The sequence below is a fragment of the Mya arenaria genome, chromosome 3 (assembly GCF_026914265.1).
Source record: "Mya arenaria isolate MELC-2E11 chromosome 3, ASM2691426v1".
Classification (NCBI taxonomy): Eukaryota; Metazoa; Mollusca; class Bivalvia; order Myida; family Myidae; genus Mya; species Mya arenaria.
This window is the reverse complement of record NC_069124.1, coordinates 18,732,795-18,797,856: the sequence shown is the minus strand read 5'-3', so window position 1 is coordinate 18,797,856 and position 65,062 is coordinate 18,732,795. Positions and strand designations below refer to the sequence as shown.

The 65,062-nt window shown below is 34.7% G+C and overlaps 3 protein-coding genes and 1 long non-coding RNA gene across 4 annotated transcripts in view; 3 read left to right on the top strand and 1 right to left on the bottom strand.

Annotated features, from left to right (window-relative positions):
* Nucleotides 1-13,631: 13,631 nt before the first annotated feature.
* On the top strand, nt 13,632-40,288 carry LOC128225758 (deleted in malignant brain tumors 1 protein-like). The gene is made up of 13 exons (XM_052935659.1): nt 13,632-13,675; nt 16,107-16,204; nt 17,360-17,441; nt 19,583-19,713; nt 20,153-20,365; nt 22,195-22,276; nt 25,367-25,497; nt 26,002-26,196; nt 27,165-27,246; nt 30,353-30,483; nt 30,992-31,186; nt 32,130-32,211; nt 40,120-40,288. The coding sequence occupies exons 2-13, from the start codon at nt 16,120-16,122 to the stop codon at nt 40,286-40,288; spliced, it is 1,578 nt and encodes a 525-aa protein (XP_052791619.1). The 5' UTR covers nt 13,632-13,675; nt 16,107-16,119.
* Nucleotides 40,289-40,693: 405 nt separating this feature from the next.
* Nucleotides 40,694-42,574, top strand: LOC128226470 (uncharacterized). The gene is made up of 2 exons (XR_008259683.1): nt 40,694-40,886; nt 42,345-42,574. It is a non-coding gene; the product is annotated as an uncharacterized LOC128226470 (long non-coding RNA).
* Nucleotides 42,575-52,194: 9,620 nt separating this feature from the next.
* Nucleotides 52,195-53,897, top strand: LOC128228747 (NF-kappa-B inhibitor alpha-like). The gene has a single exon (XM_052940240.1). It carries the CDS (start codon nt 52,341-52,343, stop codon nt 53,406-53,408), a length of 1,068 nt encoding a protein of 355 aa, XP_052796200.1. The 5' UTR covers nt 52,195-52,340; the 3' UTR covers nt 53,409-53,897.
* A 2,045-nt stretch (nt 53,898-55,942) lies between these two features.
* Nucleotides 55,943-65,062, bottom strand: part of LOC128227846 (uncharacterized) — a 26,155-nt gene continuing 17,035 nt past the window's right edge. Inside the window, exons 13-19 of the mRNA XM_052938743.1 lie at nt 64,719-64,818; nt 63,897-63,936; nt 62,531-62,582; nt 62,022-62,217; nt 58,917-59,034; nt 58,119-58,209; nt 55,943-56,637 (exon numbers count right to left, since the gene is read on the bottom strand). Of these exons, the coding sequence (XP_052794703.1) occupies nt 56,557-56,637; nt 58,119-58,209; nt 58,917-59,034; nt 62,022-62,217; nt 62,531-62,582; nt 63,897-63,936; nt 64,719-64,818 (678 nt within the window). The 3' untranslated portion in view covers nt 55,943-56,556. The remainder of the gene's footprint in view (nt 56,638-58,118; nt 58,210-58,916; nt 59,035-62,021; nt 62,218-62,530; nt 62,583-63,896; nt 63,937-64,718; nt 64,819-65,062) is intronic.

Below are 65,062 nucleotides of genomic sequence, written 5' to 3'. Positions count from 1 at the left end.
GCGGAGTTGGGGCAAATACATCTAGTACGGTATGTGTTGCCCAAGCCTAACTTGAAAATAAATGCAGAAACATACTCTGAATACACGGCTATGGAAATCGCCTTTTATAGAGGATATGCAGATGTAGCCGCATTGCTTAAAGTTTCTGGAGCGGACAGACCAAGACCTATATGTATCATTTAAAATCTTGATTTGGAAGAAGACCGGACAGACTAGATGTTGTTGTTGTTTTTTTCTCAATAATCGGCATCTAACATGTTATCATTTACAGTTTACGTAAGGTCTGAACTGTTGGCGGTAAAATTTCAAAATCATTCATGTGTGCAAGGTGTGATTGGTTGCGCCAACTCTCCTATTAACTCCTTTCCAAGGGTAGTTGTGGTTGTTTCCACTGATTTTATTAAATAATATACATGCAAATTAAGGAGGAAAAAGCTTTACAGAGCATGAACAATCAAGTTACTATGTAGATATCGAGCCATGAGATATCGAGTCAACGAGTATCGACTCTATATTAATGTATAACCAAATATGGACAGGTTTTTTTTACTTCCTCGTTGAGCGGAAACTGATTATAAATTATTAGAAATAAGATAGTAAAGACTTAAGTACACTATATTTAGGAATTCCAAATGAACACTAGTAATGATTATGTGAAAATTGTGTGACAGGGCTGTTACTAAGGTTTTAAGCGGGTTCTCGCTGCACTAAATAAAACTCTTATGCTGTAACACCGCGTTAAACTGTAATACATCATCCGCGATTTAGATTTAGGCTGTAACGCACCGCCGCGGACGTTTCATTACTAAATAACCGTTGTTGCACGTAACTAGCTCAGGCGATAAAAGTGATGTCAGTAATGACCACACAGGGAACTATTCACCTTCGGACGAGGAATTGGAAACAAGCGACATAAGCTTACCGTCCATTCTACTGGAACTCCGCAACGATGTGAAGAAAATGAATAGTAAATACGACAAACTTGAACAATCTTAAATGACTTAAATCGCGAAAATAAGGGAATTAAACAACATAATAAAACTCTTTCTGAAACTGTGCAAACGCTTAAATGACAAAATGAAAAGTTACGAGGAAAAACTCTAAGAAAATACTAAACTTCAGGAAAACATGAGACATCGCAGCGGAAAAATAACTTAAGTTTTACGGTACAAATTTCACAGAACCGGAAACTAACTCACAGTCCGAGCAAAAAGTACGCCAGTTCATATCTGAACAACTTGGTATCGATTCAAGCGACATGCAATTTGAACATACATACACGCTTCTTCCATAAAAAAGACCGCCCTACATAAGCAAGGTTTTCCTCACTCAAGCAAAGCCAAACGATTATGGACGCGTTTCGGGAGAAAAGAAAGAACGGTACAGAAAGCGGTAGGGTAGTGGAGGACCTTCCAGAACGCATTGTTAAATCCCGTACCGCACTGTACCCTTTCCCTGAACAATTTATAAGAGAAGAGAAATCAGCTCGATTTAAATTCGATAAACTCGTAGTGAACGGCGATATATATGAGTATGACTATGTATCGAAGATCCCGGTTGTAATAAGTAAATAGGGAACTGGCCCAAAATGCAGCAACTTTGTAAATAGTTTGAAGTCGATTGTTGTTTGTACCATGAATATAAAATGTCTAAATAAATACTGTAATGATTCAAACTTTAGGAATTTCTGTCACGATTTTGATGTGGTAGCGTTATACGAAACATGGCAGACTTAAGCACAAGAATGCCAGACACTTTTAAACGGATTTTCTTGTTATGAACAGATGCGGAAATCTATTAACAAACGAGGGTCCGTAGGCATAGCTGTTTTTATCAGAGACAGCATCAGCACCTGTTTTAATAACATTAAAGTATAAGACGCAGCGGGCACTGAGAATGTTTCGTCGTGATAGAACAAATGTCAACTTATCAGCCTATTTAATAGCGAAAAACGAGTATAGGGAATATTTTAAAACTGAAAAGGACAATTTTAATAGTAATGTACTGATAAATCTTGAAAATAGCTGCTCTGATGGTCAGACATTTTGGCAAAAATTTAAACGTCTTGTTAATAAACAATCATGCAGAGAAAATATATCTATCGATCAATGGAAAGATCATTTTGAAGGTCTCTTTCAGAGTTTGACTCTCGAAGATAGTGAATTACCATATCCAGATGATGTATATACAGGTGAATTAACGGATGCACTTTTTAATGACTCTATCACGGACGATGAAATTATAGCCGTTATTAAAGATATGAAAAGGGTAAAAGTGGAGGTAGCGATGAATTAGTACCAGAATGTTTTATATATAGCCTGAATTACTTACTGCCTGTTTTGCGAAAATTATTCAATCGAATATTTTCTACTGGAACATACCCAAGTCAATGGCGTGAGACAATTATTATTCCATTATACAAAAAAGGTGATCCTGATGTAACTGACAATTATCGAGGCATCTCATTGTTGAATGTTATGGGCAAAATATACACTGGCATTATAAATAGGCGCCTTACATTTTTCATTAATATATTTAATAGGCTAAGTGAAAATCAATCAGGTTTCAGAGAAGGATACCGGACTGTCGACAATGCATTTATATTGCATTCTCTTGTTAATAAACAATTATCTACACTTGGTAAAAAGTTATACGTGGCCTATGTGGACTTCCAAAACGCATTTGATGTTGTAAACAGAGTCAAGTTATTTAATGTCATGTCGACCAACGGTATACATGGAAAACTTTATTCCTCATTTCGAGCTATGTATTTGTCAGTGAAGGGGAGGGTTCGCGCAAATCATGGAACATTGTCTGAAAGTTTTAACTGCCCTCTTGGTTTGAGGCAAGGATGTATAGCGTCACCTGTTTTATTCATTCTCTTCATAAATGAATCTATCAAGCTTATTGAACCTCCGGCATTTAATGGTATACAGCTATTTCCAGACACTACCAGATAAACTGTGTTCTTTGCAGATGACTTGGCTTTGCTTGCTGACACTCCGTGTGGTCTACAACGCCTTTTAAATGCACTAAGTGAATTTTGTTATCAGTTTGGTTTAAATGTCAATATTAAGAAAACTAAAATTATAGTTTTTAAGAATGGAGGTACCTTGTCTAAATTTGAGAAGTGGAACTATAGAGGGACGTTATTAGATGTTGTAAATGATTTTACATATGTCGGGGTACTACTTACAAGACAAATTATCTTTAAATAGGATGGCGTCAGATCAAGCTTTAAAATCAAAACGAGTGTTGCTAACTGTTTTATCTAGACTATATGACTATGGACAAATGAATAAATCTACATTTTTCAAAATATTTGATACTAAAGTTGTCCCAATCTTGTTATATGGTGCAGAAATTTGGGGTGCAGAAAGGATGGTACCAACAGAACAAGTACAACTATATGCCTGCAAACGTTATATGTGCATACCAAAACATACGATGAACTTTCCGGTGCTTGGTGATTGTGGACGTTTTCCCATGTTTATTATCGCTATAAAGCGTGTTTTGAAATATTGGATGAGAATAATTAAACTTCCTAACTATAGATTTGTTAGGAAAGCATATGATTTATTATATTTGCAAGACCAAATTGGCAACAGAAATTGGGTAACCAATGTAAGGAACATTTTATGTCAAAATGGTTATAACTATGTGTGGTTAGAGCAAAATGTGAACAATGAAAAACTGTTTATATCACGTATTATACAAACATTGAAAGACCAGTACTTGCAGGAATGGCGTTCTGCAGTTATTGACAGTCCTAAGTTAACTTATTACTCTTTGTTCAAAGATAATTTGTGTCATGAAAATTATTTAGACATTGTAAAAATAAGAAAATTTAGAAATGCGATGGCATGTTTCCGTTGTTCTTCTCATGACTTAGAAATCGAAAGGGGAAGATATATAAGCACCCCAAGGGACAGACGCATATGCAAACTCTGCAATATAGAACCAGAAACTGAGTACCATTTTATGTTTAAGTGCCAACACTACAATGATTTAAGGTTGAAATACCTGCCTAGTAAATATTATACTGATCCCACTGTTAACAAATTTACTGTACTGATGTCTTCAAGAAATAGTAAATATTATACTGATTCCACTGTTAACAAATTTACTGTACTGATGTCTTCAAGAAATGTATGTATATATATATATATATATATATATATATATATATATATATATATATATATATATATATATATATATATACATATGTCTTAAATATATATTGTTTCCTATTGACAATCTATTTTTTCGTTTCGAATAGGCTGTCGGGTAAAGGATATAATTCCATGCAGTAATGGTGTCTTACCGTTAGGTTATGTTGTCATAGTTGTTCTGTTAATCAGTTCAAATATCAAATAAGTCTAGTGTGTCTTATCAGGTTATATACTTTTTATGACATGTGTTCTAGTAAAATAACAATAAGACAAGATAAGTCTTGTTTTCAACAATACCATTTACAAATTTTCATATTTATAATCATGGAAATTCAATATGTGTATATGTCTGTAAATTTACTTAAACAACATTAAACAACCTAATTACAATTGTTATTATATTTGCGTTACAATGTCATGCATTAGTGTCCGTTCTTTAATGTAAAAATCTTTTGTTTTTGTTTTAACAATTTCTCTTCACCATATCTATATAATTGCATTAAATTGAATGTTGTTTTATATTGTTGAATGTATATTGTATTTATATCCAGACAAACAATTTGAGCATATTATACTAGTATTAAAATACAAACACCTTAGTTGTACAATTAAAATCTCTTAAGTATTGGTAAATGTATTATAATTATATTCCTGGCATCTAAATACGTAATTAACAGATATATAATAATTAATTATTGATAAGACTTGGTTGATTCACATAGTCAATTCTAATAACTTTTATTTGACAATTCTAACATTATTTACTTATTTTTGAACCATGTTTATTATCAACTATTATTTGCTTGCATGTAATATTTGTGTAAAGCTGTATCTTAGAAGTTTGAATATTAACATTGTCATAACCCTTTTCCACTCATTGTGTACATATATGTATCTGTATAATATGTTGTCTTGGGCCGGAGGCCTTTATCAATTAAATAAATTGAATTGAAATAGAATATACGAACAATTCAATGATTGCGTTATTTTTCATACCGAGCAAGAATTTACAGGATACAAAACTGATATTATTTTAATATTTACATAGTTATCGCCGGAACGGTCAGTTATCTACGAAAATGAAAATAGTGACGGCGTTGATATTTTACATCGAAAACTACCATTGATTACGTCAGATTTTCATTCAGCGACGATATTTTTAGCAGGGGACCTAAATGCTCGGACAGGGGATCTCAAAGACTTCATTCCTAATGATGATCTGGACTATATTTGTGGGAAAACCTCATATCCCAGATACATTTTTGATACGTCAAGAACAACCAAAGACTACACTTAAATAATTTTGGTTCATCATTAATAGAACAATGTTGTAACTTGGACGTTCATATTTTGAATGGCAGAGTAAATGGTGACACAAACGGTAAGATTACATGCACGGAAAATGGTATAAAAAGTTTGGTTGATGACATTAATGCATCAACGTCACTTTTTGAGTATATCGAACATTTTGAGGTTGGCATGGAATCGTTTTCAGATAATTTCCCATTTAAATGTATATTAAACCTCGAAAAGTACGTGATGCTTCGAATAGTGTTAAAAGTTTGTATCATTACAAATGGAAAGAAACATTAAAAGACACGTTTTAAGAACATTTTGTCGAAACTATAATGCTTTTGAACAAACTGTTTCAAATGAAAATGCAAAAAGCAAATTAGCAGAATTCATCGCTGTATTTCAATCGGCAGGGATTTGTATGAAGAAAAAACGAGGGGCAGTTAGAGAAAACACTATGACACAATCTGAATGGTGGGATTCGGAGTGCAAAGATTTGAAATTTCGGGTCACAAACTCTTCCTCTGACTTGAATGACTATTTTAATGATCGATCAAATGCGTGCAAATTAAAGCGATTACAATTAAAACGTGGGCGACGCAAGAAATTACTGGACTGTAGAGATAATCCCAAGCTATTCTGGGAGAATTTCAAACGTGCCAAGGGGATTACTCTAAATTCAAATGACTTAGGTTCTAGCGGTGAATGGTATGCATATTTTTTTCTCGATCAACATAGACAATAAAATGTTAACACGTTGAACGAAATGTTTGCCCCTTTACAAAGGGAGGTAAATTCAAATGTGTTAAATCTACCAATTTCTGAAAAGGAAAGCTTTAACAGTATTCGAACATTAAAACGAAATTGCTCGACAGGGACTGATGGCATAGGCATAGAAATGTTCAAATGTACCATTCATAAAACAATGTCTTACCTGCACAAACTTTTTAATGGGATTTTTGAATGTGGCGAATTCCCAGAAAGTTGGAGTGAAAGCATTATCACCCCGATTCACAAAAAAAGGATCTAAATTAGATCCAAACAATTACCTTGCTATGTCGTTAAGTAATACAATAAGCAAAATATTTATAAACATCTTGTCTAAAAGACTTATAAACTGGTGTAATGAAAATGATATTATAGACGAGTCACAAGCTGGATTTAGGCGTGGTTATTCCACCAGCGATTATATATTCAACCTACAGTCAATTATACAGAAATATACCACTCGAAGGAGGGAGTTTCTACGTATTTTACGTCGATAACTATAAGGCCTTCGACAGTTGTGATCACCATAGACTCTGGGAGTGTCTCTCGCGTTACACCATAAATGGGAAATTTCTTAAACATCTTCAATCCATGTATAGCAGGATGAAAGTGTGTGTTAAAGTCGCAAATGGTCTGACAGGCTTCTTCGCGTGTAATATAGGCACAAAGCAGGTGTGTTTGAGCTCGCCGATAATGTTTGCATTGTTTATGAACGATTTAGTTCGTTATTTACGAACAAATACTCACAATGGTGTCTTTATCTGTGAGGAAGTTGATAAACTGTATGCTTTTATGTACGCTGACGACGTCTCAAGCTTTGCAGAAACGGCTGTGAACTAGCAACGCATTATCTATGATATAGCGGACTTCAGTGATAAGGTTGGCATGAAGGTTAATACAGAAATATCAAAAGTTGGTTTTTCGAAATCGCGGACCACTGCGATATTACGAACAGTGGAAATAGAAAGGTGCGCAAAAAAATGGTACCTTTTTACAAATATCTTGGCGTTTTTTTCACACCAGAACTGTCTTGGACAATGACGAGAGAAACATTGGCTAAGCAGGCTCAAGAGGCAGTTTATAGTATATTCAACTACTGCAAACACGACGGTTTCTTTGGACCAGATGAAGCATTTAAACTATTTGACGCGATGGTTGTACCTATTTTATGCTATTCGTAAGAAGTATGGGGTTATGAACTGTCAGACTGTACGGAAAGAATACATATAAACTTTTGCAAATATGTGTGTGGATTAACCAAATGTAGCAAACTTCTTTGCTTTAAGACAATGTGGACGATTGCCAATTTCAGTGACATATAAGACACGTTGTGTTAAGTATTGTCTTCGACTTACGGATATGCCAAATAATCGGTATCCCAAACAGTTTTATAACTTGTTCAGAAACCATGACAATGCTGGTAGATCCAACTGGGCTGCAAATGTAAAACGAATGTTACATAAGTATGGATTTGGATTTGCTTGGCTAGCAAATGGTGTTAAAGACTCAATGATATTTCTAGCACAGTTTAAGAACAGGCAAAAGGATTGTGCATTTCAAGACATACATTCGAAAATAAATAGTTCACCCAAAGCATTGCATTACAAGGAATTAGAGACTATGATAGACACTGAAAGATATTTAACATTGGAGTTGCCTTTCTTACTGAAAAGATCACTGTCAAATTTAAGATGTTCAGGGCATAACCTGATGATTGAAAGAGGCAGACATTTAAATGTTGACAGAAAATTTCAATTTTGTGCATTTTGTTTAACACATAACGTTTATATCATTGAAGATGAGTTTCACGTTCTTGTTATATATCCACTGTATGAATCGTTAAGGCTAGAATGCTTTGAAACTGCATGGTTTGATATAATTCGAACTCTTGCATTATTTTACTGTATGATGTTTAATGTTCGAGAGAGACAAAAAAAATCATTTACAAAGTTTCTATATAAAGCAAACATGTTGAGACAAACCTTTATTGCGGGTAATAGACGTGGCTAGTTTTGTCTGTACATTTTGTATTTTGAACATTATTTAATATATGTAACAACGAAATGGAAATTAAATATGTTAAGACAATATGTATTTAAAAGCAATGGCATTTCTATATATGCATGTTGTATATTGACGTTTGTAAAGATAAGTATACATGTCACTGACAACATGTTGTTGTTTAATATCTTCTGATCTACATTTAAATTGCATATATATATATGGAACCTGTGTATTTTGGGCCGGTGGCCTTTAATTGCAAATAAACCTGTATTGTATTGTATTGTTGTGGTAATACTTCGTGGGAGGTGTACGTTCGTTGTAATTTCGTTATAAATGCAACTGTTGCCGCGACAATTTCAACGTTTTTGTGTCGTTGTGGAACAAAATGCATCGCGACAGTTTTGTTAGACTTGGTCTAAAGGCCACGTCTATATGGAAACATGTTTGCAATTTTCAATGAAAATGTGCCTTTCCTGGCAATTTTAGTTGAAATTAAAAATGAGTTTTTAATTATAAAGACTCTCATTTAACTTTCCTTAAACATTTTCGTCAATGACCGTGTCGATGTGTATAAAAATCCAAAACGGCACCTACCAGGACTTAGCCTAACGCTTAAAACGAGAAATTCGAAGACGTATTCACTGCTTTTTATTTAGACTGGTGCCGTCAATACGTATTCGTTGTTAGAAATGTTAACGTTCAATGGAAATGATTTATATAACACGTTGTGCTAGTGAATAAGCATAATAGAATATGCGGCAATTTTGTGAACAATAGTTGATGTATTTGATAAACAATGTAAGTGCCAAAACACAAACTTAATAGACTAATTTAAATTTAAGTGATATAGAATGAAAAGTCAAAGCCTAATCCACCCGATTTAAAACAAACAATATCAGTGCCAATCTCTAAAATAATTCATTTTAAATAATTAATTTATCTGATATAAAATGAAAGTTCAAAGCTGTTGCTAAATCATGTGTACAAGTTGATAGCTCAATAACTAATTTCTTTATCAGCCAGGTCGGAGTTCACCAAGGGGAAAAGTTATCCCCAGTGCTGTTTTCTTTGATTCTTAATGATTTCACCCAGTTTATGCCAACTAATGTTGAAGGCTGACCCACATGGCCAACGGTTAATTTTGATTATTTAAGCACGTCTGATGCTTACGTTAATTTGAGACTATTTATAATCTTGCATGCAGATACTACTGTGCTATAAGCTTAAAGTCAGCATGCTCTACAGAATGCTCTCTTTTATACTGGAGTATAATGATTGTGGTTGGATTTGCAAGTTAATGCATACAAAGTAGTCAAACTTAGTAAACCTAAAGCTGGACGTGATAATTTTGAAATTATAATGAAATTAAAGTTTGATATTGTTGACGGCGTTATTTTATCTTGGTGTTAAACTTAATATAAATGGGAATTATTTGAAGACAAAAATCACCTTATAGATAAGACATTGTGTACGGGTACGGTACGGTGCGCTTATCCTGCATCTGCTAAATTATCAGTAACAATGAGTATTCCCCTTATTCTGCCTTCGAAGTGGCAATTTTTGAGACCATCTTGTTCGTCGAATGTCCTTTTGAGATCACGTGATACTCCCCAGTGAGGTAATTACACAGACAATGGAAATATGTTGAGTAAAATACCCTGCCTATCATTACTTGTAACAAAAAGTAAAAACGTCCTCAGCCATTATCGAGTTCATTTAGGTAACTAAACACTAGCAATAAACTTGTTTATATATCCTAGTTACTATTATGAAACTAGCTATTTGTATTAAAATTCACCCATTTACATTAGGTAGTCTAAAATAATGGTATGCACGTATCGGTTTCAGTTTGGGGCCACTCAAAATATTTTCTTTAGATTCGATTTTTATTGCCTGTAAATAAGATTGAAAAAAATAAGGCTTGTCGCGCCCACCAACTTTCAACGCTTTCATATAGAATATAGTTGTCCTGGCAATACATTCAAACAAATAGTTTTATCCTGTCTATTGCATCCTTAACATGACACGCAAATGTCTTTACACGAAACCTATCCCACTAGGACCGTCCAAACATATTCTTCCCATTTTCTTCTAATACAACTTCTATTATGTTACTCAAAGGACTTTAAATCAGTCAGCCCGTATAGAGAACGGAGAACAATGCACATAAGTTTGTAAATCATCGCACCTTCTAGTCCTTCGAAATAGGACCATTTCAACGTGTTGATTTTGAGGAACATCAACTTCTAATCTTACATCTTGTTGATACCAGAGAAATAAAACCCTTTGCAATAGTCAGAGCTTTGGGAACACTCTAGATGTCATTCATCGCAGGTCTCGCGGCGTCATATCGTCCTACGGATTGGTCAGAATGCCCCCCTTCTTAAAATCTCGACTGCTTGTAAATGTTGGTCACATGGGGTAAAAAAAATAGGTCACACGAAACTTTTTGGAACACACTAGAAATTATATAGTTGATCCAATATTCATGAAACTTTATCAGAATGTTTGCCTTAATGAACTCTTCGATTAAATTGAACATTGGTCGTATGGTGTCTAGAAATTGGTCACTAGGTTAAGTCTTAGTTGTCTGTCATGCAATTTTTTTTTACTTTCTTCTTCAAGAGTGGTCTTAACAACATCAGCATTGTTATCACACACAGGAGAGTAATGTCATATGCATAATTTTACAAGGCTGCCTTATTGATGAAGTAGAGTTTTCTCATTGAGAAAGATGTTGAAGACTAGAGGTATTGATATTGATCCTTTCGACACGCCTTTCAGGATGGAGTCCCACTCACTGCTAGTTTGACCAAGTTTGACCCGTTGTTTTCGGTTTGTGGGATAGTTCGCAATAGGTAACATACCACATGCACTAAGCTTGTCTAAGATGAGATCATGGGGAAGGCGAATGCTTTTGAGAGGTTCATTAGAAATACACCAACACATTTGTTCTCATCAAGGTTCCACCTTAACAGGGTAGTTTAACGTCCATACGTTGTTCTGAAAGCTGCTAGGAAAGAATTATTTTTTATCAAAAGGACTGATAAGTTGCTCATTGGTTACCCGTTCATATAATTCGGACATTGATGGGCTATTAAAAATATTTATAAATCCAAGCTGGGCATATAATTTTTTTCATTAAAGGGATCTATCGTGAAAATAGCTTTTGATCAGAAACCAAATTTCCTATGTTTTTTAGTTTATTGGGTTATCAGACATATCTGTAGGTTCCTGTAATAAAAAAAACAAGTTTAATGGTCGCCCAGAAGTCTTTAGATTTGAATCTCCACTACACCGTTCCACTTCCTGGGACTCCCATCGCTTTGATCTCTTCTGTTTGACATCGTGCTTAGTAATGGGGCCTTCGGTGGAGTCGCGGACATTGGCTCCTGTGCATACTCAATATTTTGCGCAATTTGTACGGCTTTATCCATAGTTAATTTTGCATCACATAAATAACCTAATCGCTGAATGATATATGCAGGAAGTCCCAATTTCAAAGCATATGTACCCATATCCCTTCTAAATGAATGAGATGAAAAATATATGGAGCTAGACCTATTCATTTTATTTTCTTTTTTATCACTTTCAAAACTTGAGGTTTCCAAGGTCACAATGTAAACAAGGGCTTATCAGGTTTAGTCATCATATTTCGGAAGGCTATCATTGGACACAAACAATATTCAGACATAGCGACCAAGGGAATAGGCAAAATTCTTTCTCCTGTTAAATAATCTGAGACTGTCTCAAGTGAACTAATAAGCCATAATCCATAACATGATTTTGATTTTAAGAAGCAGACTTGTAATACTACAGACAGTGTACAATAATGTACAGTCTTTATAACTATAACACTATAAATAATAAATAAATAATGATGACAATAATATTCTTTAACATTCTAATTTGAATCACAAAATCCTACATATACAAATTTAAAGTAATTCTTTTATTTCCGTTTCACGTCTATTTAACTTATCTCATTTCGGCCAAAGTTACAAGGTCAAATGTTACTGAACAGAGAAAACAAAGAAAACAGAAAGTATACTGAAATCATTCAGAAAAGGTTCAGAAGTATTTGAACAAGGTGTGAAATAGAAATAATCGCCAAAAAACAATTGTCATAAACCGGATATAGAAAAGCGTTTATGTTGGTTCCCATTTGCTGGTGGATCACTCAAGCGTTCAGTAGACGGCCTGTTGATAAGCTTGAATCGATTATTTTTTGTTAATATTGATACACGCTTCTGCATGGACTTCATTTACATGTGACTGCTGGGATAACACATAAACTGGTACGATTTTGTTTATTATTAAAGTGTTATTTTCTTCTAGAAAAACTGATTACCATGGCACAGTAAACGTGACCACGTAAAATATCGGAAAATTAAAACACAAATATAAATAAATACTTCCCCATCTTTAAAGTTTTTTAAAAATCATATGATACGGTATCCAAGGATTTTGCAAAAACTTTTGTGATAGGTAAATATTGTCCAGCCTGAAATTATTTCATCCGATTAGACAATCATAAATGATTGCCTACTCATTTTAATGCTGGATGGGTGAAACACTACTGAAAAAGTATCAACTGACAACGTGCATACGCGCCTTTTTGAAAGTAAATTATCATTGATTTTAATGCGGAACTACAACCAGGTGGGCCAACGGATTTTTTAAAACATAGGTTAAAAAACGAGAGGAGCTGACACGTCTGGCCTACGTGTATGCGTATATGTTTTAAAATAACAGTGATATAAACCGACTTTTCGTCCAAATGTTGTAATCTGGTTCTATTTCAATTTGGTTCCGTTTTCAAATTAAAACTACAACAAAACAAACTAAAATCCTGATGATTTTCATGGACACTGCACCTAAAAATATTACAAACATTCATGTATATTTGTTTTAAAAGCAGGAAGATTCTCAATCATTTCATATATCTACAAATTAATCATTATATTTTTTTCCTACCGGAAACTTTATGAGATTACGGCAACTCATAAGCTATGTTTGTGACTTCTTTTCTTTGTAATACCAAACATGGTATTATATTATTTTTCCGCATTTGGTTAAATAAATAAAAAATAGCTTTCAATCTGTCACGAATATTAGTAATTATTTTCCGGAAGGAATTGAAAGACGGTTTTACAATTACTGCCAAGTGTACTTGATCTAATTACATGTATTATGACGATAGCAATGAAGGTGAAGGTGGTCTAGTGGTATGTGTGTCCAACTTGTTCCAACAAGGTCTTGGGTTCGAGACTCAAGAGAGAATGTTCTGTTGTTTTTTCATAATGGACACCGGTACTTGGTTTTGACTAAGCAAATGGACTCGAGCGAAATTTATTTACCTGAGAAGAGGTAGATGGAAGAAGAAAAGGAAGAAGGTGAAAACGGAGTTAAGCAGAGAGGGCATTTAATGGAAGGTAGGAAAGTAAAAACTGGTGAGAAAGAGGGAATCGAAAGGGGAAGAACAGGAGGTGAGTAGAAGGAATAAGGAGGAGGAGAAGGAATGAGGCCCGAGTAAGAAGTATGAAGAGGAGTATGACAAAAGGGAAGAAAGAGGAGGGGAACACTGGAATAATTAAGAGGTGAATGAGGACTTAGAAGAAGGGGGGTGAGAAAGACTAAAGAAGGAAAATTTTGGCTCAATGATGAGGCTTAACGATGCGATTGGGGAGGGAAGAAGGAAAGTTGGAGAAAGGAGGAGAAGTGGGATAAACTAGGAGGGTGAAGGGACAAGGGGATCGGGTAGGGAACTGATGTGAAAGAGTTATAAGGAAGAACAGAATTAAAGAAAATGACTAAGCGGAAAAAGTCTGTAATAAAGGCTAAGCAAAGAAGAGATGGGATAGAAAAGTGGTGGTGAAGGAAGTAGAAGCATATGGTGATGGCAATGATGATGACTGTATATCAGCATCGATGATTATGATGGTGACAATAAAAAAAGGATTGAAAATAATATCTTCAATTAAATATTAATATGCACCTTCACACCTGTGAGCAAGCAAGTTTAAATGAGAGAAAGACTCCCCAGACCTTTCTGTTCTTGTTGTGTCTGGCTACCATAATGACGTTATCATGAAATACATTGTAAACAAAATTGGCATTATGCTGAAAGTCATTAAGGTAAGAAAAGATAAGATAAGATTTATTTAAAGTCGGCAAGACAGATATAGTATACAAACAAACAGAAGCTCTGATGAGCTTTTATAACCGACTATTTAACAAATGTATATGGATAACATATATAAAGCAGCTACAAGAGAGTAAAACTTACATAGTTACAGCATAAAATCAATGGGAGACATGCTAATCTTACCAAAAGAGGTTTAAAAGTGTTTTAAAAAATATTAGTACAAAACAAAAAAAAATGTAAACGACACAAGTGTGTTTGTTTAAAAAATGGCCTAAGTAATCAAAATATCAGCTCAAATCAGATTTGAAGTGACCTGATAAGCATGTAACTCATAGTATATAAAGTTAAATCATTTGGTATAAATGATTAAATATTATATTATAACTGACATGGCACGCACAAAATCACAATAATGCTAGATTACAGGTAAACAGGTTATACAAAATAAACAGACATGCATACAATTTTCTAAAGCAGCTAACCACAAGACAAAATCATGCAAGCAACACAATGCAAAATTAGGCTGGAATACAAAAGCATAACTATGCAAAATAATGTAAGAATACAAAACAATGCAAAGTAAAGCAAGACTACAGAACACTACAAACAACACAGTAAAAAGATGCAACTAAACATATGTATTTGTAACATTGTAAACATTAATGGCCTTGTGCTGAAATACATCGTCAACATTAATGGCCTTATATTGAAATACACTGTAAACATCTAAGGCCTTATGTTAAAATACATTGTAAACTTAAATGGCCTTATGCTGAAACACGTAGTTATCATTAATGGCCTTATGCTGAAATACGTAGTTATCATTAATGGCCTTATCATGAAATACAAAGTAAACATAAATGACCTTATGCTGAAATACACTGTAAACATTAATGGCCTCATCCTGAAATACATAGTGAACATTAATGGCCTTATGCTGAAATACATAGTGAACATTAATGGCCTCATCATGAAATACATAGTGAACATTAATGACCTTATGCTGAAATACATATTGATATTAACGGCCTTATTCTGCAATGCATTGCAAACGTTAATGTCCTTATGCTGAAATACACTGTGAACATAAATGACCTTATGCTGAAATACATAGTAAACATTAACGGCCTTATTCTGAAATGCATTGCAAACATTAACATCATGAAATACATATTGAACATTAATATACATTAATGAACTTATGCTGAAATACATATTGACATTAACGGTCTTATTCTGACATGCATTGCAAACATTACTGTCCTTATGCTGAAATACACTGTGAACATTAATGGCCTCATCATGAAATACATAGTGAACATTAATGACCTTATGCTGAAATACATAGTGACACTAACGGCCTCATTCTGAAATGCATTGCAAACATTAACGACGTTATGCTGAATTACATTGCGACATTAATGATACTTTCTGTCATTCCAACATCTGCAAATGACTTGTTTGATACACTTTCATACTCGGATAAAATAAAAAATCATATAAAGATTACTATGCGACTCAATTGTATGAAGTATCACAAAAAGACAAAAAATAAATTCATTGGAAGAAGATCTTTTAAATGTAAAAAAATAAAATATATAAGTATATAAGTATGTCAAAGATTTGACAATGATTTACTTTCACTTAATTTCTTACAGTGTCGTCCAAAACACATTTAAACATCATTTCCATGCAATATAATATTTATTTATTTTCAGTTCGAAACAAAACATGTCAGGAAGGATGAACCGATGGGACTGGTGTTTTCAGATTTCATTGGCCATATTATTTGGATCCTTGGCCAATACAACACATGGTGAGCTTTGTTATTATTTTGTGGAGGTTATATGGCAAATGTTTAGTTTAAAATATTTAATTGATGGAGGGAATTTAAAAGTAACTCTAGTCCTAAATAATTCTAACCCTAACCCTTAACGTGATTCCAAACTCGAATCCCCTAAATACTCGATAATTATGGTTGGGTTTACAACACACAATAGGAATGGAGTGGTTTTAGTTTCATTGTCAATTAACAAAGACTCAGTTAGAATAAGCCCAATGACAAGCTTAGCAACTCAATACCTTTAAAAATAACATGATTTCATGTGTTAAAGTCTGGTTTTCGCAAATTGTGTCACATATATATTTACACAGTAGGATAACCCCCATGCCTAATCCTTTAAAAGATGCCGAAGTTTGATTAAAAAATGAAATTCAGAAAATATACACTTCGTGTGCGCAATATCCTTAATAACCTAGTGAAAACAAATTTATGACTAAATACAAATTTATGACTAAATACAAATTTGGCGATTGTTTTCATTAGAGGCTTTCTAAATGATTAAACGTGAATCCTACCGATGGTGGATGCATGAGCGTAGACACATAAAACACCTTTTGGCATAAAACCACACGAAAGTTTTATAGATGTAATGACGTTGCACCTAGTCCTGCACAATATGTAATTTATAGGTCATCTTAATTGAAATGGGCACTTGAAATCATGCGCCTTCACATTTGTTCTTGTAAAATGGACCACCAGGAGAGAATTGAGTTTTGCAATGATATCATAATTCTGATATTAAGACTGGAAGGCGACTTTACGAACCTTTGATCAGAGAGATTTGTCTTATCAGTTCTATCAATGCAGTTTCAAATCAGTTGAACAATTACATGAAGATTTACCATTTACTACAAAACCGCTTATTAAATGTGTTAACTCGCATAATCAATAACGATATAGTATAATGTTTACATAAGAGCTATTACGAATGTATGCGCTTTGCTCTTACTGTAGACTATGTAGTGCATACTAAAGTCCATACGTAATCGTAAAAGAAATACTTCTGATGGCAGCGAGAGTATTTATGCCAGAGACATTTTCTGGTTTTAAAAACGATTTATTTATTATGATCATTTTCTCAAAGAACTCATATTATGTTTTTCAAAGCAACTTGATTTTCATCTGCAGGTTATAACGAGACGATTATAGCACCATGGGGAGGGATAGACGTCAACTCACCAGGATTCATATACGGCCTCTTATACGCACCGTATGTACACAGTATACGTCAATTTTCTGTGTGAAGTCTTAAATGAGTTGGTTTCGTCACGTAAATTCCATTTGGTTGTTGATTGTGTTAGCAGTTATTTTCTATTGATTTGGCAAAAGGCCAAAATTCGGGATGACCTACTGTCCCTTCCGGAACTCTTTATTGTGCAGTTGTGTCATATTTCAGCACGAAACTACAATCGACCATCGATACCAAAATCTACACGAGCGTAAACGTTCATTGTTATTATCTATTAAACGGTTTGTTACGTTATATCTATAGGACCTTTCATTTTATATTCTGAACAATAACACCTTTTTGATATTTCTATGCGAAAGTTCAGACAAAACGTTAAAGGAATTCATAGCTATGATTATAAAATTTCTTCAATATCGCTTGCTGCAATGCTCTTAAAATACTTTTTTACGGTTTATCAATGATATTTCACATTTCAATATGTTTGAGTAGGACAGTTGATAGCACTGTTATCGTACGCATTCATCAATACATAAACTTTACAAAAAGGAAATCATTATGTCCATAAAAAATCACGTTTTTATAACCATCCGACCCAAATACACTTGTCACGCATTCAATTAATCGTCCATATTCTCTTACGTTTTGAGTGTGAGATTTGACTCTAAAAGTTCTTTAATGATATGAATTATCTTTAATATAGATATTTTGCATTTTGGGCGTCTCGAGTGTCAAACTCGGACTCAGGGCACATAGTTCGTATATTTCGAACACAAAGTTAAGAGTTCTCTATTTCTAGCCGTCACCCACAATTTGTTTGGTTAAACACAAGCATCAACATTTTAATTGTAATTTTAATAAAATTGAAATACTCGTACATATCTGATGAACAATTATGAACTTGTTTCAACGTTTGTGGAAGATCGCGTACCATATACTTTTCCATTTAATCTCAATTTATATTGCGGAACAAATGCTTTCGGACATTGCCGACTGCAGTCAATGGACTAGAAAACACAAATGGTTATGTTTCATAATGTCGTACGAAAAGAGAAACTGTTGACGGATTCAAACCACTTAACGACAATTAAAGTGATATATCGAAGTATGATACCTGTATAGGGAATGTACCGGTAACTCGTTACCCGCTGGACGGGTCCGTTTTGGCATGTACCCGGGTATATTTTAAGTACCCGGTACTCGTGCATTACAGCAATATTATTTAACGATTGTCAGACTTTTCGCCGGCTTCTCATTGAACTGAATGGATAAGGGGTTTCCTATTCATGTACGTATGTATAGACGACCCAATCTCCCATCTTTGTGGCGGAGCTCACATGAACAGAGACGACATTTCGTGCCAACTAGAATGTTTAGTGTGATCTGCGTGAATATTAAAATAATTTGGCCACAAGGCATGGATACTCCAAATTGACAAGTATTTTCACAAATTAGTGTCAATCTATCATAAGGGTGCGGTCAATATAATAATCAGGAGATTTAATAATATAACTTTAGGAAGTTGGGGTTTTGGAAGCTAAGACTATTTTATTTTACCTGAAGTAAAAGTTAATTTGTATGTGTATTTTTTTCTGTTGGTTCGACCTTTTTAAAGATCATAAAGCCCTTTCAAGTGTTATATTACACAGACAATCCTCTGAATCGTGCTTAGAACTGTCAAAGGATATTTATTTCAGTTGAGCATTCATTTTTGTTAATTAAATTTTCAAAAAATAGATATTCAGTTCGGCCTATTTGAGGAAAAGATGAAACGCATTTGTCATTCTTTCTTGATTGAAATCGAATATAACTCATGTGAGGTTTTGCAGTCTCATGCAATGCATACTTTGAAATAGATTCTTAAATGTGGGCGTAACCATGCTGGTCCCATCACATCTGGTCGACAATAAGAATGGATGGCAGGAAAACGTAGTCAAAGAAATATTTTTGTTAGCGTGATTATCATAAATGTTTATTTAAATTGTTTTCAGACCATTACATATATTATAATGTTATACCTTTATTTATAAATTGCTAGTTTAAATCACTTGTCACTATCTACCTTTTCTTTGTCCTTTTTATATCGACGTTGTCTATTTGTCTTAATGGCATGTGGTCACGGTTTCATCTCTCTAGATTAAATATATTGTTACTTTGTATCGCAGGAACACGAACTACGATTACCTCATCGAGACAAGCTATCCGTACCAAAACGTTGTTATTGATGTGATTGACTGTGAGATGGAACATGATAAGAACGATAACTGCTTGTACGACAAGCTGAGGATATACGACGGTAGACCATCTTTGTTCGATACAAAAAGCAGTGGTTAAGGACAAGTTCTTAAGCTACAATGTATTTGATTAAAAAATGTTTTATTAAGATAAAAATCGTTCGAAATAGAAACGTAAAAACATATAGCTAAATATGTTAACAAAGCTCTGTGAACAGTATATAATAAGAAATTACTAGTATATGGTATAATGATACAAGGTCTTCCTTTGTACTTCAACTTGATGTTTAAACAATCCCCTGCCATACTCACAGTCAGAAAGGCTACGTTTGTTTTATTTAAACTCTGCAAACATTTAACCTTCGTCTCTTTGTCCAGACAACATAAACTCAGATCCCCTAATAGCAGAGTGTTGCTGTGCCGATCAAGCAAACCTCCAATCCTCTGCAGTCATATCTATCTCTTCAACCGTTGTATCATATGACCTATATATACGTCCAGGCAACAGCAGCTCTGATCCGCTGATAGCAGAATTCTGCTGTCTTGATCCGGCAAATCTTCCATCCTTCTCCACAACTGGTAATACGTCATATCTCCTCTTTACTACGGATGGGACGAATGAATTCAAAGGCTTCAAAATTCGGGCTCGTTCGAACGGGGCAACAACTACTACGACTTCAACAACTTCGACAACAACAAATTCCACCAGCACTAGTAGGACAACTTATGGTTTATTAATCTAATGTTAACGTTGCGTCTATCATTAGGGCAGCATTTACTTGATATTACTCATTATTTCCTAACAATGAAATGTATGTTATGTTACGTAACATTAAGTTGCGTTGCGCTGCGCTGTGTTATTTACATTTTTATAATTTTAATACAGTATCCGATGGAAAATAACATGAAAGTGTGATGCGTGGTTATTTCATAATAATTTGATTATTTCATAGAGTGATAATAATTATGCAAGTCATGCAAATATACACGCTGTAAATTAGACCTTGCAAGATTGAAATATCGGTCATTTCACATTCCGATTACAGTTGAAATAAAACAAAAATACAAACTGCCATAATGGTATCTGTAATGTATTTTTTGATCATTTAGTTTACATTTTAGTTATACGTAAGCAATACCGTTTCAAATGATTCCAATATAACATGTGGTAACCTGGTAACAAAACTTAACATTACAACCAAAACAATCAACAACAGTCTCATTTATTTTCGAATACTTCAATGCACTCTCAAATCCATTTATTAGCCTGCAAAAGTATACATCTTTATTTGGATAACATCTACATTTTTAAAACCTCGAAATGATAAACACTTATTTTTTATACGAATAAAAAAGGTGTCACGGATATATGTCACGGGTTTGTTTATCTTAGTCTCTGTCATTTTCTTACTGTCGTTGAAACTGTTTCATCCCTAAAGTCGAAGTCAAAGCCGTGATTTATTCCTCGCAAAATGAATCAGTATCCACTAACAACATAAATTATAGGACCAAAAAGAATTATAGATTTTAGACACAACAGTCACAAAGTTTCATTAATAAGCAAGAATAATGTTTGTTTGCTAAAAGAACCTATCATTTCATCAATAAAAATGAGACAAAGAAACTATTTATCATTTATTAATACGATATTGAAGCGACATTTGTTCACCACTTATATTAAGGTCGTAAAGGTCAGTAAGCGCAAAGATCTAAGATAAAGACTAACACAAATGCTGTACTTTATTGGGTGCTTTCCGGTGATTCATAAATTAAACACAAATTTTCGCTGAATAAACACTGGACAATTTTGTACTGTTCGTTGTTTTGTATTTAAAGCTGGCGCTCACTTCCAAACAAAACTTAAGTGCGCACAGTGCTGGGACACAATTTCGAAGGCGTCATTTCCGAAATGGCATTACGTTTAAATACAATTTGACGCAATTTTCTGGCCTTGTTATCCTTTTGATAAAAACTAAACCGAAAAACCGTTTGTTTCAGCGTAAGATCGAAAAGAAATTCACTTCATCAACATCAAAAGCTCTATTTACGAGTGGCGTATCTTCCACTGAAATATTCACTGTTGGTGCTTTTTGGTGCTCAATCCGTGAAATATATTGCGATCGTATACTGAAACAAACATTTTTTACAAATGTTTTAAAGAAACTCTCCTGTCATCTATAATGAAAATATTCAAGCAACTTTACCGAATAGTTCACAATATAAAGACAAGTTGTGATGCATGGCATCAAAGACACATCCTTTTTTCATTATCTCTCGACAAACGACATTGGATGCTCAGCTACCTCGACAAACAACAATTCAGAAAATGCAAACACTTGTTATGATAATACGAGTGTTAATCCGATTAGCCAAAGACCATTGAATGTTGAGCTCGCTCGACAAATTTAGAACAATGACGATTTTCTTTTGCGTCAGAAGCTATCTTTATGATTAAATGTGCTGGGAATTCCATTTATTTATTTAGTTATTATCTTGACATTTAATAATTATGACATTCCAAACAACTTCATTTTTCTCCACAGGTTTTGGCGAGACGCTAACAGCATCGTGTGGAGGGACATACATCAACTCACCAGGATTTATATACGGCCTCTCATACTCACCGTATGTACCTACTACATTTCTGTTTGGAGTCTTAAATGGGTTGGTTTATTCACGCAAATTTTGTTGTTGTTTCTGTTTATAATTGTTCTACCACACAAAAAACGTTACAACACGAATAAACTCAAACAAAACATACACGAGTGTAAATGTTTATCGTTAATGTCAATTAAATGTTTTGTTACGTAACATCTAGAGAAACTTTTGTTTTATTTTCTAAACCTTTTTGCTTTTTGTATGCGGAACTCAGACAACATTTTATAGGAATGCAGAGTTATAATGACAACATTTCTTCAATATCGCTGACTGCAATGCAGTCAAAATACTTTTTACACGAGTATCAATAATATATCACATTCAATATGTTTGAGTAGGACGGTTGGAAGCACCATTATCGTTTCCGGGTGGTACGCATTCAGAAATGCATAAACTATTCAATATATGAAAAGCGTTATGTTCATAAAAAGGTACGTTTAGAAGACAATACGATTCAAATCCACATGTCACGTATTTGATCAATGAACCCAGATTCACTAACGCATTGAGTCTTAGTTTCAGACCTAGAGTCAGAAAATAGCATTCTGTCATTATCTTTCAGACATGCATTTCAATTGTATTAAAATTGCAATTGAAATGTTGATGTTTGTGTTTAAGCAGCCAATTGTGGGCGGCGGCTGAAAAAAGATAACTCTAAACTCTGTCTATGAATTCGTTGTTAAATAAATTAGTTTAAGTATTGACGATCGGGTATCCAAGTCCATAAGTTCTACCCGTCCATCCTTTTAATATTATAATTATGTATTCAATATAATGATCGGCAGATTAAGATAAGATAAGATAAATTTCATTTTAAGTCGGCAAGTCAGAATTAACAATATAACATAAGCGACAAGCGCTTTTGAACCGACTATAACAATAGCATACATGTTCAAACACATGGTAAGAAAGCTGTAAAATAATTTTGAGCAATGTTAAATAAAGCACATATCGCATAACAAAAGCAAGTAAAAGAGGTTAAACCTGTGAAAGATCTGCTGCTCTAGACCAGAGGCCTTAAAGACACTAAAGATAAATAAAAAAAACAACAACTGATAGTCAAAATAGTTGCAAAAAGTAGATTAAAAGTAGTCTAAACGAGAATATCACCTCAGATCAGATCTGAGATGACCTGAGCAGCAATTCCTTCGCAGCAGCACATACAAGAGCACAAACAATAATAAAGCATGGTATGACAATGACGATAGCATATACAAAGAAAGTTTTTATCAGCAAATTACTACAAAGTAAGTACTAGTAAGCAAAATTGAACAGTAAAAGCAAATCAAGTAGCTTGCAACTATACAAAAGAGCAAAGCATGCAGCTAGAACACTTGAACAAGCTAAGGCAAGCAGAAAAACATAACACAAAATAAACTCCGAAGAAACAACACAAGCAAGATATAAATTAAGGTAGATATTGAACATGAAGATAAAGATGTTGTCCGGCCCTGTAGATTAAACAACTAATTTGATTTACACATTGAACACCTGCAGTCCCGGCCATTCCAATCAAGCTTTTGAATTGATTGTAGTTTGTTGTGTTTCTAAAAGCTTCTGGGAGCGAGTTCCACAGGACCGGAGCAGCATACTTAAAACTATTTTTCCATACCTAGTTGTTGTTACTCTGGGAACTTCAAGTAACTTTGTATAGCTAAATTTATAACCGGCATCATGCACTTTAATTAAATCATTTAATACAGGTGGGACGATATTATTCAAAATTTTAAAAGTTTCTATAGCCATTGCTCTAGTTCTTCTGATATATAAGCTAGGAAGTTTTGCTCTATTTAGAAGTTGTTCATATGTACGGGAGTAGTCATCATATACAAAACGAAGGGCTCTTTCTTGTATTTTTTCAATCTTGTTTTGGCTTTTATTTAAACAGAAATGCCAAGTTAACGGACAGAAGTTGAAATTGGATAAGATAAAAGAGTGAAAAATGGTTTAATCTACACAAATCTTTTCAATATATTAAGTTGTTGTGCAGCTTTACTACATATGATGCTAATATGGTTTTCAAAGGTAAGGGCAAAATCTAAGTTGACTCCAAGAAGTTTTACCACTTCATCACATTCAATATTGGCATTTTTAATACTAAGCTTAGGCTTTTTAGAGTGCGTTTTAGTGCCTATGGCGATAGCCTGAAACTTGTCCGAGTTTGCCTGCATGCAATTCAAAGAGAACCAGTTGATAAGAACATTACTTTCGTTTTGAAGGACTGATATCAGAGTATCAAAGTACAATGAGCTAAAAGAAAGGGAGTTGTCATCAGCGTAGTTGTAGAGGGATCCTTGTTTGATGAAATAGAAGATGTCATTGAGAAATATGTTAAAAAGTAAAGAACCAAGGATTGAGCATTACAACATCTGCGAGTTGCGAGTTTTTAAAGCTAGTGTCTTTTATTGTACCCAAACTACAGTACCATCGTTTTGTATTCGTGTTTTTTTGTGTTTTTCCCTTTTTTAAAAGAATACGAAGCCCTTCAAATCTTATATAACGCTGACAATTCGATCGTGATAGCGATAATCAAATGATATTTTTTTTCAGGTGGGCAACAATTTTGGCTTATAAAACTTTAAAAAAGGATGTTAAGTTCGTTAAAAATGTTATTCATAATTTAATGTACACGGGGTTTGGCTTATCTGAGAAAAAGTTGAAACGCATTTGTCATTATTTCTTGATTAACATTGAATACAAGTCATGTGATCGAAATTTTGCAGTCTCATGCAATGCAGAATTTTAAATCGAGTATTTTGTTTAATTTGTAAGCGTAGCCATGTTGGCCCCATCACATCCGGTTGATATTGAAATTGGATAGCGGGAAAACGTAGTCAAAGAAAGATTTTTGGTAGCTTGCTTATCATAATGGCTTATAATTGGGTTTATCCAAACAGTTTAAAACTGAACGTTTATTTCAAATTGTAATTGTAAGTCAGTTGTCACTACCTGCTTTCTCCTACCCCGTATTTATATCGAGTTTTTCTATTGGTCTTAATGGCTAATGTTCACTGTTTCATACCTCTAGATTAATTATATTGCCACTTTATATCGCAGGAACACGACCTACGATTATCTGGTCGAGACAAGTTATCCAAACCAAATCGTTGTTATGGAAGTGATTGACTGTGAGATGGAATCAGATAAGAACGGCGACTGCTTGTACGACAAACTGAGGATATACGATGGTAGTTTGGCTTTGTTCGATACGAACACCACTGGCAGATATTGAATAGCGCTTAAATGTTTTTAAGGATAAATATTAAACTATATGATGTTTATATTGTATTATAAAAATGAATATCGATCGAAATAGAAACGTAATGGTCATATGTAAAACAAATATCATAACGATTCGGTATACTATATTATAAAGGTAATTATTGAGTCATACTCAGAGTCAGAAACAGTACGTTTGTTTCATTCTAACTCTGCAAACTTTTCTTCTTCATCTCTTAATCAACAGAAGCCCCCCCCCCCCATAGCAGAGTTCTACTGTGCCGATCCGGCAAAGCTCCAATCCTTCTCCGCTTGTATTTTATCTATACAAATATCTCCCCCTAATGTATTGTTTCAGGCAACACTATGACCCACTATTAGTAGAGTTCTGCTGTGCTGATTCGCCAATCCGCCATCCTTCTCCGCTTTCATATTTATTTCTACATATATATCCACGTGCTCTCTTTGTTTAGGGATCAGCAGCTCGGATCCGTTGATAGCAGTGTTCTGCTGTGCTGATCCGGCAAACCTCACGACCTTCTCCACAACTGGTAACACATCATATCTTCTCTTTACTTCGGATGGGACGAATCAGTACAAAGGCTTCCGAATTCTTGCCCGTTCGAAGGAGGCAACAACTTTGACAACAACTAGTACCACTAGAATTAGTATGACAACTGAATGTTTTATTAACCTAGTGTTAACGTTGTGTCTATCATTAGGTCGATATTTACTTGTTATAACTCATAATTTCAATACAATGAAATAAAGTTTATGTTATGTTACGTAAGGTTGCGTTCTGTTGCACTGCGTTTCGATATTACCGTCATGTTATGTATTGGTAATACAGTATCCGATGGACAATAATATAAAATTGTGATGCCTAGTGATCTCATATTCTTTAAGTATATGGTATGAAAGGAAAGGAAAGGATAGGAAATTGTAAATAGTATGCTGATAAACACGTTGTTAAGACCTTGCCAGATTGAAAAATCAGTCATGATAATATGTTTGATAATACGAATGTCCATCAGAATAGCCAAAGACCATTCAATGTTCAGCTCACACGACAAATTACATTTGACGTGAAAAAAATGACAACAAGTCATGTTTTCATGATATTAATATCGAACTGGCCCAAAAACAGACATTGAATGTTGAGCTAATTCGGCAAACGGCATTTAGAATTCAGAAGATATAGGTTGATCGACAAAGGACATTCGACATTGAATGTTGAGTTGGATCAACAAGGGACATCTCTATTTTGGTAACGAGTCTGCTACTACAAACTTTTGATCAGAGAGTTTCGTCTTATCACTTGGATAAGTGCAGTTGAACAATGTCATGAAGATTTGGAATGTGCTAGAAAACCGTTATTAAACGAGTAAACTGACAGAATCAATCACGATGTACTGGTTGTTTAAACAAGAGCTATTACGAATGTATGCGAAATTCCCTTACTGTAGACAATGTAGTGCACATTACAGTCCATACGCAATTCTCGAAACCAGACTTCTGACGGCAATGATATTATTTATGCTAGTGACATTTTCTGGCTTGGAAATCCATTATTTTATCATTATTATTGTCATATAACCCGTATTATGTAATCCGGTTACACGATTTTCCTCCATAGGTTACAACGAGACGCTAACAGCATCGTGTGGAGGGACTTACATCAACTCACCAGGATTTGCATACGGCCTCTCATACTCACCGTATGTACATACTATATACGTTTACGTATATTCTGTTTGGAGTCTTAAATGGGTTGGTTTATTCACGCAAATTTCGTTGTTGTTTCTGTTTATAGTTGTTCTACCACACAAAAAACGTTGCAACACGAATAAACTCAAACAAAACATACACGAGTGTAAATGTTTATCGTTAATGTCAATTAAATGTTTTGTTACGTAACATCTAGAGAAACTTTTGTTTTATTTTCTAAACCTTTTTGCTTTTTGTATGCGGAACTCAGACAACATTTTATAGGAATGCAGAGTTATAATGACAACATTTCTTCAATATCGCTGACTGCAATGCAGTCAAAATACGTTTTACACGAGTATCAATAATATATCACATTCAATATGTTTGAGTAAGGCGGTTGGAAGCACTATTATCGTTTCCGGGTGGTACGCAATCAGAAATGCATAAACTATTCAATATATGAAAAGCGTTATGTTCATAAAAAGGTACGTTTAGAAGACAATACGATTCAAATCCACATGTCACGTATTTGATCAATGAACCCAGATTCACTAACGCATTGAGTCTTAGTTTCAGACCTAGAGTCAGAAAATAGCATTCTGTCATTATCTTTCAGACATGTATTTCAGTTGTATTAAAATTGCAATTGAAAGGTTGATGTTTGTGTTTAAGCAGCAAATTGTGGGCGGCGGCTGAAAAAAGATAACTCTAAACCCTGTCTATGAATTCGTTGTAAAATAAATTAGTTTAAGTATTGACGATCGGGTATCCAAGTCCATAAGTTCTACCCGTCCATCCTTTTAATATTATAATTATGTATTCAATATTTTGATCGGCAGATTAAGATAAGATAAGATAAGATAAATTTTATTTTAAGTCGGCAAGTCAGAAATAACAATATAACATAAGCGACAAGCGCTTTTGAACCGACTATAACAATAGTATACATGTTTAAACACATGGTAAGAAAGCTGTAAAATAATTTTGAGCAATGTTAAATAAAACACATATCGCATAACAAAAGCAAGTAAAAGAGGTTAAACCTGTGAAAGATCTGCTGCTCTAGACCAGAGGCCTTAAAGACACTAAAGACAAATAAAAAAAACAACAACTGATAGTCAAAATAGTTGCAAAAAGCAGATTAAAAGTAGTCTAAACGAGAATATCACCTCAGATCAGATCTGAGATGACCTGAGCAGCAATTTCTTCGCAGCAGCACATACAAGAGCACAAACAATAATAAAGCATGGTATGACAATGACGATAGCATATACAAAGAAAGTTTTTATCAGCAAATTACTACAAAGTAAGTACTAGTAAGCAAAATTGAACAGTAAAAGCAAATCAAGTAGCTTGCAACAATACAAAAGAGCAGAGCATGCAGCTAGAACACTTGAACAAGCTAAGGCAAGCAGAAAAACATAACACAAAATAAACTCCGAATAAACAACACAAGCAAGATATAAATTAAGGTAGATATTGAACATAAAGATAAAGATGTTGTCCGGCCCTGTAGATTAAACAACTAATTTGATTTACACATTGAACACCTGCAGTCCCGGCCATTCCAATGTGCAATCAAGCTTTTGAATTGATTGTAGTTTGTTGTGTTTCTAAAAGCTTCTGGGAGCGAGTTCCACAGGACCGGAGCAGCATACTTAAAACTATTTTTCCATACCTAGTTGTTGTTACTCTGTGAACTTCAAGTAACTTTTTATAGCTAAAATTATAACCGGCATCATGCACTTTAATTAAATCATTTAATACAGGTGGGACAATATTATTCAAAATTTTAAAAGTTTCTATAGCCATTGCTCTAGTTCTTCTGATATATAAGCTAGGAAGTTTTGCTCTATTTAGAAGTTGTTCATATGTACTGGAGTAGTCGTCATAAACAAAACGAAGGGCTCTTTCTTGTATTTTTTCAATCTTGTTTTGGCTTTTATTTGAACAGAAATGCCAAGTTAACGGACAGAAGTTGAAATTGGATCAGATAAAAGAGTGAAAAATGGTTTAATCTACACAAATCTTTTCAATATATTAAGTTGTTGTGCAGCTTTACTACATATGATGCTAATATGGTTTTCAAAGGTAAGGGCAAAATCTAAGTTGACTCCAAGAAGTTTTACCACTTCATCACATTCAATATTGGCATTTTTAATACTAAGCTCAGGCTTTTTAGAGTGCGTTTTAGTTCCTATGGCGATAGCCTGAAACTTGTCCGGGTTTGCCTGCATGCAATTAAAAGAGAACCAGTTGATAAGAACATTACTTTCGTTTTGAAGGACTGATATCAGAGTATCAAAGTACAATGAGCTAAAAGAAAGGGAGTTGTCATCAGCGTAGTTGTAGAGGGATCCTTGTTTGATGAAATAGAAGATGTCATTGAGAAATATGTTAAAAAGTAAAGAACCAAGCATTACAACATCTGCGAGTTGGGTTTTTAAAGCTAGTGTCTTTTATTGTACCCAAAACTACAAGTACCATCGTTTTGTATTCGTGTTTTTTTGTGTTTTTCCCTTTTTTTAAAGAATACGAAGCCCTTCAAATCTTATATAACGCTGACAATGCAGTCGTGATAGCGATAATCAAATGATATTTTTTTCAGTTGGGCAACCATTTTGGCTAATAAAACTTTAAAAAAGGATGTTAAGTACGTTAAAAATGTTATTCATAATTTAATGTACACGGGGTTTGGCTTATCTGAGAAAAAGTTGAAACGCATTTGTCATTATTTCTTGATTAACATTGAATACAACTCATGTGATCGAAATTTTGCAGTCTCATGCAATGCAGAATTTTAAATCAAGTATTTTGTTAAATTCGTAGGCGTAGCCATGTTGGCCCCATCACATCCGGTTGATATTGAAATTGGATAGCGGGAAAACGTAGTCATAGAAAGATTTTGGTAGCTTGCTTATCATAATGGCTTATAATTGGGTTTATCCAAACAGTTTAAAACTGAACGTTTATTTCAAATTGTAATTGTAAGTCAGTTGTCACTACCTGCTTTCTCCTACCCCGTATTTATATCGAGTTTTTCTATTGGTCTTAATGGCTAATGGTCACTGTTTCATACCTCTAGATTAATTATATTGCCACTTTATATCGCAGGAACACGACCTACGATTATCTGGTCGAGACAAGTTATCCAAACCAAATCGTTGTTATGGAAGTGATTGACTGTGAGATGGAATCAGATAAGAACGGCGACTGCTTGTACGACAAACTGAGGATATACGATGGTAGTTTGGCTTTGTTCGATACGAACACCACTGGCAGATATTGAATAGCGCTTAAATGTTTTTAAGGATAAATATTAAACTATATGATGTTTATATTGTATTATAAAAATGAATATCGATCGAAATAGAAACGTAATGATCATATGTATAAACAAATATCATCATGGTATACTATATTATAAAGGTAATTATTGATTCATACTCAAAGTCAGAAACAGTACGTTTGTTTCATTCTAACTCTGCAAACTTTTCTTCTTCATCTCTTAATCAACAGAAGCTCACCCCCCCCCCTCCCTCATAGCAGAGTTCTACTGTGCCGATCCGGCAAACCTCCAATCCTTCTCCGCTTGTATTTTATCTATACAAATATCTCCCCCTCATGTATTGTTTCAGGCAACACTTTGACCCACTATTAGTAGAGTTCTGCTGTGCTGATTCGCCAATCCGCCATCCTTCTCCGCTTTCATATTTATTTCTACATATATATCCACGTGCTCTCTTTGTTTAGGGATCAGCAGCTCGGATCCGTTGATAGCAGTGTTCTGCTGTGCTGATCCGGCAAACCTCACGACCTTCTCCACAACTGGTAACACGTCATATCTTCTCTTTACTTCGGATGGGACGAATCAGTACAAAGGCTTCCGAATTCTTGCCCGTTCGAAGGAGGCAACAACTTTGACAACAACAAGTACCACTAGAATTAGTATGACAACTGAATGTTTTATTAACCTAGTGTTAACGTTGTGTCTATCATTAGGTCGATATTTACTTGTTATAACTCATAATTTCAATACAATGAAATAAAGTTTATGTTATGTTACGTAAGGTTGCGTTCTGTTGCACTGCGTTTCGATATTACCGCCATGTTATGTAATGGTAATACAGTATCCGATGGGCAATAATATAAAATTGTGATGCCTAGTGATCTCATATTCTTTAAGTATATGGTGTGAAAGGAAAGGAAAGGATAGGAAATTGTAAATAGTATGCTGATAAACACGTTGTTAAGTCCTTGCCAGATTGAAAAATCAGTCATGATAATATGTTTGATAATACGAATGTCCATCAGAATAGCCAAAGACCATTCAATGTTCAGCTCACACGACAAATTACATTTGACGTGAAAAAAATGACAACAAGTCATTTTTTCATGATATTAATATCGAACTGGCCCCAAAACAGACATTGAATGTTGAGCTAATTCGGCAAACGGCATTTAGAATTCAGAAGATATAGGTTGATCGACAAAGGACATTCGACATTGAATGTTGAGTTGGATGAGTCTGCTACTACAAACTTTTGATCAGAGAGTTTCGTCTTATCAGTTCGATAAGTGCAGTTGAACAATGACATGAAGATTTGGAATGTGCTAGAAAACCGTTATTAAACGAGTAAGCTGGCAGAATCAATCACGATGTACTGGTTGTTTAAACAAGAGCTATTACGAATGTATGCGAAATTCCCTTACTGTAGACAATGTAGTGCACATTACAGTCCATACGCAATTCTCGAAACCAGACTTCTGACGGCAATGATATTATTTATGCTAGTGACATTTTCTGGCTTGGAAATCCATTATTTTATCATTATTATTGTCATATAACCCGTATTATATAATCCAAAGGTTACACGAATTTCCTCCACAGGTTACAATGAGACGCTAACAGCATCGTGGGGAGGGACCTACATCACATCACCAGGATATATGTATGGCCTCCAATACTTACCGTATGTACATTCTGACCGTCAATTTTCTGTTTGAAGTCTGGAATGGGTTGGTTTCTACACGCAAATACCATTTGGTTATTGCTTGTGTTAACGATTTTTCGACCAGCTAAAACACGTTACTTCGCGAATGTAATGTTCTGTTGTTACAGGATTTGGCAAAAGGTGGCTTAAGTTCGGGATGTCCTTCTCTCCCTTCCGGAACTCTTTATTAAGCAGTTTTTGTCCTATTTCAATATTATGATCGGGATGTTAAACAATATAACATTTAAGAGTTTGTTTTTTGAAAGCTAGTGTCTTTTATTTTACCTCAACTTCAAGTACATTTGTATGCGTATTTTTTTCCGGTTTTAAAGCATACTGGGTCCTTAAAATGTAATATAACGCAGTCAATCCTTTAGATCGTGCTAAAGATTATCAAACGATGTTTGTTTCGGTGTCCGGACAATTCGGCAGAAAATGTATTCGACACAGGTATCTTTCGGCAATATGTCAATTCGACACCACAAAATCGGTACCGTCTGTTTTAAATCCACTTCATTTCAGATCCGTTTGGTGCTATGCTTTAGTTACAGAAGAATCTTACGCCTCGGTGATTTAATCAAGATCCAACTTTTACAGACATGCATGTGTATTCAACTGTTAACTCGAAATCGTATTTGCAAATGACTATTTATGAATCACTTTTTAACTTCGAATTAAATGTATGACAATGAATGTGTCATGTAAGCATAACTCAATCACAGCGTGTGTTTTACTGACATGAAATTGAATAAAATTTCCTCAAAGTAACAATTTTATATATGTATATATCAAATTTAAAATCAGAACTGCTGAAATAAATGTAGACATAAAGATCAGATATAGAAAAAATAAACCGTTTGATCAGATGTACATATTTCAGTAACCTTGTGCCATTTGTTATTACGGAAAAATGAAAAATGATACATTTAACCCTTATTGGACGATCGAATCATTTGTGAAAGGTAGTTATGTTGACGTAAATGAACCATAAAACGACAACATGTCGGAAAAGTTGAGTTTTAATTGTCAACTCTAAATGATAACTATAATCTAATGACCATGACCGCATAATAGTAATTTGAATAATGGCGAATTGACTTGGCCAAATTATCTTGGTGCCGAATTGTCCATTAACCTTTGTTTCAGTTATTCAATCATTTCGGTTTATTAAACTTTCAAAAAATGGATATTCAATAAGTTTGAATTATACATTTATTTAATGTATTACGGAGATGGGGTAATCTGAGAAAAAGTTAAAATGCACAATATGCAGACTAAGGAATACAATTCAGAGTACTTAATGCAAGAACTTTTCAAATATTTGCTGCAGTTACTGTTTGAAAATATAAACATCCCAGACAGTCTGCCATAGTAAATAAAAGGTTTAACACCGTGTGGTCATAGAGTTTCATAATGCACCAGTCAATTGTAACCTCGCCGCCCTCCCCCCCAGGTCCCCACCCAGGTCCGAGAGATAGTGCTTTACTTTTCAGGTGGCCCCTAAGTGCCGAGTTAATGCGTTGTTTTTGTTTTCGCGCCGAGAATAGCGGGGAATGGGCCTTACCTAGGATGTATCCCGGATGAGAGATTTTACCAGCAGTTTTTCCCCACAGTAAGGGGATTTTACCTAGGATTGGTTGGACCGAAAGTCAAAGTCCCCGCTTTCCCCGAACATGAAGGGCCGTGGTTACAATTGAGTGGAGCATAATGAAACTCATCATTGTACTAGAACGGGGAACAAACAAAGAAAACATTGTTAAAAATAAAAACACTGCATATATTTGCTCAAATCTTCTTCCAAATGATTACTTTAAGTAAAATTATGAAACAAAGTGTCGTTACACGCTGAAACATTTCTAGCCAGCCAAAAACGGTTTTTACAATAACACGAATCTGCAAATTTTTAATAAAATCAATGGACTGAGAGCTTAGTTATTAAAATTTAGACTAATAATATGGTTTCGTAGTTAAATGAAATACGAGTAGAGATATATCTAAGGATAATACGTGTATAGGAAATGGGCTGGTACTCGGTTACCCGCTGGCCAGGTTCGTATTGGTAAGTACCTGAGTGCAATTTTAGTACCCGATACTCGTGCAATATAGAATATCATCTAACACGTGTCAGCCTTCTACCTGCTTCTCGTTGAACTCAAAGGATAAGTTTTTTCCGTTTATGTACATATTCATAGATGACCTTCTCCCGTCTTTGTTACGGAGCTCACATTTCGTATGTTCGTAAGACAAATTATCAAAACACTTCCAAACTGTTGTTTTTTGTTTGTATTTCAGACGACATGATTACATTATATGTCGTGTATACTCTACTGCGTGAATGTATCTTTTGGGATAACCGCTGTTATTCAATGATGGATGAGTGTCCGGTTAGCGCAGTGGGTGTATATCAGTTTGGTTTTGTTGACCAACCCATACATGTTGGTTTCTTTCGGGTACTCCACACAACACAAGACCACTCTCTCACGTAACATCACGACAACGCGAGTGATTGATGTAATGTTGGAATAACCTTTTCAATTGTTGTAAAATTAATGGGTTAAAATTAAATGACGATCGGGTATCCCAGTCTACAATTTCTACCCGTCCACGCCATTTGCATGTATATCGAATAATTTGGCCACTCATTTGAACAGAATGTACAAAGTTGATACGGATTTTCACGAATTTGCGTCGATATATCATGATTATTTGGTCAATATTATGACTGGTAGATTAATTGATGTAACTTATATGAGTTGGGTTTTTGAAAGCTAAGTGTCTTTTATTTTTCCTCACGTACAAGGTCATTTGACGTCTTTGTGTTTTTTTTTGGTGTTTTTCCCCTTTTTAAAGCGTATGAAGCTCCGTCAAATCTTACACAACGCAGACAATCCGCTTTACCGTGTTAAAATAGCAAAGGATATTTATTTCAGTTGGGCAATCATTTCTATTTATTAAACTTTTAAAAAAATAGATATCCAGTACGTTTGAAGAATACATTTGTACTGATGCAGTTTAAATACATTGACATTCGGCTCCACGGATTTCGGCCTATATCCTTTCGAATACCGCTACCGTACATCGACGCGCTACCGTAGCCGCCTAATGCAGACCAATTTTTCAAGGGTGCTGGTTACCGCTACTGTTTTACTGTAGGAATACTGTAGACGACTGAAACGTACCGAAAAAGTAGGTACGTCCAGTTCCACAGCCGCAAAATGCACATTTTCCACAAATTTGTGGTACGTTTTTCATTGAAATAAGAAGGATTGTGAATTTCTAAAACAGCATTAATACGCTATGGTACTTTGTCTTAGAAACAGTTACTACACTACGGTATTTCTTTCAAATATAATAACCATGCAAAAATAAGCAACGGTATTTCTATAAAAATCGCCATTCAACATTATTCGCCTCTGGCTTTTGTAAATTTGCTTTAATAAAACAGCATGCTTAAGCTTTTCCTCTTGTATCAGAAGTACGCTGTGGTATGCCTGTTAAATTTAAGATATGAGCAAAACTGCGCAGTGGTATTACTGTGATATTTGTGTGTTAACTTCGATAAGGTAGACATTTCATGTTACTAAATCAGTCACTTAAGTCCACTTTGGTAGCGTTCTTGAATCTAGAAGTATGCAAAACTACGCAACGGTATTTCCTGTATAAACATAATACGTAATCAACATAACACAACCCATTTCAAAGGCGACGTTGCCTTTGAAGGTCATTTAACACTAGTTACGCTTCCTTTTAAAACTGTTGAAATATATAACTTTCTTATAAATCCAACCGGATATCTATTACGTGATCGCTATAAAGTTATCATGGAAACCAATAGTGACTGCAAATATATCAATATATCAACAGAACATCCATTAAAAAATAGCTGTCACAGTTGCCATGAAAACCACTGCGATAGACAATAAACCAACCGGACAAATATCACAAGGTCGCATCAAGGTTACATTGGAACCACAGTGACCCCTGTTATGAAAGTTGCATGGGAAAGGAGCATGACTTAATACAACGTGCATCAATACATATCTGTCGATGAAGCAATGATCAAATGTCACGGTCACCATTGAAGAATCGTTGGTGCTCCGTGTGTCATGGGGTATCTCAGGAATTGCCAGGCGTACTTAAGTCGAAAGATAAAAGTAAGGTTGACTCAAACAGTTGTAGAGAACTGAAGAGAAAACATCACAGGATGATCATGTTGTATTTGCCGACAAGTTTAAAACATCAGTTCCTCTGGCGTTTGGAAAAAAAATCTATACAGTCGTGCCACGCATTAAACACCGGAAGAACATATCAATTGGTCAATCACAAAATCAGTCCATGAAAAGAGATGGCAAAGTTAGGATGCTCAGCAGAGGGGAACACATGGCATGAAATATTTCGGACCGGAAGCTTATGTCCACTGCATGGAAATAATCAAAACATGTGTGCAACCCGATGACATGTTTCAATCCTATACTATAATAAATAGCCGACAGAACAAGGTTTGACCGAAGAAGTAAATACAAAAGGAAAGTGGGAAAAAACATGCATCAAAGTTATATTTTAATTCAAAAAGGGCATGGGTGTTGTAGACAGTCAACATTTACAGTGTACCAAAACAAAGTGCTTATTTGTGGACCTAATGTGTGTGGTCTGCCGTGGACATCCGGCTTGTGATTCATCATGTATAAAGCGTCACCCCTCCGGCTACCTATAAGCTGTTTGAGAGAATGGTAATACTTTTTTACAGTATATTACAAACATGCTGTAGAATGTTAAATAGTAACCATAATCAGGTTTAATAACATATTGATCGTTGCATGTACCACCAAAATGAAACATGAACAACATCTTTTAAAATCAATCAGCTGTTTAATGTTTAATGTTTCTGTTTTTAGGTTGCAGAACAACTTATCCGCGGGAATAGCACACGTATAAGGAAATCCAAACAAACAAGTGACATTTGTTAACCTGACCTCTTTGGCGATGTGCAGTGCAGAGTCAGCTTGCACAAGTATAATTCTTATCTTTATAAAATAAAACTCAAATGAAATGTTATTTTATTTAAGGGAATGTTTTATTTCGTATCGTGGCATTACCTCTAGCAAAGGCCGAATGGAGGTCAAGTCCAACAAGACTATGGCTCCAGAAACACAGAGGAACGGAAAACAACAACTCATGTATGTAAAACATTTTCAATAATATGTTTTTTATATAATTGCATTTTGAAATGACCCTTAAATCGAAACAATGAACAACCTCTGAAGTTCATGAAAATGCATACATTAAATTATTTCTACTGTTTAATGGCACATCTTGAATTTCAGAGTCTAGTACAAGAAAGCGCCGTTTAGATGATTGTTTCGATCATGTATTAGAATAAATATTCAATATAGTATTGATGAAATAATCATAACAAAATGTTGTTCAGGTGTTAACCTTTTGTTCCTGAAGGAACGAATAATGTTTGTTTTAATGTTTTTTTACAGAATTAAACATTTCATACTTAAAATGAGGACATATTTTTCGAAATTACACATATACAATGCAATTGTCGCTAACAATGCGTCTTTATAACAAATATTCATCAATATGTGATTTCTTTTTACAGACCGATGCTATTGCATTGCACCAGAAACTCCACTAGACTCTGTTGCCGTTTCGTAAATCGCATGCTGTGATTATACTGGTGTTGTTTCCCGTGACAAATCTTGCGATATTTTTAGCAATATAATAGTTACAGTCAAATATTTTGATTTATGTTTTGGTCTATGTTTTTCTATTATATAATTATGTACATGTGTTCTTTGTTGATAGGAGAAAAATTATTATCATTATTGATTTTCGTCATGTTTGATTTTATCCCTATGTTTTCCTCAAGTTCCTATGATGTAAATAAATGATCTATACATTTTATAACCTTGATATATAAATGAATTATGAATCGTATTTGGATTTTAGTCCTATAAGTATACATTTATATAGGAAATGAATGAACATGTGTGTAAAATATCATGATAGAGAATTATTTTAATTCCTTTCTGATTTATTTGATAAAAAAAACATATTGCTTTTTAATCGCTCTGTGCATGTGTAAATACTAAAATAAACAAAAATATGTATAATATAATGAAAACTACAGGGACAAGCCTATAGTCGAACAGTAAAAAATAGGCCCTGTTAAGGGGTACACGTCAAGGACCCAAACAACAATGAACTAGAGACACAAACATTGTTAAACCACTTCTTAAATCATAAGTTTCACTTTTTGTTTTATTACTGAATTTTGCATAGAATGACACTTGCCTAGAAAACTGTGATAATGTGATGTCTGCATTAAAATTAAGCACGGCTAAAATAGCGTATTTATACATACATAGTTTAGTCACACATGGCATTCCAGAGAGTGTTTATGTGGATTTTTTCAATTTACTCCAATTCAAGTACACACATGCATGATATGATTGAAATAATAAAAACATTTCGCAACATTGCCTTACAAACATCTTTTTAAGCATTGTACTTTTGAAATATTTTTGAAAACCTTTTTCTACTAAGTACTGTAGTACAAAATTGCTGTTTTAGAAATATCAAATACAAGCCGTAGCGTATTTATGAGGAAAACAACAGACATAAATATCGAGTTACTACAAAAAGATAAAACTGCCATAGTGTATCTATGCATGCACACGTGGTATAATTCAAAGATTGATCATAACATTAAACGTCTCCGGCAATTTTGAAATACATATACCTGAAATGTTTGTGCTAGAACTACCAGAGTGTATAAATGCATAATATTATCCTTTATGTACTTAACAAATTGTTCAAAGAAGTAATTCCTATCCACAAAACTCGCCTATAGTAGTTTTATAAACATTAAAAAAGTAGCCAATACCGAAGATGAAAATTACCACAACCTACATATCACAGGATTACCATTGCGCTGTTTTGCATGTGCGTTTACCTACTGATGATTGTCTTCAATCAAATTACTACAACACACGTCTACGGTTTTTCATACATTTGTTCAAAATTCATCATATCCGTAGTGTATTAGTGAGAGTTTTGTATTTTTCCGAGGTCAACCAGAGCGTAGTTATGCCGATATGTCATATTTATTAATAAGTGAATATTTTAATTGCCGTTACATAATAAAACAAATAAAATGCATTTTATTGTATTAATGTGTCTATTAAAGGGTTTAAGTAAAAGGAAAAATGTACATTTTCACTAGAACATTACCTTATTAGGGATAATGTATATGTCACTAATTCGTGAAATGCAAACATGATTTATAAGGGTGTTATGTTATATAATTTTATGTACTATATAATGTTTGTAATTAATTTCTTTAATTGTGTTATAAATTTGTACCGTTTCACAATTGATAAACATTTTACCTAATTGCTAACGCATTTTAATCGGGAGATTTAAGTCTCTGCTTTTAGCAAAACATGTACAAGATTATAAAAATAAGCGGTATTCCCACGCTGTACGATAGCGGTAATCAGAAGCCGAATATTTGAGTACGGTTTACACTGCTGTGGTAGTTCGCCGGTGAATGATAGAGGTAATGGGGACACCCGAATTTAGGGTCTGCATTAGGCAGCTATGGTAGCGGAAAGGATATGAGGAAAAGTTGAAATGCATTGTCATTCTTTCTTCATTAAAATCGAATACAACTCATGTGATCGAGGTTTTGCAGTCTCTCAGACCAGCACGTTTATTGTAATGTTTTTATATTTATTTATAAAATGCAAGTGTAAATCACTTGTCACTATCTACTTTTTCTTGCATCTTATTTATATAGACATTCTCTAATGGTCTTTTGCCTTTGAGAACACTTTTATCTCTCTAGATTCAATATATTGTTACTATGTATTGCAGGAACACGACCTATGATTACCTGGTCAAGGCGAGCTACCCAGGCCACAATGTTGTTATGGAGGTGATTGATTGTGCTATGGAACACGATAAGAACGGCGACTGCTTGTACGATAAGCTGAGGATATACGATGGTAATCTATCTTGGTTCGATATGAAAAGCAGTGTTTAAGGATAAGTTGTTAAACTACGTGTGTATTTGATTTACCAATTGTTTTATTAAGATAATAACCGATCGAAATAGAAACATAAAATCCATATAAATAGATATAATTACTATTTGGTGTACTCCATATTATATATTTAATTACGAATATATGGTCTAATGATACAAGGTCTTCTTTTGTACTACAACTTGATGTTTAAACAATCCCTTGCCATACTCACAGTCAGAAACACTACGTTTGTTTTATTTTAACACTGCAAACATTTCCGCCTCATCGCTTTGTTCAGGCAACAGCATCTTAGATCCCATTATAACAGTGTTTGCTATACCGAACAAGCAAACCTCTCGTCCTCTGCTTTCATATTTATTACTCCATCCGTTGTAACCTCATCTCTTTGTTCAGGGAAAAGCAGTTCGGATCCCCTGATAGCAGAGTTCTGCTGTGCTGATCCGGCAAACCTCCCGACCTTCTCCGCAACTGGTAACACGTCATATCTTCTCTTCACTTCGGACGGGACAAATGAGTTCAAAGGCTTCGAAATCCGGGCCCGTTCAAACGGGGCAACAACTACGACTTAGACAACAACAAGTACCACCAGCACTAGTATGACAACTCAATGTTTTATTAACCTAATGTTAACGCTGTGTCTATAATAATGTCGGTATTTCCTTGTTATAACTCAGAAATGCATTACAATAAATTATATGTTGTATTATGTTACGTAACGTTGCAATCTGTTACGCTGCGTTGCGTTATGTACGTTATTTTGTACAACGTTAAAACCGTATCTGGTGTACAATAACGTAACATTGTGATGCCTTGTTATCTTATCTTAATTTGATTATTGTGTAAAGTAAGAATATGTAAATATTATGCTGTTGTTTAGACCTTGCAAGATTGAAATCAGCCATTTCACTTCCGATTTCAGTTGAAATAAAGAATAAAAATCTAGCATAATGGTATCCGTAATTTATTTTCAGTAATATATTTTACATATTAGTTATCAATAAGCAATACACTTTCATATGATACCAACATTACATGTGGTCACCTGTCATTACAATTTAACATTACGACCAATTAAATAAACACGGATCTTATTTAAACATCGAATACTTCAAGGTAGTAGCGGAAACATTTAAAAACCTGCACTCATGCATGCATACAACAAAGGTGTCACGGGTGTGTTCCTTACCCTCTGTCATTTGAACTATTTTCTTATTATAATTGAAACCGTTTTATCCCTGAAGTCCAATTCACAGCCATGATTTGTTCCCAACAAAACACAACAATACCCAGTTACAAAAGAATTTTGCCGGTCCAAAAATAATAAAATATTTTAGACACAACAGTCACAGAGTTTTCATTTATAAGCAAGGATAATGTTTGATTGTTTAAACAACGTATTATTTCATCAATGAAAAAAAAATGTTGTGAGACAAACATTTAGAAAAATTCTTATCATTAATCAATACGATATTATAGGGAAGTTTGGTCATCAAGAGTGTCTTATAACCGTTAAAACTTTGTTCGGATTGTAAGAAAGGCAAGATTGTAATGATTTAGCTTGGCGCGAAAAGGAAACAGTAGATTGATATAAGGCTAGTTTACCTCACGCTTAACACTTCATGAGCACAGTTTACGGATACAATTCCCGATTCGGTCACTTCGCTCATTACCAATAGGTACCCCGTTAGCAATGCATATTGCTATTAGAAACAACATATTTAAAATAAAGTGTGCTATCTAAACTAGTTTCAATTTTCTAATCTGAAAACTCCCTGTTTTTGTCGAGTATATTTGCAGGCTGAGAACTGCGATGTCTTAGATTTCGAGTCCGTATGCCTTGCTACATATTTCAATTATTTCGAAGCTCGCGCAAACAGTTTATCTAAAGTTTGCAATCTTGTGTCTCCGATTTCTCAAAGTCAACTAATTGTACACAAACCTTCTGAAGTGATGATTTCATGACGTTATAGAACATGCAATAGTGTTTAGACTTATGTTGAATATTTTAATTTGTGTAAGTTCTGTAAATGTGACCTTTTTGTCTTTCACCAGCGTCCGCGACCAGCTCTAAGTCAACAACGTAATCAACGAATAGCACTACTTCGGTCGCGTCAACATCAACAACAAGCCGGGCTACAACCCAAGCAGCAACGACAGCAGACTTCATTACCATTAACCTTCATCCAGAGCAACCATTGACTTTCTTATGAACTAATGACTTCCTTAGAAACAATTTATCTATTATTTGTTATTTACATCAAACAAATAAAGATGAAATATGTTCTCTGTTGCGTTGTTTGTTTAGTTCTTACAACAACATGCGGAATGGGTTAGATTCATAAGATCTCAAATGGAGTTACATGTTTATTCATTCATACCTAAGCATCAAGTGAAATACAATACTACAGGCATAGCTATATATGAAACATAGTATTCAGTATGAATAACTACATTAGAGAAATATGCTGTAGTATATAAAGAATTGTGTCCCTTAGATACATTAAGATTAAGAATGCAACATCTCTCTTCTTTTAAAAAGAATTAGTAAATTTATGAAGAACACATTTAATCTAAAGTAATTTGGTCAACACCCTAGCGTTATTATTATTTTCAGCTGAGCAGAAAATCTTCTTGACAGATTAATTGTTCCAGCAGAGTGTATCTGGAAATTAATGAGAATTTCTTCTAACTACATGTTAACAGTTCAGATAAGGACACTTGAATCCTCCCCGGAATGTCATCTGAAAGTGTATTGTGTTCATACCGCAGATAGCTGTTGATATATCCAATTAACATTGTAAAAATATTGTCCACAACTATCACTTTCACACGGTTACAGAATATAGGCGATTATGAATTTCCTTCACAGCACAGACTATTGAAGAAAAGTTTTACATTTGAAATATATTGAAGTATCACAAATATATATACAACATAACACAAAACACATCATAAATCAGTTCAAAGATCCAACCTTTGAGGTACTTTGACCTGTCTTCCTGATCTAGTGACGTACATGTTAGAATTTTGATCAGTATTGCCAGCAACATCAGTTGGTGCTGATGGTTGTTGTTGTTGCGACTGAGTGTTATCATGAGAAAAGTTTCGCTCTGATTGATTTTGTATGTGTCTGTCACTGTCATGTTGTGATTGATCAGTTAGACGAATGTCGTTGTCATTGCATGGATGTGTATCTATGATTTGATTTGGTTTTTCATTTGTCTTCAACAAATGATTTCTGTTTCGTCTATAGACACCACCATCATTAGTTTCAACAATGTATGATCTGTCATGCACTTGTTTCCTAACAATTGCCTGTTTCCAGCGTTTACCTTGTTTGATTCTAATTGTTTCTCCTTGTGACAATTGTGTAAGGGGCTTGGCAGATTTATCAAACCATGTCTTTGATTTGATTTTTGATTTTGACATTTTGCTTTTGATTTCTTGCCTATTTTGAACTTTCGGCTCAAGGTGTTTGCGTGTTACTGGCAAAATAGACCTAGTCTCCCTACTCATTAGTAATTGTACTGGTGATTTGCCACATGAAAGCGGTGCATTTCTGTATTCGAGAACTGCAAGATACGGATCTTTGTTATCTTGTAGAGATTTTGTGAAAATATTTTTGATTGTTTGAATACATCTTTCAGCAACACCGTTGCCTTGTGAGTGTAACGGCGATGACGTAACATGTTCAAAATCCCATTCTCTAGCAAATTTGTCAAATTCCTGACTACAATATTGTCCTGCATTGTCACTAATGACTTTTGAGGGTATTCCATGTGTAGCAAAATAGCCTTTCAATTTGTGAATAACCGTGTCAGTTCTCATATTTCTGATTAACCCGCATTCAAAATATCTGCTATACAGATCAACTACAACAATGTAGTTACTGTCATTCTAGTGAAAAAATATCAGTAGCCACAACTTCCCATGGCCTGCTGGGAATCTGATTAGGAATCATTGGTTCCTTGACATTGGAGTTTCTGTGTTCAAGACATATGGGACAATTGAGTACTTTGTTCTTTATGTCTTTGGTCATATTGGGCCAAAACATTACATTTCTTGCACGCTGAGTACATTTCTCTATGCCTAAGTGTGAATCATGAACTTTGTCCAGCATCATATGTCTCAAATCTTTGGGAATTATGACATTGTTGCCTTTTAACAAAAAATCGTCAATGACTGTTAGTTCGTCTCTGAAATTCCAATATTGTTAAATACTATTTGGACAGTTCTGTCTCTTATCAGGCCAACCTGTTAATATTGTGTGTTTCAGAGTCTGCATCTCTTGATCAGTCTCAATTTTGCTTTTGATCAGGGTCATTTTCTGATCACTCATAGCAATGTTTTCCATGACAGAATGTACATGAACATCTATGTCTTTGCATACATCAATCTGTTCATCTTGCAAATAGTTGCGACTTAGTGTGTCAGCTACTGCAATGTCCTTTCCAGGTACATGAACAATTTCATAATCGTATTTCTGTAATTGCAAAATCATCTTTTGCAATCTTAGCGGAGCAACATGCAAACTTTTGCGTGTTATACTCACAAGTGGCTTGTGATCACTTTGGACTACAACATGTCGTCCATATGTCATTTGATGAAACTTGGTCATGCCATACAATACAGCATAGAGCTCTTTTGTAATCTGGGCATAGTTTCTTTCTGCAGACGTCAATGCTTTCGAAGCAAAGAAAACTGGTTTGTCGTTTTGAAGCAAAACACAACCAAGTCCATTTTGTGATGCGTCTACTTGCAGCACAACTTCAATATTTGGATCAAAGTACGAGAGTACCTGTCCTGGGTTTTGAGTTATTACCCTTTTTATTTTGTTCAAGGCAATTGCATGTTCCGGGTCCCACCGGAAAATACTTTCTTCAGCAACTGTCGTAACAGACTAGTCATTTCTGCAAGATTGGGTGCAAATCGTTGCAGATAATTCACCATTCCTAATATAGTCTCTAGCTCGATCAGACTTTGACTTAGGAGACGGCATTTCCTGGACAGCTCTTACCTTTGAAGGATCAATTTTCAGTCCGTCTGACGTCAGTAAATGTCCAAAGAAAGGTATTTCTGACTTACCAATCTCGGTTTTGTCAGCATTGAGTTTGAGACCTTTTTGTTGACATCTTTCCATAAGTTTGTCCAAGTTTCTGTCATGTTCTTGTTTGTCTTTGCCATAACAAACAATATCGTCAACAATGACCTTGACGCCATTCAAACCTTCAAGACAAGACTCCATTTTCTGGACGAAGACGTCTTGAGCACAATTTACACCATAGGGAAGTCTCAGATACCTATATCTGCCAAGTGGAGTATTGAAAACTGTCAGAAATGATGATTTCTTGTTCAGTTTAACAGACCAATAACCGGTTCTCGCGTCAAATTTGGAAAATACGGTTGCACCTGTCAAGTCAGGCAAAATATCATCTTTTGATCTAGATGGATAGTGTGGTCTCACTTTTGCTTCATTCAGGTCTTTAGGGTCTAGGCATACCCTTCAAGAGCGATTGGGTTTTTCAACAGTTACCATACTGTTGACCCATACAGACGGTTCTGTCACTTTGACAATGACTTTGTCTTTAACCATTCTGTCTAATTCTGTTTTAGTCTGTCCTTAATTGCAATAGGTACACGTCTTGGAGGGTGTATGTACTACAGGTATTGCATCTGATTTTATATGTATGTCACATTCACCTGGAAGTGTTCGCAGACCAGTAAATACATCATGGTATTTTGAAATAACTTGATCTTTTGTGTAAGAAACGTCAGGTTCTACTGCTGATACAAATTTGAGTAGATTCATTGCAAGGCAAGTGTCAATACCTAAAATTGGACATGAGGGTGTATCTACAATGTAAAATTCGTTTCTTAAAATTTTACCATTGTACAAGCATTGAAGACTAACTACACCGTGTACTTTGAGTGATGTACCATTGTAAGCTGTCAATTTGCTGTTTGTGTGTTTCAACTGAATTTTGCTTCCAAGTGATTTGTACATGTGGTATGGTATGATATTAACTTGTGCACCAGAATCAATCTTGAATTTGAATTGTGTGCTGTTGTTACCAACTGAAATATTGACAAAAGCTTGATTTTTGTGTTTGTCATGAGTAACAGTATTAGCAAAATAACCATCACAGTTGTCACTTAGATCTGAGGAAGAAAAAACATTTACCTCATGCACTCGTGATTTGTTCTGTTCCTTTTGCTTTTTGTAGCATACACTAACAAAGTGATTTCTTTTCCCACAGTAGTTACAGTCTTTCCCTCTTGCTGGGCATATGTCCTTGGTCTCGTGTTTTGATCCACAGTTGGAACACGTAGCCTTCTTTGTGCCAGCGTAAGCATACTTCAGTTGGCCTCTCGACCTTTGTTTTTGATTCCTCTTTGCCTCCTTGGCGTAACGGCATTTACACTTTTATTGTTGTCCATTTGTTGAATGTGTGATTTTGTAAGTTCATACGTTCTAGCAATGTCCAAAGATTTCTGTAACGTTAAACCGTTCCCTTCGCCTATGAACTTTTCGCGGAGTTTCACAGATCGAACGCCAAATACAATGTGATCCCGGATCATGTCATCAAGAATGTCCTCTGGATAATCACATTCTTTGATGAGTAATCTCAAGTCCGCAACAAACTGTTCAAACGATTCGCCATCTTTTTGTATTTTCATTTTGAAAATGTATATTTAATATATACGGTTTGATTTTGGTTTACAATAGTTCTCGAACTGGTTGTTGAAGTATGTAAGATCTTTTTGTTGATCGTCTGCTGGTCTCCAAGTGCTAAAAATGGAACGACCTTTTTCTCCAACCCACAGCATTAGGTAATTACACTTCACTTCTTGTGATTGTTCCTTTAGAGGACCCTTAAACATAAAGTCGAAATGTGACTTAAACGACTTGAATGACTATGACAAATCCCTGCTGCCCCAGTCCATTTTGGGTGTTTGTCCTTGCATATTGTTAAAGCCTGCCATTTTGTTAGAATGAGCTTCACAATTACAATCTAATTATTCCATTTAATTTCAATTTAATCCATAATCAGAATCAGTTCACCAACTTCTGACACCATGTTGCGTGGTTTGTTTAGTTCTTACAACAACATGCGGAATGGGTTAGATTCATAAGATCTCTAATGGAGTTACATGATTATTCATTCATACCCAATCATCAAGTGAAATACAATACTACAGGCATAGCTATATATGAAACATAGTATTCAGTATGAATAACTACATTAGAGAAATATGCTGTAGTATATAAAGAATTGTGTCCCTTAGATACATTAAGATTAAGAATGCAACACTCACTGAAATGTTTTTTGCAGATTTAATGTCAGAGTTGGTTGGTCAAATAGGCCATGATTTTTCTTTATATTTAAACGGATTTTTGTCAATTCAATTCTAGTAAAAACACAATTACTGTTGTTTGATACCGTATTGTACATCTTGGTGTATATATCATAAATAAATCGGCAACTGCAGCAGAACTATTTGTTATTTAAAATAAGTTGATAGAGTCCAAGTTGCATTCACATAGGTCAAACGTTTCCCTTTCACTCCTGGTAAGTCTCATTTTATGTAATTTATAAACTTTTCCAGCAATAATTCAAGCCCGTAAGCCTTTAAGCGTCTCTGTTCAAATAACAATGATTTAAAAAATAGCTGTAAAATATGCTCGCATACGGACCAAAAATTCAGCCTATTGTATAATATGATACCATTAATTTTGACATTTTTTTATGGAAAGAAAGTCTAAGTACCCTTCGTATATTTATTTAATGCTTTTCCACCATTTTACATATTTCAGTATAATTATCCTCCAATATTCTCCCATCCATTTTTTTCTGCTTTTGTAACAATATAGCAATGAAAAATATGCAACTGAGATTACTTTGATTTATCATCTCCTAGATACATTTGGGAATAAATGATATGAAATTAAGAAATGAAAATATTTTGAAATTTGCCAGCAAATATTTACTTTTTAGCAACCACATGTGTTTATTTCTTTAATCTAGTGACGTTTTTCCGTGCATATACCCGATTATTCTTTGCTTTCCTCCAAAGAACTCGCCATTTACTGATGATTAACTCTACTTTATCTTCAACTGATGTTTAAATACTTTAACTTGGAATAAATAACATTATTTTTGTGTGTGCAAATTCGAGTTGTCTTTATGGGTTTGCCGAGGTAAGCCTACATGAATTTAATTCACGAAGAGAGGTCTCGCTACAGAGAATACCACTACCGGGATGCAAGCGCATACCAAGTTGAGGTGATGCCGTTTCCCAGTCCGTGGATCCGTGGTCTAGTGGTAACACAGGGGTCGCAGGTTCGATTCCTCGTTGCATCACTAAAATACTGATCGTCCTCTGGGAGGAACGTTAAGTGTGGGTCCAGTGTGACAGTGCTATTTACACGTTTAAGAACCAGGATAGCTTTAACCAGGGTTACATTCTGTCTGTTTACTATACTACAACAACCTAAAATGACAAACAATCTTAATGGAGCACTAGCCGAATGGGCAAGGACGGAGTGTGAGTATAAATAAGTTTACACACCACCATTCACAGTCCCTGCCTAGAGTCACGTAGTACGCTAGGTGCAATCCTTACGGCGGCCTAATGCGATGTCGATGCAGTATTATATAGATGAGTAAAATCAAGTATGGAATATTTTGGATGCCATATTGGACGTCATTTTGTAGGAGATATTATCCAAAATACTGTTTGGATACTTTAACTTTCGAGCGCCAAATATTTGGGCAACGCCCAGTTTTGGCCATTAAACCCAAATATTTGGGCTGCCCATTTCGGGAACAGTGTAAAAGAACCGGAACTTTCCAATCTATGAGGACATGCTACTCGACTTTAGTTAGAGACACCTGCAACTCACTCTTCAAATTCGCGCCTTGGCCGGAATAAAGTCTTGTCGGGATACCCTATCGGACTAAAATATCACTTTTTCAGTGGTATTCGCCGTCTGGATCCGTGTTGGTATGGTTAAGGCGAACTTCGTGTAGTGGTCTATAACAACCAATATATTACAAATTCCCTTTGCATGTTTCAATCTCAGATACTCGAAGCACACTGGCTAAAGTGGAAAGGTGGTATTCACTAAAGGGGCCCTTTCAGTGTTCTTATCCTTTCACTTTAGACACCTTTCGCATCCCTGTATTATGCCAATTTTTCCAAAATAATATTAGTATTGATTAAATCATCCAAATAAACAAGGAAATTTTCATATTGAGGTCTCCTAAACATTCTTGGTCTAATACTAGTGTTTGGAAAGTTGCCGGGGCGTTAGTCAACCCAAATTGCATGTGGTTATGCTCAAAGAAGCCCAGCGTTCTCACAGAAATGGCAGTACGTTGATTGTGTCCACTCTCTACCTCGATTTGATTTGATTACACTACCAACAATTTCTTAAACGCGCTGCAGGGCAAAGCAATCCTTGAAGTCCTGTCGTTCAGCATCTGCTAATCAACACAATGCCGGAGCTTCCCGTTCTGTCCAGATAAAAGTCCCTATGGACATACTCCGAATACTCAGATACCAAGAATTATGCAATTTTGCTCTTTGAAAATATTGATTTCTAAAATTACTTTTGGATTCATTAAGGAGCTCTTTTAAAGCATAAGTTGCTATAATTTCAGGTGTTTTAGGTGAATATTGGGTATCTGGAGTAACAAGAAAAAGTCATGACTGGGGACTTGCTATTGGTAGTCCTTACTCAATAGACAAATCTACTTCAACATATCCCATATAGGACAGCGTGTTCCCAATCCGCCCACTTAATCTGAATAATATCACCAATGGGTCTGAGTTCTATTTCTGCTAAAATGAACCTTGAAAAAACTGTCTGAAATCATACTTACATAGCTTGAGCTGTAAGTTCGATTACATTTACTTTCTTACTTTCCTTGTTTGTTTCTCCAACTAATTTGGGATCCGGTCTGGTTGTATCCTGGTTTGATCCCACGCTTAAGCTTTTGGGCAGTCTGTACTGGTATGTCCCTTCGGACTACAAATAGTACAAACCAACTGATCCAATATGGTTGGACATCTTCGATTTGTTTGGCCCTTCTTATTTCACGGAAAAAAAGTTTCGCTTCGGTTTGTAACTACATCGTTGGGCGCTACTTACACGCAAGCTAGATCTGGCTATTACGTATGTGGATTGTAGAAAAGTGTATAAGATCTTTATATATATAGTGTATGTGTATGGTAGCCTATCTTGGCTAGTGTACGTGTAATGATATATGATTAACACAAGTCTCTATTTATTTTATACTCTGTATTGTATTGTCTGTAATAGCATATACTGAAGCAGGTCTGGATATTTTTCAACCTGCAATGAACAAACCAAATGACAAACTATTACAATACATAAACTATACATTCACACAAATTATTTTAAACATATAAAACCTAGTCATATCCACAAATAGTCATATATATAATTGCTGGCATCAATGATCGTCAATCGTGGTATTAATCTATGGCATAATGCAATATACTTAGTAATGCATTTCAACAATAATAACAACAACAACATACATAAGCCTTACCGATTAATACAGTATTGCAATGAAAAACAGTCAGATGTAGTGCATAAAAAATGGACGTGATGATTTTTAATTTTATTATGATAATAAGAAGTAAGCTAGTGTTGATAACTATCTTACCGTCAATTTAATTATATTAAAATATTTTAAAGAACACAAGTACCTGGGTGATAAGGCAATTAAGACGCTGTTTGCAGTTGTTAAAACATTCCGTAAACCTATTCATTATAACTTCATTCGTACTAAGATGTCAGTATGATTGTGAAATACATGTATGGGTATTTAAGTATTTAACTCATTGAACGATTTGAATTTAAATTCTATACGTTTGCTCTCAACTGCAAGTCAAAATGATTTATGGTGAATTCGGTGTATATCTTACAACTTATCATATCAATTCTAAGAATATTATGTTTTGGGATGAAATTGTTGAATGCTAATGGTGACAAAATATGCAAGTTATTGTATATATTACTGTGCTTTTTTACATACTGCGACATCTGTTAATTGCACACGGATCGAATATCTAAAGATAATATTAAATAAATTTGGTATGTCATACTCTTTCACATGTTAAAATGTTGTCAGTGTAGATAGTTTCAGATATGTATTTAAGTCAAGAAATAATGACTAGTGTTTACAAGATTGGAATGGTACTATTTTCAATTCATCAAAGTGTTTAGTCTTTAGGTTTTATAAAAATTACATTTATTTGAAAAATATCTTGATATGATTCCTCTGAATTTAGCTATACGTCGTGTAAATTCAGAACTATAAATCACAAATTACCAATAAAAAGGTCGACATTACATGTTAAAAAATCGTAAGAAGAAACTTATCATTTGTAAGGTGATGAATACCTTAATTTTATGGAATGCAAATATTTTAACGAAGACAGGAAAAAATATATTCAGCAATCTTATATTAAGCATCCAAATTTAAACAATTGAATGAACTTTAAAGTTAGAAATGTAAAATGTGCATGCAGTACCTTAACTAGCAGAAAATGCAGTTAAATAATAATTGAATAAATGCATGCATGCAATATGCATGTATCAGACTGCTCGCGTCTTATTTTTTTGCAGTTTCTAGAGGCAAAACGTCTGCAGCAACCTCGTATTCATGAAAAAGTTAGTTGAAAATCGTGCGTTTGTTTGGACGTCTGAGGCACAACTTAGGCAAAACTGACATGGCCGAGAAATTACGGTTGAGTATGAATACTCATGAACAACGACGTTTCGCTACTCTTTTTTCGTGATATATTTTAAAATCGGAATGACATAGAGCGGATTTCGACGCAGTAAGCGTTAAGCTATTACTAATATCATAGATAGTGGCAAACAATCCCTGGGATCCCAACGTTGCTTAACAAAGCAGGAAGTTATTTCATGGACATAATTAAATCATTAAATAAGTGATTTCAAAGTAAGAGGAAATACAGAAAATAAAGGAAATAAATTAAAAAAATGCGATGACTCTTCTGCATGTTATCATCGATTTTGAAGATATGGATTCATATGGAATTTCTGAAAGTTACGTGCAAGATCTTGCTCAAATGGCAAAAGATGCCATAATAACACTTTTAAAAGACACTGGGGAGTGTCTGTCGAAATCTCACTACTTAAATCAACTATGTCGCCAGCTTCAGCAGTATGGTTCTGAACATACTACCGTGAAAAGACAAAAGGTGAACGTAGTTCAAAACCATCAATATAAAGGGCATATGCAGTTAAATAAAGGGGAAGAACTTATGCCAAGATTAGCAGTTGCAACTGCAGCCGATTCTTTGGCCGAAAAAGCGCTTATTGCCAATGTGATTGTGACTACTGACAGGGACGGTGACAATGTCCTCTTTGTGGCAATCATTATGCGGAAAACCGAACTGGCCATCAACTTGATTAACCTAACTACAGACTACAGCCAGGTAAGATCAGTAAACAAGCTTCGACAGACGGCGCTGCATCTTGCAGCGATTACAAACAACCCAAAGGTGTCGAGAAGACTTGTTGTAGCAGGAGCGGAGATTGAGATGCAAGACTACAATGGAAACACGGCACTTCATATAGCGTGCATTCAGGGATGGGCGGGGGTTGCTAGGAGTCTTATACAACATGTGTCGTACGAGGAAACGAAACAGAATTCTTTCAAAATCCCGTACGTGCCAATACCTCAAAACCTTGAGACAAGAAATTATGATGGCTCGACATGTTTATTGATAGCAATATGCAAAGATTATCTTGATATTGCTGATATGCTCATAGATATTGACGCAGATATCAATACGTTTGATATGAAAACTGGTATGACGTGCCTCCATGCTGTCGCGGAGTTGGGGCAAATACATCTAGTACGGTATGTGTTGTCCAAGCCTAACTTGAAAATAAATACGGAGACATATTCCGGATATACGGCCATGGAAATCGCCTTTTACAGAAGATATGCAGACGTAGCCGCCTTGCTTAAAGTTTCTGGAGCGGAAAGACCAAGACCAATATGTATCATTGAAAATCTTGATTTGGAAGAAGACCGGACTGACTAAAAAAATAATTTTAATATTCGGCAACGCTCATTTCACATTTAACAGTTTAATCTTTAAACGCAAGTTCCGAAAAGTCGGCGGTATAATTGCAATCATTCCTGTGTGAGCGGAGTCATTGGATTCGTATTCGTTTGATTAGCTCGTTGCTTAAATACTATGGCTTTTTCAGAGCACCGTCAGCACCTGTCACTATATAAGCTAATAGTATACAAGCAGGTCAATAAGAAAGACATGGCATGAATAGTCAAGTTACACTGTAAATATTTATGTATAACCAAATATGGAGTTTATTTTTTTTACTTCCTCGCTTAGCAGAAACTGACTTATTATACATAGAACTTTATTTAGGAAGTTTAAAAGTACTAAAGTAATGGTGGTGTGACAAATGCGCGGCAATGCTATTATTAAGGCTTCAAGCTTCTTACCGATCCATTTCATCATACTATTGCTGTACTGTTATTTTTGTATTATGAACTGAATAAAGTATGTTTAAACTAAGGCTTCAAGCGTATGCTTGCTTTGGTAAATTGAACTCGTATGCTGCAACATGGCGTTAAACTGTAAAACCCCGAATATATTAATAATAATTAGGCTAATATACAAGGGTACGGCATCATACAAGCAGATGTTGCAATGTCATTAATCAAATGCATCTATGCAAACCGCTGTTAAGATTTCGTTTGTAATGCACTGCCGCGCTCGTTTCGACAATGTACATGTATGTAGTGCACTTGTTAGAAATGCAATTGTTGCCACTACAATTTGATATTTCGTTAATGTCATTTTTTGTCGTTTGCATTGCATTTCATTTAACCATTACACTTAATTATATCGCCTCACGAATTTCATTACCAGTGTAATTCGAAGTAATTTAAGTTCTCATTTCGATATTGCGCCCCCGTGGAATGGTTCCCAGCTACGTAGAAACACTCGTATATCGTCGCGAATTTTTCGTAAAACGTGTTTGCACATTTTGAAACCGCCAAACAATACTCCTGGTCACTTCATCGGATTTTTGTCAAATGTTGGAATTTCTATCAAGCTTGTCACGAATGTAATATTTTGAGATACAGTCATCTACAAGATAAATAGGCCTTTTCCGGCACTTCGTACGCTTGTAAGATAACCATGAGATTGAAAAAACGTTTCTTTCGGTATTTCGTACGTATTTAGATATCCAAATTTAGATTTATTTCTTGGATGATAATACATTTATATTTCGCAAACGTTATATAAACGACTGCAGTATGACTATTCTTCCTTTATCATTATTTTTTTACTTTTACTGAAAAGTGCACTTATTGGTAATAAATGAAATTGGTAATAAATGAAAAATGCTGCAGATTTCAAAAATCATACTTGATATACTAATTATATAAATGTGTGTTGCAAACCATACAAAAAATAAGGCTTTACTCGTCTATAGTTGCATATAATTACAACTAATAAAAAAGAGATATAGCTCTTGTCTATAGTTGCATAGCATGATTACAACCAATAACAAAGAGAAATAGCTCTTGTCTATAGTTGCATAGTATGATTACAACCAATAACAAAGAGAGATAAATAATCTATCATATGGCTGCATAATATGATTACAACCAATAACATAAACAAATAACTATCTTCGTAGTATAGTTGCATATAGTGATTACAACATATAATAAAGGAATCTTTTATAGGTGCATTGTTATAGATCTCTTCATAGACCAGTATTCACCTATAAAGAATTCAAAAGGACACTTGACAATGAGCACTGCTTTTATATAAATTACCGAAAGCTGCCAGTTATTCTTTTGTAGACTTAGACTTTCAGTTTATCCTTAAAGACCTAGTCTAAGGAATGTTTGGCATGATAACCCCCTGCTGTGCATCTCCTGCTTATTTCACTGGTGTCACAATAGGGGGCAATTTCCTGTGTATTTGTTTATTAGCTCACAGCCATTTCCTATAATAAAACCACCAAAACTGCACAGCAGGATACTCAGATGGCACACGGCAATTAGATTAAGATCAATACACATAGGTTGTGTACTGTACACAGATTTGAGGGGGGGGGGGGTCACTTATAAAAGGCTTCAACTAGGCCTTTAAAGAATATAAATGGATAAATATAGGAATAATTGTTATCAGCGTGAAGAAAAGTTCTGTTTATTGTTGTAATTCAACAGATAACTAAGATGAATTCCATTTCATATATATTTGTCCATGTTTTGATGAAACAATATTATTATACTGATCGGTCTGTGTACAAGCTAATAGAAATATAAAAATACGAGAAACGTAAAGTTGTTCGTGTTTTAGGCGAGAATTTTGAAAGTGGAAGTTTAATGTATTTTCGGTGTATCCTTACTTTATTTGATCATATTACTACTATTCAAATACTACTGCATGTATTAATTGTTTTGTATTTAATACCAGTTAATTCATTATGTTTGTGTTTATATATATAAAGTTATGTAGACCATATACCCGGTAAAAGTCATCAACTATCTGTTTATATTATAATAACAACCAATGAAGAGATAGAACTATCTTCTTTCAATATTTATTTATATTTAATATACACAATTGATCATGTTGCACCAGTACATGTTGCAGTCACATATAGAAAATCAAAATAGTTATGAAATATGAGTGGCTTGACACTTGCCATGGTATTATCCCCTAAATGTTTACTCGTCAAATAGCCCACTAAGCTTACTGCCCCAATTCTGGATGAAGAACACCCACATTTTGTGCAAAAGTGGTATACTATTAATAAATTCTTTCAAATATAATGTCATGTCATAAATGTGAAGAGGGTTTGATTTTACAGAGAATTAAGGAAGTATCAATTGCGTATCAATTGCGTGTGTGCATTTTTAACACACCAGTCTAATTCAATACAACTTATTGGGATATTACATAGTTATTTAATTAAAAGTGAAACAATAATACAGCTGAGTTATAAAATGAAGTTTGGGGAATAGGAAAATAGACTTGGTATAAATAAACATTTGTATTATAATGATATATTTGTATTATAATGATATAAATGTATGAAAGTTGTATTTGAAAACAACAACTTTTAATATCACAGATTGTCACATAAAATGTCCGGAGACAGCAGCATGTCTACCCTGATTCATTGAACAATATGGTTGCTTCAGGACTCGTTAATGATGTCGACCAAAGCTGGCATATCGTGAATTTCAAAATCCAGCATCATCTGACCGTAAGCTTTGCCCTGTGAACATAAGAAATAAACAGTATGGTTTGTGAAATAAAGGGACACAATTGAGTTTATTCTAGATATCCTAGATTAAAATTATGATTTTGAAAAAACAAACAAACTGAAAAATTAACCAATGCTTGCTACAATAACATAGCATAAGTTTCACAATTAATGTCCTAATCATGAAGTCACTACTCTTGTATTCTAGATATCAAGGAAACTGCTTACTTAGCATAATAAACATATCCAAATATTCAAATGAAGAAATTATTTTCAAAACATATATACATGTATCTGTATGGCAGCTGTTACAATTTTACAAATGCTGCCAGGTGGAACTGCAAGAACTAGCTAAAACAAGAGCCGTCGTAAGACAGCACGCTCGACTACGCCACTTTGACTTAGAAGTGAATAACAATAATGAATTGAATGAAGGGTATTGGACTTTTAATTAAGTGAAAATCCCAAATTGCCCAAGAACTTAAACCGGACGTCGACGCAGGGGCGAGTAGTATAGCCCACCTATTCTTCGAATAGTCGAGCTAACCAGCCACAAATACCTACTACCAAATTCCTGTTTAAGGCCCTGACATGAGGGTAACTGCTTAGTGAGTCAATGCCATCCCTTCCTAGAGCCCAATGAAGTCCAAAGTTGAGTCCAATGATTCTTGGACATCACACCTTAACAAGACTTACCTGAAGGTCACAGCGTAGTGAGAAATACAAATATTCTGACCTAAGGCCTCATGGAGCAGAATGTTCAGGGGCCGTATTCAATAAGCATCTTAGTGAATATTTTCAACGTAGTATTATTTTCGTAATTTTTGACATTGAATATTTTAAATACCCGCTACTTTTCATCAGATTTATTCATATGCATATTATGTTTAGACCATTTTCTTGCTTAATTTCATATTCTTGGTGTACACACATTGTTCGTTTTCTTAAAATTCAAATTAGAAAAAAGGCCATTTTTCAATAAATTGAAAATTGTTACTAAGATGCTTATTAAATACGACCCCAGGTCAAGTATTTCTGGACACTCACAACTAAACAATACTACCTGAGGGTCACTGTGTAGTGAGGCATGACCACCAGCCCAAGGTCCTCATGATGCACAAAGTTGAGGCCCTGGATTCATGTAAGTCACACCATAGTAACAGTATGAGGCAAATCTACCCCTCCCAGGGCCTCTTGAAGTAAAAATGTCTGACCCTGGATTCCTGAACAGTCATACTTGAACATAATTTTAAGGCCCTTACCTGAGGGTCCCTGCGTAGTGAGGCATCACCACCCCCTCCTAGGGCCTCAAGAAGTAAAAATTTGTGACCCTGGATTCCTGAACAGTCATACTGTAACATTATTTTAAGGCCCTTACCTGAGGGTCGATGCATATTGAGATGATTCTACCCCTCCCAGGGCCTCTTATGGTAAAAATTTGTGACTCTGGCTTCCTGAACAGTCATACTTTAACATTATTTTAAGGCCCTTACCTGAGGGTCACTGCGTAGTGAGGCAATACCACCCCCTCCTAGGGCCTCATGAAGCACAAAGTTGAGGCCATGGATTCCTGGACATTCATATCTGCAAAAAAATATTGATTATGCTTCTTTGAACAAGGGCACTAGATTTTCAAAAAATACCAATACTTGATTGTGACTTTTTAATTATCGACATCCATTGAAATGATTCAAAACTTAACTTCAAAGCTATGCACTTTGTAGCTCGATATCTTTGAGCTTCTTCAGAAATGTTAATAATAGCCAACACAAAAAGCTGAATACAATATTGATAAGAGTATTGAATGCATTTTTCTATGTATGCATGATGTACAGATAGAGCAGGGCACACCTGGACCATGCATTAAGCAGGATTCATACAGCATGAATACAAGATACAAGTGTGCTCAAATTAACAATTACATGTTCACTCATTATTCATCAAGTTATCATCTTTAAGGACTAGTTCAAGCATTCTATAAGTAATCCCCGCTCCACTAAAAAACTGGGGTATTGCATCAGCTGCTCATTGGCCACAACTATGATGGTCCTTATTAGAGAAGATCAATAGATTGGACTTTAAATTAAGATAAGAAACTAAGTGTTTTGATTGGCCTGTATATTTAGCTGACCAATAGGCTGAATGGAATCACTGAGGCATTTCTAAGGATAAGGATAAGATCAATATTGAATACTGAGCTTTTTATGTTTAAGTTAGTTCTTAGGTAATTCCACAACTTTTAAAATGTGTTTAACTATTATAGCAGAACAACATTGTTTTATTTAGCCTACCTGTCTACTTTAGCGCCCTTGTCAGCTTCAAGTAGATGGGCGAAATATTCAGCCACAGTAACCTCCGTCAGAGCCTGTCTGATGTAAGGGAGGTAGGCTGGGTGCCGTGCTATCACACCTGCAACAAACATAGAAATTCTATTAACACATAATAAAAGGTCCATTAGCTGCTGTTTGAATAAAATTTAGTCTAAAACTACTCAAAATTTTAAAAAACATCAATGTGATAAAATATCGCATGAAATTTAGAAAAAAAAATTTGAGCTGGCAGTATATTATTCAAATACAGCAATCTCGTTCTGCAGTTGAATCATGATCACTAAACCATGGTTGACAAATACTCTACCTGAGATTTATGAATCTAGGTATCTGAGTAATGGTCAATAAATACATTTTTGCATGGAAGTTCTACCTCCGCCGCCACAAATGCCAGTAACATCAAGGTTATGATTATCCCTCAACTTTTCAGTCTTGGAAAAATTGGACAACTGATCAAAAGGCTCTATGATTGGCTTCAGATCCAAGCTTTCTCCTGGGTAGTAAATGTGTTTAAACACCTCCTTTTCTCAGATCAAAAATCAATTTTTCAAATCAAATCAAATGAAAAAATTCTGATTACATTTTGACAAATACTTTTAGAGACATTAGACTTAGGATGTATGTATTAAAATTTCACAATCTTCAATTTTATTCTAGTTTTAAGTACTACACTTGTTTGGCTTTATATACAAATACTTTAAGTAAGAGAACAATGTCAAGATAATCAGGTTGATAAATTATATTGAATAAGGTAAATACTGGTACAACAGTACACATGAGTCTTAGCCAAAAATAAAGACTCTTCGTAGGATTTGAAGTATAAATAATTCTTACATTAGCAATTACTTAGAACTATATTTATATACATAATATTATCTAAGGAGGAATGCCTGCAAGAGGGAAGTAACATCCTGAATTTAAAGAAAAACTACCATTTCTCAATGCATCTCTCGAATTATTGTATGCGCTTTGTAACATATTTTTATGTATGAAACCAATGTAAAACAAATGTAACACCCATAAACATTTTAAGATTGTTATTTGTAAAATGTCTTTTGAGCCTACATTTTCCTTGTTTGAACAAATTACATGGAATTGAACATGATACTACTTCAAAGCAATTAAAATCATAATTAACAAGGATAAAACATTACATTGAAACAGCTTGTAGATATTTAATAACAAAATAAACAATGACTTGTTTTTAAAATTAGATTGTGAATTCAGACTGCACTTATATTACAATGCTCAGATTAGCATTCAAGCAATTCACAATAAACAATACCCAGATCAATTTTCATTTTCTCATAAAAGCTGTCTATATTTTTGCAGTTTATGAACAAGGAAGTGAATCACAAAGTAATGAATGAAATCAATGAATATAAATAAAGGCCATTCTTTGAATATCAATACATTCACTAAATAATAAATTATAACAATCTTATATAATGGCATACGGATATATGATATATATAAATTGAAAACCCTCTGTGTAGGATGTTTGTCAAACATACATCCCCCTGAGCACCGTTTTGTCAGTAAGATTAAATAAAAATGTTTGAAGAAGAATTACATTGATTATTTATAGTGTTCAGGAAAGTTAATGTAAACAACTCAATCTTTGATCTGTGGACAAAGACATTGACCTTGACCGTCGATGTACTGACACCACCACCCAAAAAAAGATAAGGGAAAAAGGGGTCAAGAACTGATTAAAGACACCCTACACCTAAAGTTGCATGGTCTGACAACAAACTGTCCCAAAGTTATTGGGCAGACAAAGATTCCATTAGACTGTTTACCATGACCTTGGCCTTTAACCTACTAGCCTTAATAACAATGGAGGCCAAGGGCAACAGATCACAGAGTTTCGTGGCCCAAGGTCAAAATGTTGTTGAATAATTGCACAGACAAAGTTTGCATTAGAGTGTTCACTATGAAGTTGACCTTAGATCTACTGAACTCAAAACAATTGAGGTCACTAATTGGTTAAGAGCACCCTACCACTAAGTTTCACCTACCACTAACATACCACTGAGTTTCATGGCATTGGGCCATACATTTCTTGAATTATTGCACGGCCAAAGGTTTCAGAAAACTGTTCACCATGAACATGGCCATTGACCTCCTGAACCCAAAATACAATGGGGGTCATTTACTGGTCAAGGGCAATTTACCACTGAAGTTTCATGGTCAAAGATCAAACTTTTCTATACATCCAAACTTCCCTTTAAAGGAAGCCCTGCACACTAGCCAACTAATCAAACTATTGAAAAGATATTTGTCAAACATTATCCCCCCCCCCTTGAGCGCCATGTTGTCAGGATTATTTGGACAATTGAATGAAATATGCATGGCCCGAAATAACAGCTGATTTGTCATTGACATTGGATGCCTTTGAGGCAGTTTTAAGATTATGACCATTCAAAGTGTGAGGATATTAGGTACAGTTTTTGATCATGTTCAGATGATGACTGATATTTGCAGATAAAAATGTATCCTCTTCGCAGCAGGGAATAAGTAAATATGACAAAATTTTAATGATGAATATGAGTTATGACAATGACCTTTGACCTCAAAATCCATTGGATTATCAACCGGTCACCCAAAACCTAAATGTCAAGTTTGAGGGTCATGGGTGCAGCCATTGTCAAGTTATCACACTACAAGCTTTTTGCTTTCAAGGTCACTGTGACCTTGAATCCAATGACCCCTTAACTCAAAAGGGGTCATCTACTGGTCAGGCCCAACCCCCAAGTTAAGTTTGAGGGCCATGGGTGCAGGCATTGTCGAGTTATCACTAGGACAAGCTTTTATCATTCATGGTCACTGTGACCTTGACCTTTGGCCAGATGACCCCCAAAATATATAGGGGTCATCTACTGGTCAGGCCCAACCTCCAAGTCAACTTTTAGGGCCATGGGTGCAGGCATTGATGAGTTATCACTCGGACAACCCTTTATCATTTGAGGTCTCTGTTACCTTGACCTTTGACACAATAACCCCAAAAAACAATAGGGGTCATCTTCTGGTCAGACCCAGCCCCCATGAATAATAATCTCATACCAATATTGCAACTGTTCCCTTTGTCTCCACTCCTGGTGTATGCCAGGTCCTCCAGGCGGTAAGAATGTGACCCAATGTGTACTTCACCAGTGGCCTTCACCTCTGATTGCTTAGGTGACCCTGAACTTTGACCTTCCTGGGCTACTTTTGGTGGAGTGTATGTCTCAACATGTTTTCCGTTCATTGCAATGTCAATCTGTAAATAAGAAAATCAATATACATGCCCTACACCAATCTTTAAAGAAAATGCATAGGGATGAATATTCTGAAAGTGAACAATGAAAAAGGGCTAAAATATCAAGTTTTGATATTAAAAGTAAATTGTCTCTTTCTTGCAAAGATCTTGAGCACACATCTAAATTTGGCAACCTTAATGGACACATAATTATGTGATCTTCTGTCTTTTTTAAATATTTGAATCGTTTAAGAAGAAAAACACAACAAAAAAGAATTAAAGTTCTATTCATACAAATTTGAATTTGAATTAAATTAAAAAGTAATGCACATACCTTCAGATCATCTTTGTCATGGAGAAAGGAAAACAATTTTAGGACTGGTGACCTGGAAAATGTTGAATATGTTATACATAAGTGGGTGAAGCCCAATCATTTTCTTAACACTCATAAAAAGGGCACCCACACTGGTTTCTTCAGGGATGATATTGGACCGAAGTTCCTCATTCTTAGAAATAAATCCTAAATATTTATAGGATGATTCAGACCAAAATCTGTGTAAAGGGGCTTTAACCCCAGTTGAAATAGCTTTCAAGGTCTTTTATTTCCCTTTTAGGTACTTCTTACTTTATTTTTTTCAAATTTCAAGAGGAAAACAAACTCAACAAATTTATGAGTTTTGATCCTGAATTTTATCATCCTTGTTTCCATCATGCAAACAGACTAAAGAATTATTCATGACAAGATCTCTTCATGTCTGTATAGGGCACCAGTACTGGATTCTACCAAACAAGCAGACTGGACAATGATTCATGGCAAGTTTTTTGGGCTTCTAAACATGGCACCAGTACTGATTTCTACCATGGAAACAGATTCGAGAGTGATTAAGAATAGGTTCTCTTGGCTTCTAAAATGGGCAACAATACTTATTTCTACTTCAGTAACAGGCAACAATACCAGTAACAGGCTTGACAGTGATTCAGGACCAGTCTCCCGGCTTTTAAATAGGGCAACAACACTGATTTCTTCCAAGCAAACTACAACACTGGTTTCTTCCAAGCAAACTATCATACGAATGATAAACGACACATTCTTTGCTTCTAAAATATGCCTTTTCTACACATGTGCACATTCTCACTGTAATATGTATATAAAATGTCAGGAAAATACCTTTAAAAGTTATTAACTAACAGCCAAGTTAAAAGAGCACAACTGTCAAGGGACATAACTTGACATTAATAGTTAAAGCCAGAGTTATAAGCCTTGCTGTACATGTGCATACTTCCTTTGGCAACATGTGTACCATGTTTAACTTGAATATCTTGAATGGTTTTGGAGAAATGGCTTAAGATTTTTGTGAAATACTGAAAATACTGACAACGGACCACAACAAGGCTATGACAACTTTTTTCCTTCAAACATAGCTTAAAAGCATGAACTAAACCAGTTAGTCACAGCTACAATAATTTAAAGACATTAGATCAAATATTGTTAATTTCATCCACTATTTTTTCACTTTATCTTGTTTTTGAAATAACCAATGTCTTTGTAGGGGGATAGGTGCTTTTTGTTGTATTTAAGTTAACCAACATTGCTGCTTTTCTCTGACAGAGACAATCATGTTACTGATTTTTTTTTTATTATTAGTCAAACAGACAACTACTGTACACACGCCATAAAGAAGAGTTGCTTTAATACTTACACTTTAGGTCTGCCTCCTACAATGCCTGTAAGTCCAGGAGCTAAAAAATATCCAAGATGTTGAATAAGAAAAACTTAACCCGACATACAGACTATGAAAGCTCTTTTTTGTTTTAAACATCATCTTGGCCTCTTATTTATTTCCAGCACATAGGCTGATACCTTTACATAACCCATTACCCTATCCATTGTAAGTTACACAAAACTTTTATTATAAACAAAAACATTTTGTTTCATAATAAGTGTGCACTGGGACAAATTTAGCACATATCCTGCATAACTATTTGGCTAAATATGGTATGCAAAGCTTAGTTAAAAGTAAAATGAAAATAAAAACAAGAGCACTGTAGAGTGAACACCTATGCTCATCTGTTTTTGTTTTTTCCCCAGTTAAACAAGGGGCATAACTCAATAATTATTAAAGCCAGAGTTATGTGCCTCGCTATAAATATGCATAATGTCTCTGCCAACATATGCAACAAGTTTCTTTAGAATGGCATTTGATTTATGGCCAAGGTTTTAGTTTTTGCGTCATGCCGATGACATCATGGGTATCATAATAGCCTGACATTTTTTTATAAAAAGAACCCCCAGATAAGCTTATAATTATAATAAAATAACATGCTACAATGAAACATTTCTGTCTACTTTAAGAGGTCTAAACAAATTTGAGTAGGACATTTTCAATGAGTCTCTCATGCCACTGTGAATGACTTAATTGTTTTCCAAAGATGGCCTAGTAAAGTATGTTCAGAATGTGACTTATATAATGACAATATCTTTAGTCATAATAATAATCAGACTAAAAACCCTTCATCCTTACCCATTCCAGTTCCAGCTGGGGCTATCTCCCGGGCGAGAATGTTCAGCGCTCTTTTGTCAGGGTGGTGTACAGCAAGCCAAAGCACAGCTTCACGACTGCCCTGTAAAACAAATACTGTGAATGTACACACATATAAACAACTCAGTTATGTCTTAATTACATTATCAATTGATCCCAAGTGAGAAAATTCATGACCAGCTTGTTGGTGTGGTGAAGGGCAAGCTGTTTAACAGATTCAGAACTGCCCTGTAATACATTGATACAAGATACAAGATATAACACGAGTGGTCATTTCATACCGAATTTATGAAGAGGTTTTTAAAATAGATCAAAACAAGCCTTAT

What these genes read in the sequence shown, in the direction of transcription:
- LOC128228747 (XM_052940240.1), top strand. Translation starts at nt 52,341, where the DNA reads ATGACTCTTCTGCATGTTATCATCGATTTTGAAGATATGGATTCATAT.
- LOC128225758 (XM_052935659.1), top strand. Translation starts at nt 16,120, where the DNA reads ATGTCAGGAAGGATGAACCGATGGGACTGGTGTTTTCAGATTTCATTG. An exon ending in TACGGCCTCTTATACGCACC is followed by an intron (nt 17,442 to 19,582) that starts GTATGTACACAG and finishes TTTGTATCGCAG; the next exon opens with GAACACGAACTACGATTACC. An exon ending in TACGGCCTCTCATACTCACC is followed by an intron (nt 22,277 to 25,366) that starts GTATGTACCTAC and finishes TTTATATCGCAG; the next exon opens with GAACACGACCTACGATTATC.